The 72,089-nt window shown below is 47.3% G+C and overlaps 1 protein-coding gene and 1 pseudogene across 1 annotated transcript; one reads left to right on the forward strand and one right to left on the reverse strand.

The window, feature by feature from the left end:
- The first annotated feature begins 9,610 nt into the window (after positions 1 to 9,610).
- On the forward strand, positions 9,611 to 26,721 carry LOC123160188 (probable LRR receptor-like serine/threonine-protein kinase At4g29180). Its single transcript, XM_044578000.1, has 3 exons — positions 9,611 to 9,773; positions 24,968 to 25,473; positions 26,695 to 26,721. Exons 1-3 carry the CDS (start codon positions 9,611 to 9,613, stop codon positions 26,719 to 26,721), a joined length of 696 nt encoding a protein of 231 aa, XP_044433935.1.
- Positions 26,722 to 27,299: 578 nt separating this feature from the next.
- LOC123160194 (uncharacterized) lies at positions 27,300 to 46,003 on the reverse strand (annotated as a pseudogene).
- Between the last annotated feature and the right edge of the window lie 26,086 nt (positions 46,004 to 72,089).

Raw genomic sequence — 72,089 nt, forward strand, 5'->3', positions numbered from 1 at the left:
TGATTTGAATATTCTGCGAAACAAAAACATGCAACAAACAGGAACTGGCACTGGGCGCTGGATCAATATGTTAGTCCCCAAAAATAGTATAATAAGTTGCCAAAAATATATGAAAGTTGTAGAATATTTGCATGGAACAATCAAAAATTATAGATACGACGGAGACGTATCAGACATACAGCTATCTGACCTGGGAGTACCTGCGGACCCAATGGAGGTCCCAGGAGAGAATACTACTCACCAGCAAAACTAAAAAGATGACTCAGAGGTCATTGCCAAAGGCATTTCTGCTAAGGGAATACAAAAAGATAACATGGATGCCCCCATGAAGAACGTAGCTGAAGATTTCCAGCCTGCTCGTAGTTTGCAATTGCGAAAGCATTTAAAAACCACCACAAGCCTTGAAGCTTTCATGGTGATACACATTTCACATCTAACTGATTTTGTTTTAAGTTAATGCAGATTCGTAGCTAACATATGATCTTCCACATTCAGGATGAAGAAGACAGAGCTGTTTCTGCAGCTTGCAAGGAGAGTCTCAAGAATGTTTCACAGCTTTATAAAGAGCTGGATGCTTCGCAGGGTGCTCCGAGTTTGAATTCACGAAAGCATTCCAAAGACACCACAAGCCTTGAAGCTTTCCTGGTGATGCACATTTTACAGTTAACTAGTTTTGTTTTTTTATTTCGCGCGGATTGCAAGCTAATAAGTGCTTTATTTCGAATCACAGGATCCTCTGAATTTGAGGCGCAATGAGAATGTGCGAAAGGATGAAGAAAGAAGAGATCAAGATGTCAGTATTGAGGTGGGGGGAGAGGCAGGTACCAAAAGCAAACACCAGTCTGCCAAGGCTAAGGGAATAAGGGAGCCGGAAGAGCCCCATGTCTTCCCAGTTGATGAGGACAACTATGATGATTCTTTAGCAAAGCAGCGACAAGATAGTGTGGTTGATTCCATGCTACCAACTCGTGCGAGCATCCAGAAAAGAGTGGCATCTTCATTATTGTGCAATGAAGATTATGTTCTGTACGATAGTGATAAGAAGAGAAAGAAAAACAGGACTCCATCGGAGTCTACCAATGATTCCAAGGACATAAAGAATACAAAGAGGAAAAACCATGCAAGCAATTTAAAAGATACAGACACAGGTGCTTCGAGGCTGGAGACCGACCTTGACAAGTTTCGACAGAATTACGTGGCCGAAATTTTCAACACCTCAGATCTTGATAAACAATTGGTGGTAATTGATGACATTGTTCTGCTATAGAAGCATTTGCAATGCCTCACCATGACAGAAGGAGTTTTAGAAGACAAATGGTTGGGTGATGAAGTAAGATATTTGCCAAATTATTTTATCAATTTTCTTTTGCATAGTACAATTAACTTGAATTTTGTTTTAGTTGGTTGATGCTGTGATTCAGATCATGCGTCATGATCATCCTAAGGACATAAGGGACGGGCAACTGGTTTACATTGAGAGGGTGGCTGGCATCGCTATGCTCAAAAGAGATGGTAAGGTAGAGAACTACCACGAGGCCGCTTTGGTGGGCAGTCATGGAACAACAAAAGGAGACACCTACCTCAGACATGATCTGGTACCATCTAACCATGACATAAACACATTTATTTTTCTAATTATTATGCATGTTGATGTAATCATCTTTGTTGTCCAGGTTTTTCTACCTACGAAGATGGCGAACACCCACTGGTTCCTTGTGGTCGTAAACCCTAGAAGGAGGGAGATTCAGATTCTTGATTCACTTTTCAGCTACGTAGTAACACAAGTGGTTCACATGGTGAGATTTTAAATGTCTTTCAATGTAACACAGGATTTAGCATCATACCTAACCATGAACCGTGAGCAACTTCTCATACCATGGACATTGGCAGATACGTGGGGTGGAAGCACATCTAAGAGCATCACTGCGAATCAATGGACCACAAAGCCATGCATGGCAAGACATTAACGTGACCCAATGGACAGTAAAGCATGTTCCTGTGCCAAGACAAGATGACAAGTCAGTCAACAGTATTAGCTTCTAAATATGTTTTTCATTGTTAATACGTGAAATGCTGCTAACAGAATTAATTGTTGTAGTTCTTCTTGTGCACTCTACATGTTGAAGAACATCGAATTCTTTACGGGAGAAGATCTTACGCTGCGTTATGACCATGTACGTAGAGTAACACCTGAAATTCTGTCAATTTTTTAAACATATGGAACGATACTAACATATCCTCCCATGCAGGCATACATTGACAATTATAGAAGAGAACTGCCTGTTGTCCTTCTTAATTCGCCCTACAACAAATTGAAGTCCATGAAAAGGCTGAAGACGTACAATGCTATCCTATCGGATGCAGCTGCGATTGAAGATCATGAAGATGCAAGCAGTTAGTCCAGCGGTGGTTGATTCTTAGATCTGGAGTGTACACTTGGTTATGAAGCGGTAGAGTAGGGTGTGGTTTGGTTTTTGTCCCGAAGAAGGTTTCTTAGCAATGTTCTTAGTCCAGTGCGGATTAATCAAGTTGTAATATTTCACAGTACTGGTTCCAAATACTATTCTTGAAATAAATTTGCTCTGCATGGGAGACGCTGAAACATATATTTGCTTTTTACAACCAGAACTTTTGAAGCTTAGGAAGGTTAACTGAATTCTTAAATTTATATTTAAGTTTCGTCGGAGTCTGGACAAGATTCAGAACAATTACATCGCTAGTTAGAAGTTTCAGAATTTTTTTAACATCGCTAGTTAGAAGTTTCAGAAAAATTTCAGCGAGTGCTGAAATATTTTGGCCGAAATTCAGTGAGGCTGAAATATTTTGGCTGAAAGGCAAATATTGCAGTGAGTGCTGAAATGAATGAAGTTCAGTTATTTCATCGAAATCTCACCGAAGTGAAAACTATGGTGTCGTGCCATCTCGACCAGCACCAGACATGATTCAGTATTATTAACAAAATTTGGTCTCACATATACGAGGAAAAAAGGTATGAGCATGAGCATGCAAGATCGGATGGGCAATAAAATAGCTTCACAAGAGAGTAAAATACTTCACGTGTGAAGACTCAATCCTAGTTGACTTTAGAACCAGTTTTCATCCTAAAAGAGGTCCAATGAACTACTTATAACCAATAATAAAAGCGGTCCAGTTCTTTTGGCTGATTTTCAAAGAAACGGGAAGTATATCTTTTTGATGATCGCGATTCTCAGGAGATCTACGTGTTGTTACGCAACTTACCTTGGTTTTTTTAAACCATAACTTACCTTTGCTAAACTCTCCACGCCCCCCCAAATATTCAACCAGGTGGGTCCCCTCCCTTGATTTCCTCCAACCAAAGAAATCTATACGTAGATATATGCCCGGGTTGTTACGATCCATATAAATAGGGGTCCTTTGAAACCTCGTAGATCATAGTTCGTCCTTCTGCGCCGCCCAAACCAGCATAACAGAAGGATAGAGCAACCCAGGAATCCAGCAAGACCGAACGACGGAGCCAAACATGAATCCTCTCGTAACTCCCCACGATCTCCTGCTGCAGCCGCTGCTATTTTTAGTGCCACGATCTTCCTCCCATGATCTCTTGCTGCAACCCCACTCGTTGTTTGCATATTCACGTAACTCAGCACGTTTTTAAACAAATTAAGTTGGGGCGTTAGGGGAGGGCGTTAGGATTTGTTTCCTACCAGATTGGCAGTTCATTGCTTAATTCCAGGCTAAATCTTAGCATCTGGTCTTGTCGATGCCAATTAGTGCAACGGGCGCTTGCCTTCTTTTTTCCTTCCGCACGACTTATCGAAGGCATCGATGGCCCATGTTTTAATTCCATACTACTGACCATGATTAGCGCCTAGAGTTGAGGAGACCACGGTTGGATAGTTTGTTATTTTCCAATCTTTATTTTATTTCAGATAAGTGCCTTGCAATGGAGATTACCTTATATGACCGTTCAAACGTAACCAAGCTCAATCACATGATAGTATTTGCACATTCATGGAACTCAGCATGCTTGTACCTCATGCAGTAGCGTAGAGCACAATTTTTATGTTGGTATATGTAAGTTGTATTCTTCTGTATTAGTGTTTAAATTGTATACCATGCTGAATCTAATCACACTTGCACATCCATTGAACCCAGGATGCTTCTTTGCCGCCATATGAGGAGTTCATAAACGGATTAAACACGCAGCAAAGGATGTACATCCAGTTGATAGGACTGGGTGGACTTCTCAAGACACCTAGCATCAAAATTAGACGTGTACTCTGCCTGGCCATCGCTAATTCATATGATGCAGAGCAGGATGCCTTTATCATCAATGGGAGACCATGTAGGATCACACTAGAAGATGTAGCGCATATAACAGGCATGCCCTGCCATGGGAAGAAGCACGTCCCTTCAAATCTTGATGATAATATGGAGTTGTGGAAGAAACTGAAAGACCGTAATGACACCAAAATAACTTTCAAAGGATTGCTAGCCAAGATGAAAGTCGACAGCACACCAAATTTTGTCAGGCCATTTGTCTTGTACACCATAGGCAAATATGTATGCCGAACAAAAGAGGAGTATGTGGATAACAAATATATTGGGATTGTTAGAAACGTTGAGACGATAAAGGGCACAAATCTTGGACAGCTAACGCTTGACTATCTTATGGATAGCGTGAAGAATTTTGTAAATGGTGAGGCAATTCTGGAGGGGAATCTACCACTGCTGCAGGTAATTCGTAGTAGTACAATTATCAGTTACCTAACATACATTACATAATGTACGAGAATGTTTGTAAACTGCTTTTGTTGTCATGCAGACATGGTACTACGAGAAGTTCAGAGTGCACCAATTGGACTCTAGCATCTCGTATGAATCAAGGTTAAGGCCGCTGATCCAGAACTGGAGCGAGGAGAAGGCAAAAAAGGTTGACAATATAATCCAGAATAATTATCTGGGAGTTGGAGAGGTAAAATGTCAGCACATTGCCTGGATTATGTAGCACACATATATATTTTCTAAATCATACTAACGACACTAAACTGCAGTATGTTGAGGACCTGATGAGGCCTTTCATTCCAGCACGAGATGGTACGCTGGCCAAACCGAAGACTGGCGCTCAGGTAAATGAGTTACATCAGGCACAAATATATATTGTAACATTCCAACTAGTATGAAGTTATATGATTCTAACTGTTTCAAAGTCTCAGATTAAGGTACTCGTCGGACGTGTATTGACTGATTTGCAAGAAGTTGCCTCCCTCGTGCGGGAGGTCGGTCCAGAACAAGTTGATAGGATGTGCACCCTTGGAAAAAAAATGGATGGGTGCCTTAGGCGTACCCGTACAAATGGCAAGCTCACGGAGGACCTCATCAAAGAATTGAATGTAAGCCTAGAATTATGAGATTAGTATATATAATTGGAAATTTACGTGTACAAATTTTTTTTCTAAAATAGTTTACTATGAAAACACCCCAGACTAACATGTATTTTTTAAAGAAAAAACGCGATGGAATATTTCCAGGAGTGGAGGACATACATCTATCTGACCTCGGGGCACCTTCACACCAATGGAGGCCTCTGTTGAGAATGCTGAGCAGGCTTCTGACCAGGGGAAACAAAAGGATGTCACGGAGGTCGCTGCTAAGCACGATTGTAAGCAGGGAATAAAAAATGATGACATGGAGCCCCCCATGAAGAACCTTGATGAAGATTTTGACGTACGCATGCATGTTAACTTAATTATGAAACAATCATTGTCGTTTCAGAAATAACATGTGATCTTCCACGTACAGGATGAAGCATTCGAAAGAGCTGCTGTAAAAATCAAACAGGATCTCAGTGGTGTTCATAAGCTTTTGAAAGAGGTGGATGATATCCAGGGAGCTCCTAGTTTTGATAAGCAAATGCATTCCAAAGCCACCACAAGCCTTGAAGATTTCCAGGTGATGCACATTTTACCTATAATTGAGCAAGAATCTGCTAAAGCTAACACGCGGTTTATTTCGTCTGACAGAATCCGTTCAACAGACGGAGTAAGCAGCACTCTGTGAAGGCTATGGGATCGCGAGATCCTGAAGAGCCCCGTGCCTTCACAGATGATGACAACCATGATGAATCCTTTCGAAAGCAGCAACAAGTAAGTGTGGTTGAATCGACGCCACCAAATCATGGGGGCGAAAAGAAAAGGGTGGTATTGCAATTATTTAAGAATGACGAGTATGCTTCGTACGATACTGAGAAGAAAAAAAGGAAAAACAAGACTCCATCAGAGTGTACAAATGATTCCGAGGACACGAACAATAAAAAGAGGAAAATCGGCTCTAGCAACTTAAAAAAGAGGTCAGAAGTTCCTGAAACCCAGAGGGACCAGCTAGACATGGTTCGACAGGATTTCGTGGCGTCACTGATCAACACTACAAATCATGAAAAACAAATGGTCTTAGTTGATGACATTGTCGTGCTATCAAAGCATTTGCAATGCCTCACCCATAAAGATGAAATCTGAAGATGGCGTATGGTTGGGTGACGAAGTAAGATAGTATTTCACAAATTAGTTTATGAAGTTTCATTTTTGTACAATACAATTAACTTGATTATTGTTGTAGGTGGTTGATGCTGCGATCCAGCTCATGCGTCATGATGAACCAATTGACACAAGGGACGGCCAACTGGTTTACATTGAGAGGGTGGCCGGCGTCGCTAAGCTGAAAGAGATGGTAGGATAGAGGAGTGCTACGAGGACGCTTTGGCAGGCATTCCTGGAACAACACAAGGCACCACCTACCTGAAACATGATATGGTATTTTAACCTGACGTAGAACAGATTTTTTTATTACTATGCACGTTGATCTAATTATCTGTGCACTCCAGGTTTTCCTACCTACGAATAGTTTAAATGTCCACCGGTTCCTTGTGGTCGTAAACCCCAGAAGGAAGGAGATTCAGGTTCTTGATTCACTTTTCCACTGTATGGTACCCAGAGAAGTAAATAACGTGGTGAAAATTTCAAGATATTTAATTATAAGAAAGGATTTAACATCGTATGTAAGTATTAGTCGTAGGCAACTTCTCATCCCATTGGGCTTGCAGGTACGTGGGATGGAAGCACATTTGAGAGCAGTGATGCGAGTCAATGGGATAGAAAGCAATGCATGGGAAGACATTAATGTGACACAATGGCTAGTACGGAATATTAATGTGCCAAAATCCGATGAGACGTCAGTCAACAATATTAGCTTTTGTTTTTGTTTTAGATTGTTAATATCTGAAATGCTGATCTAACAACATAAAATGTTGCAGTTCTTGTTGTGCACTATACATGCTGAAGAACATCGAATTATTTACGGGAGTAAAACTGAGGTTGCAATATGACGAAGTACGTAGAGTAACACCTAAAATTCTGTCATTTTCTGAAACGTATGGAACGATACTAACATATCCTCGCATGCAGGCCTACATCGACAAATTCAGAAGAGAGCTACCTGTTGTGCTTGTCGATTCACCCTACAACAAAATGAAATACAGGAATAGGTTCAAGCAGTACCATGCTAGGCTATCGGACGCAGCTGCGGTTGAAGACGGCGAGGATGCAAGCAGTTAGTCCAGCATTGTGGTTCATTCTTACATGTGGAGTGTACACTTGGCCATAAAGCGATAGAGTAGGGTGTGGTTGGGTTTTAGTCCCGAAGAAGGTTTCCTAGCCGTGTTCTTAGTCCATTGCGGATGAGTCAAGTTGTGAAACTTCAATAATATTGGTTACAATACTTTGCTTGAAATAAATTTGGTCTCTACGGGATCTCGTAGAAATCTATATTTGCTTTTTAGAACCATGTGACAGTAACAGTGCCTGGGCAAGGTTCGGACCAATTACAGTGCACGGGCAACCCTAGAAGAATAATGGATTATGACATGTCTATTTTCATACGAGAGAAAAAGGTACGAGCATGAGCATAGCCTCACAACAGAAGAAAAAATACTGCATGAATGAACACGCAATCCCAGAAAACGGCATAGTCAATGTCTCGTAGGCAGGCCGCAAAGCCAATAAAAGAGAGCATTAGGATAACCAGAGTAAAGCACGTACCATAGGGAGCCTCTGCAGGTGCTGCAACGACCATGGTGTGGCATGGTAGGGCGTGCGCTGAATTGAAGGGATGACCCTCAGGACAGTGGGGTGGCCATGGTACATCCATCCTGCCTCAGGGAATCACATAGCATGTTATGTCATAGCCCTGCAAAACAGAGAAAAGATTGCTACTTGTACTAACCTTGTCAAGTGTGTGCATGTAACAAATGTTGGACACAACTAAACACGGAAGAATGAAATGCAACATATGGAAGAATCGAATGCTCATTCCTTTCTCTCTGCTTTTTGGGAGGATCATTACTCTCGGCGTAACAAGGCTAAAACATCATAATAAGAATTAGCACCAATGTTCAAACGGTGGATATCCCATGTGAATCTAATTTTTCTTATAAAGCACATGCCAAGTTTGTTGATCCCAGTTCAGCAATTGCACAAGAAGAAGCGAGCATCATACATATTGAGCAACATAAGCTATGAATTGTTTATAGTACATTCCAAAATTAATAGCTTATCATCTCTATTGATCTCCAAATCTCACCTATCAGCCAAATTGAAAGAATACATGCTGAATAAAATATATAAGTGTATGAATGCAACGATTGAACGTTCGTAGATCTTGCCGTCGGGGCTGGACGAATGGGGCTGGCCGTCGAGGCCGGCGGCCGGCTTCATCTAGTCCCGCAGAACATGATCCATACCCAACCACGTTGCCTTCGGACGAGATGCATGGCCAGATCAAAGTTGTGGCCATGGCAGAGAGGCGTAGAGGACGCAAACATCCATTTGGGGTGTGGGAAAGAGGTTGCCTATAACCTTGTGGCTGTAGGCACCCGCATGGAGGACTGGGAGGTGGGATAGCGCCGAATCTTCGCCGGCAGCCGCCGCGGAGAGGGAAGTGCACCTCCTCTCGTGTTGTTCGTTGAAAAGGTTGTTCTGAGATCCCGAGGGAATTGGGGTGGAGGGAGGAAGGGGCCGCGACGCGCGGCTAGATCCTGCCGGCGAGGATTAAGAGTCATTTTACCCTAGCGGCGGCGAGGAATAAACCCTACCGAACGGGATAAAAATCAAACCGAAAATAGCCCTGAAATTTGTACTGAGAATACTCTTGAAATATTTGGGAGGGAAAATCTAATCAGGTCGAAATATTTTTTTCTCCCGAGAATGCCCCTCGGGGTCTGATATAATACACGTGACATCAGCGTATTGCATCAGATTTGGAGCATCGAATTCGCTCCGACGGACGGTCCATATCGTCCGGATGCACTGTAAAATGACTCCAAAATAATGGCTACAACCGCGTCATATCTGCACTAACCATTTATTGACACCACACAGTACCAAGAGATGGCAGTTGACTTGCTCAACTCCATTTCCCTTTTCATCTAAGGGTCTCAATTCAAACGATTATCAGAGGAACATTGGAGGATTCTAACCTTTAGATCGGCGCAAAAGTCAGGAGAATAAGGTATGGAGACCCGAGCCCGGAACCGGTCTTCCGAGTCGTGCGCCCGGCAAGCAAGCACGTTGCCTTGATGTATAGCAAAGCGCCGGGGTTCGTCAACTGGAAACCATTAACTGCTCTTGCATATGCAATGGAGCAATCAACGGTGGCAAGCCCATGGCTGCTGCTTCTCTGCCTCGCCGCTGCCGCCACGGCCGGCGCACACCTAGCTCGTGCCCAGCCGGACATCAACGGTAAGCTCAAAATCCCTAGGAAGGCTATTGCACAATGCAATTAGTTCATGGAGAGTGGATGTACAAACCAAGCACCCGAGCTCAAACCTTCACGGAGATGAATTTAGATTTCTATTTGTCCTTCAGGATCATTTATCCTTGAGGACTAGGCTTGGTCCGTAATCAAGATTAAAAATATGAGTACTCATGCTTAAAAGGATGTGTGCATCCTGGTTGGTGCAAAGGCCGCGAAGTGAAATTCTATCCGCAATTTTAATGGGAGTGAGCCCAGCTCAACTAGTCGGGAGAGTGGATGTACAGACCTAACACCTAGGTTCAAATCCTCCCGAAGGCGAATTTAGATTCCTATTTATTCTTGAGGACCAGACTTTCCTGGTACTCACACATTTACTGAGGACTAGGCTTCATCCCTAGTTGGTTTAGAGGCCGGAGAAGTGAAATTATCAACTAATTTTAAAGCCGGTCGCGTCCGCTTCTCTAGGCGACGGGGGGCAAAACCCTAAACAACCCTGCCGTGGCCCGGTCCACCTTGCTCCCGTCCCTCATCGCCCCCCCTCCCGAGGCTGCCGCTGGACAAAGCTGAGCGTCGCCGGTAAAAGGGGCATCGATGAAGCTGGCGTCAGTGGCGTAGGCGAACTTGGTGGCATTGTCCACGTAGCTCACCTCCCCCGGGAGACCACAATCTATGCTTATAAGAGAAAGATGTTATAGCTCCCGGGTGCCCCTACACCCTCTATCAACAGTAAAATCAAAAAAATAGGACACAATCAAAAAGATCGTAAACTTTGTGACATCAAATATGATCGAACTGTCACTACCGGAATCGCCATGACTAGCCGTCAGGCCAGGCCTATGCCGACGGCCCCCGTCGGCATAGCGCCATCGGCAAAATATCCGTCGGCGTAGCCAGGATGACCGTCGGCATAGAAAAGCCGTCGGCATAGACCCTATCCCGACGGTGGCCGTACATCTATGCCGACAGCCCTGGCCGTTGGCAATGTCATCGCCTAACGGCAGCCGCCGTCAAGTGCTGCCCAATGGCTTCTCGCCACGTGGCGAGACGCCGTTCAGCATGGGGCATGTCTATGCCGACGGCCTAGCCGTCGGCTTAGTTTGAAAGTATGCCGACGGCTAGGCCGTCGGCATAGACATGCCACGTGTCAGAAACTGGGCGCTCCTGGGGCAGGTCTATGCCGACGGCCTAGCCGTCGGCATAGTTTCAAACTAAGCCGACGGCTAGGCCGTCGGCATAGTTTCTGTCCAGTTTTTTTTTCTTTTTTCTGTTTCTTTTCAGCTCAATTCATTTGAATATACACAGCATATAACAAACAGCATATATAAGAAGCAGCATCACGTAACAATAAGGAGCAGCATCACACAACAAATTCATCATCACACATCATAAGAAGCATCGCAAAGCATAAACATATAAGTATCATCACCACCAAGCATATAAGAATCTCACAAACAACAATAAGATAAGAAACATCACAAGCATATAAGTATCATAGCATCGAGAACCGCCACAATGTGCCCGAAAGGCTTAAGCGCCAGCACGTCGAGCACCGCGGAGGTCGTCACCGCCAAGACCGCCGAAGCCCAGGTCGTCACTGCTAGCGGCAGCGCTACCGCCAAGACCGCCTCCGCCTCCGTGGATCGGAGTGGTCGGGCTCCGTGTCTCGGAAGTGCTGCGAAGACCACCGCCAACGGTAGATGCACCTGTTCCCTGGATGTTGAAAAGATATATTAACGGGATATAAGACTGTGTTGAAAGGCATGACATGCTTTGGGTGAATTGATTGGGGATGAACTAATCGGCGAGGGGCCAGAGTTCTGTGCCACAAACTCCTCAAAGGTCAGCAGCACTGATTGTGCTGGAGGACCCTCTGTTGATGGCCATTGAGGACACCTGCCGGCCGCCATTTCCTGAAAAGCGTGCTGCATCTCGCAATCCCTATGCTGATAGTATGCATGAAGGCGGTCGTGCCACGCCATGGTCTCCTGGCGTGTGTACTCCATGTAGGCCTACAGTATGACATGATGAGACTCATAAAACTACTAAATGCGGAAAATAAAAGGAACAATGAAGATAAAAGGGAAAATACTTACAGTTTGCTGCTCCTGAAAGAGGGACAGTGATCGTGCACTGCTCATGCGCGTGCTCGTGCGCTGGCTCAGGGTCGGGTCGATCCGACGGAGCTGTGTGTAGGAGATAGTAGGAGTGATCACAGCATCGAGAACCGCCTCCCGACCGTGCTCCTTCGGCCCCATGCCCACCACCACCCTTTCGTCCAGATCCGCCGCAATGGGGTCAGGTGTGTCAGGATGTAACTCCAGATACCCATCGGAGTAGGCCTTCTTCCTATGCGTGGTCTTCTTGCCGTAGTACTTGGGCTCGCCAGGCTTGGGGTCCTTCCGCGTATGGGCGATCTCCCACGCCTGCATGTGTGAGAGCGGCCGCTTCAGTTTCTCCTCCTGCACCACCAAACAGAGGTTAGTCATACATAAGAAAGTAATGGTAAATAGAAGAAGAAGAATGTTTAATGGGGTTAGTCATACATTAACTGCCTTGTGGAGATAGTGGTTTCGGTTTCCCTGAGCATGTACTCGCTCCTTCCCTCGGTTAGCCTTGTTTTTGACTCTCATAGCCGCCCAGGCTCGAGCCTCATCACACCAAAGATCCACCAATGCCGCCCAGGACTCGTCTTTTCCATAACACCAATTTGGACACACCTACATAATAAAAGCATAATGGCATGTCAACACGAAACGGTGAAATGTACCACAAGGTAATGAAAGCATAATGAAAAATCTTTTATACTTACCGCCAAGAACTCGTCCCTCTCCAAGGTAATGCCCATCCTCCGCGCTTCTTCCTTGGTCATCTTCACACCAAGATAGTCGTGGTAGTATGTCGAGCTGGCCACATAGCGCACCTCGTACTGCATCTGGCGGGCCTTCTTCTTGCATTGGAGTAGTATCTGAACAATTCCCTCTATGCGGATTGCTCTTCGCGTGTCTACGACTGTGGCCGGCGGCCTCCGGGGGCTAGCATGCCGCCAAATCTTGCGTAGGCGGCCTCTCACAAGTCTGGAAGTGTTGTGGCGGGTGCAAACGCCTGGCATGCGTCTCTGGGGTGTGCCTCCCCTCACGGACGGCGGCGCCGCCGGCACCTGGAGGGGGGAAACGGACGCGTCGGGTCTACACGGAGGGGATCTTGCTGTGGGTCTGGCCCGGATGTTGCTCCAAAGTGTTCCTATGGGCTGACCTACCACAACCGGGTGTATAGGTCCACTGCTCAAAGCCCGTCCGTGCAAAGTCAAAGGGCTAGATCCCGTGGTCAAACGCTACAGGGTTAGGCGGGACGGGGGCCCTGGGGGATAGCAATGCCACCCGAGCGTCGCACCGGGCCCTCATACATGCGGGGTGGTGTGGTGGCATGTCCCAAGAGGCGGCACGCGTCTCCGGGGTGTGCCCCCCCTCACGGATGGCGACGCCGCCGGCACTTGGAGGGGGGAAACGGGCCCGTCGGGTCTACACGGAGGGGATCTTGCCGTGGGTCTGGCCCGGATGTTGCTCCAAAGTGTTCATATGGGCTTACCTAACACAACCGGGTGGATAGGTCCACTGCTCAAAGCCCGTCCGTGCAAAGTCAAAGGGCTAGATCCCGTGGTCAAATGCTACAGGGTTAGGCGGGACGGGGGCCCTGGGGGGTAGCAATGCCACCCGAGCGTCGCACCGGGCCCTCATACATGCGGGGTGGTGTGGTGGCATGTCCGAAGAGGCGGCACGCGTCTCCGGGGTGTGCCCCCCCTCACGGACGGCAATGACACGGTAGTAGACGTTCTGCGGTAACGATGCGGCGTGAATATTATTAAATACTCGGAGCGCGATAAAATCATGAGTTTTTTACACGACGCGGGCACATCTGCTGTAGGACTGATGGTAATTTTTCATAATTGTTCGTGATGGAGTAGTATCTGAACGATTCCCTCTATGCGGATTGCTCTTCGCGTGTATACGACTGTGGCCGGCGGCCTCTGGGGGCTAGCATGCCGCCAAATCTTGCGTAGGCGGCCTCTCACAAGTCTGGAAGTGTTGTGGCGGGTGCAAACGCCTGGCACGCGTCTCCGGGGTGTGCCCCCCCCCTCACGGACGGCGGCGCCGCCGGCACCTGGAGGGGGGAAACGGACGCGTCGGGTCTACACGGAGGGGATCTTGCCGTGGGTCTGGCCCGGATGTTGCTCCAAAGTGTTCCTATGGACTGACCTAACACAACCGGGTGGATAGGTCCACTGCTCAAAGCCCGTCCGTGCAAAGTCAAAGGGCTAGATCCCGTGGTCAAACGCTACAGGGTTAGGCGGGACGGGGGCCCTGGGGGGTAGCAATGCCACCCGAGCGTCGCACCGGGCCCTCATACATGCGGGGTGGTGTGGTGGCATGTCCGAAGAGGCGGCACGCGTCTCCGGGGTGTGCCCCCTCACGGACGGCGCCGCCGCCGGCACATGGAGGGGGGAAACGGGTGCGTCGGGTCTACACGGAGGGGATCTTGCCGTGGGTCTGACCCGGATGTTTCTCCAAAGTGTTCCTATGGACTGACCTAACACAACCGGGTGGATAGGTCCACTGCTCAAAGCCCGTCCGTGCAAAGTCAAAGGGCTAGATCCCGTGGTCAAACGCTACAGGGTTAGGCGGGACGGGGGCCCTAGGGGGTAGCAATGCCACCCGAGCGTCGCACCGGGCCCTCATACATGCGGGGTGGTGTGGTGGCATGTCCCAAGAGGCGGCACGCGTCTCCGGGGTGTGCCCACCTCCAAGTGACGGTGGCGCTGCCTTGCGTGTACGAGCCTCCGCTGACATGTCAGGGCGTCTACCTTCCTCGTCCAAAGGCGGATCGCTGGCAACGCAGGGAACCGCGGCATCTTCAGTTCAGGACGGCCCTGCCGTGCCATCCCAGTCCCGCTTCGCCGGGTTTGGCCCCACGGCCGGACCGCCAAGGATCCCACTGGCCGGCCAGGCAGCGCCGGCTGTTGCTCCTCTCCAACAACCTATGGTTTTCGGGGTTCCCACGGCGCCGGCTGGTGCTCCCACGTCTAGCCGTCCCAGCAACAACAACAAGAAAAAGAAGCGGAAGGGTGCCGGGGTTCCTGCGTCGACTGCCTCGGGACCTCCGCTCGTTGTTCCGGTTCCTCAGGCCACTCCTGCTGCTCCGGTGTTGCCTGGGCCCGTGCCGACCGGGCCTTCCGCAGTTTCGGCTGACACGCAGATTGGAGGGAAGAAGACTAGTCTTTGGTGCTACAAGTGTAGGACAGATGATCATCTTTCTAAGGATTGCAACGTGACTCACTTCTGTTACATTTGCAATAATCATAAGCATCCTCTTCATCGTTGTTCTATGCTGAAGCAGCCGAGACCTATGGCAGCCTTAGGTGGTGTGGGTCTAAACGAGGCCATGTTCGTGCATCTGCCCGACTCGGTTTTTAAGGAGCACCTTGCACCATCATGTTCACCAACTGGTCTGGTTATGATATCGGGAGGTTCGGTGACGGCAGCTGTTGTGGAGGCTGAGATTGCTAAAATCGCCTCGGTTCAAACTTCATGGAAGTGGGAGGCCGTTCCTCATGGTGATGATGCCTTCTTGGTTGCCTTTCCATCTATGGAGGTTTTGCGTCGAGTGTCTGCTTTCGAGTTCAAAGTCAAGTCTCACAATGTCATGATTGCTATTAGTGAATGGAAATCAAAAAATGATGTCAAGCCTGCATATAATCCGCTAAAGCCAGTTTGGGTACATGTCACTGGAGTTCCACCGCCACTTCGCCACTTTCTTGGTTTGTGGGCAGTGGGATCCGTCATCGGTGCAACACAAGATGTTGACTTGATTTGCTTACGACGTCGTGGCATTGTGCGTATTCAGGTGGCTGTCCTGAATCTAAATATATTCAAGAAAGAGGATAATGCAGGGAGTGCCTGAGTGTCGGCTGGGGTGTATATCAAATTAAATGGTTATGACTTCCGGTTTGTTCTCGAGGACGATGATTTCAAGCCCGATGATGATTTTATCCCTCGTATTTGGGAACACCATGATGATGGTCCCGACCATGGGGCTAACCGCGAGGATGACTTGCCTGATCGTGATGCGAATAAAAAGGCAAAAAATTCTGGAGTCTCCGGTGCAGCTTCGTCTGAATCTCAGTGTGATGGGAGTGTGACCGTCCCAATGAACACGGATGTTCGTTTTTCGGATGCACAGAGAGTTTACTCGCACACACCCATGAGCACCATTGAAGAGTCACGTACAGGCCTAGACCTTCCCAGCCGAGTTGCTGCCATGCATCAGAATAATGGGGAGTTTGGTCCACCGGCTGCTGGCCTAGCGGAGACCGTCGACTCATCTACACGTCCAGCTGATATGCATGAGGCTACAGATCTTCGCCAGCGAATGGACGTGCCGGTTCAGCAGCCGGCTGTTGCTGTGGTCGGCCCACCCACGCAGGCTGGTCTGCAGTCTTCCAAGCCGTCTCACGATGCTACACAGATGGCGCCATGTGTTCGTCTCTCTGCACCGACTTCGTCTACAACACCTACCATGTTCGCTACTGCTTCATCATTGTCGACGGATCGCCCGATGACACCGGTGGCTCTTACGTCTGAGGGAAGCTCTCCCCTTCGGCGTAGTAGCCGTCACCCCGTCTCCGTTGACGGTTCTTCTCCGACCGACGAACATGCTATGGACAAGGCAATGTGACGTCAGGCTGCACGTAATTTGGACACCGTTCCAGGTAACTTATCCGCAAAATCTTTTCTTTCCTTTTCAGATTCACGTATTTCTTCTAGCTTAAAGAATGTTGGATGCTCTATTGGAAAGAATGATAATGAAATTAATTTATCGGTTGGGGTGCTTAAACATATGGAGATTGACCGATTAAAGGTTTCTCCGAAGTGTAATGGCTCCATACCTAACCCCGAAACTGAGGAGGAGGATGAAGCATATGCCAAATATGATGGTCCGCTTATATCCCACTTGGTTGGTGAGGTTACCGAGGTTGGATTGGATGACGCAAGACCTGGGTCCATGTTTTGTGACTTCGGGTCCATGTTTTGTGACTTCACAGCGTCCTCGCAGAAATCTAAATCACACTCCTCTAAAAAGAAACAAAAACCGCCCAAGAAGGTGAGGAGTTCCACACCAATCCGAGTTTCCCCATGAAAGGCATGTTTTGGAATAGCAGAGGTCTCTCGGACTTGGCTAAACATAAACACGTCGGTGATTGTGTAAGGGAACATGGATTGGATTTTGTGGAAATTTCTGAGGCTGGTAAGTGTGATTTTCGCCCGCATGTCCTCGATCACCTATCAGGTGGTTTCGACTATGCATGGCATAGTCTACCAGCTCGTGGAAGGTCTGGAGGAATTCTTCTTGGTATTGTGACAACAGTCATGGACTTGTTGGCCTTTTCAATCGGTGAATTTCATATAAAATATCACCTAAGAAACAGAGCTGACAGTTTTACATGGACTCTAGTCGCAGTCTATGGGGCTGCCCAAGATGAGCATAAACCGGCTTTCCTTCGGGAATTGGTAAACCTGGCGAAGGATAACCCGTACCCAATGCTTATTGGAGGGGACTTCAATATCCTTAGATACCAAGAAGAGAAAAATAATGACCGTTTCGACACTTATTGGCCCTTCCTATTCAACGATGTGATAGACAGTTTGGATCTTCGGGAAGCGAGTATGTCGGGGCGTCAGTTCACATGGGCTAATAACCGATCTGTGCCGACATATGAGAAGCTTGATAGGGTACTCATGGATACCGAATGGGAACTAAAATTTCCACTGGTAACCGTACGAGCCCTAGAGCGTATCAACGCGTTATCGGATCATGCACCCATCATTCTAGATTCTAAATGTACGAACCTAGCTGCACGTCGTCCTTTCAAATTTGAATTGGGATGGATGCATCGGGAAGGATTTGTAGACATAATCAAGAATGTTTGGGAGAGGCCTGTTGTTGGTCGTACACCTATTCACAGATGGAACTTTAAAATGAGGGCCATGAGGCAACATCTCACTGGATGGGCGAAACATACCAACGGGATATATAAAAAAGAAAAACAACGACTCTGTACCATCATTGATGACCTCGACAAAATTGCTGAGACGCGCACCTTATCTCAACAAGAGATTGAATTGAAAAATCAATCTAATGAGAAGGTTGCACGTCTTTTGCGAGAAGAAGAGATCAAATACTACCAAAGATCCAAAGCTGATTTCATTCTGATGGGTGATAGTAATACAAGATACTTCCAATTGGTCGCCAATGGGCGGCATAGGAAGAAATGTATTTACAGTCTCCAACAAGATGAGGGGCGGATCGAAGGTCAGGAGGAGCTCAAAAAGTATATCACCAACTACTACAAATCTCTATTCGGGGCGACCGCCGAAGGGAACTTCACCCTTGATGAGACCCGAACAGATGATATCCCACAAGTCACGACTGAAGAAAACGATATCCTTACATCACCATTCTCTGAAGAGGAGGTGAGAGCTGCGGTGTTCCAAATGGAACATAACAAAGCTCCAGGTCCAGATGGTTTTCCCGCAGAATTCTATCAGAATTTCTGGGATATAATCAAGTCTCACCTAATGGAGTTGTTTAATTGCCTTCATGCCGACAAACTTGACCTATTCAGACTTAATTTTGGTGAGATTGTCTTGTTGCCGAAGATTAAGGAGGCTGAACGGATCCAACAGTTCAGACCCATATGCCTCCTTAATGTCAGCTTCAAAATTTTCACCAAAGTGGCTACGAATAGGTTAAACTTGGTAGCTGACCATGTTGTCCGGCCATCTCAAACGGCTTTCATGCAAGGAAGAAATATACTTGATGGCATAGTACTCCTGCATGAGACCGTCCATGAGATGCACCGAAAAAACATGAGTGGAGTAGTATTCAAGATCGACTTTGAAAAAGCCTATGACAAGGTCAAATGGTCTTTCCTCCAACAGACCCTAAGGATGAAAGGTTTCTCCGATAAATGGCGCGAGTGGATCCATAATTTTGTAACTGGAGGTAGTGTGGCCATCAAAGTCAATGATGATGTAGGCCATTACTTTCAAACAAAAAAAGGATTACGACAGGGTGACTCCATGTCTCCAATGTTATTTCACATTGTCGCTGACATGTTGGCTATTCTGATTGAGCGCGCCAAGTAGGACGACCAGATTGCAGGAGTAGTGCCACACCTTGTGGATGGTGGTCTCTCTATTCTGCAATATGCCGATGACACGATTCTCTTTATGGAACATGACCTGGACAAGGCTCGAAACCTTAAACTCTTGTTGTCAGCGTTTGAGAAAATGTCGGGTCTTAAAATAAACTTCCATAAAAGTGAACTTTTCTGCTTTGGAGAAGCCACTCAGGCGGCGGCCGAATATGCTGACCTATTTGGTTGCGCACATGGCCAATTCCCGATTAAATATTTGGGAATACCGATTCATTATCGGCGTCTCACCATTGCGGAGTGGAAGCATGTAGAGGAGCGGTTAGAGAAACGATTGAGTAGTTGGAAAGGCAAATTGCTCTCAGTTAGAGGACGGCTGGTTTCGATTAACTCTGTCCTCACAAATATGATTCTCTATATGCTTTCTTTCTTCCAACTCCCAAAAGGGGTCTTGCAAAGACTGGACTATTTTAGATCCAGATTCTTTTGGCAAGGAGATGGTGAAAAGGAAAAAATATAGACTGGCCAAATGGAGTGTGGTTTGTAGGCCGAAAGACCAAGGTGGCCTTGGAATTCATGACTTGCAAATCAAGAATGAGGCCCTACTTAGTAAATGGTTGTTCAAACTTCTTACTGAGGATGGTGTTTGGTAAACCATGTTGCGCAACAAGTATCTAGGCCAAAAGGCAGTGTCTCAGGCATATTGGACACCTGGCGACTCGCACTTTTGGGCTGGCCTAATGGTGGCAAAGAAACATCTCTTTCGCTTTGGGTCTTTCGCGATAAGGGACGGGTCAGAGGTTCGTTTCTGGGAAGACATCTGGCTAGGCAATGCCAGTCTTCGAGAACAATATCCAGCCCTGTACAACATTGCTCGCGAAAAGAATAATACTATTGCGCAAGTGCTCAGTTCATCCCCACCCAATATTTCGTTTAGGCGCGATTTGATTGGCCCCCGACTTATGTCATGGCACAATCTTTTATCCCGTCTGGATTCGATAAATATTAGACAAGGCCGGGATGTGTTTCGCTGGAACCTTACTATATCAGGGTCATTCACAATAGACTCTATGTACCGTGCACTTATGCATTCTGAGGTACCGGTGAGTAACAACAAGAAAATCTGGAAGTCGAAGATTCCACTAAAAGTTAAAATCTTCATGTGGTATCTTCGTAGGGGAGTTGTTCTAACCAAAGACAACCTCGCACGACGCAACTGGCGAGGAAGTAAGAAGTGTTGTTTTTGTACTCATGAAGAGACAATCAAATACCTCTTTTTTCAATGCAAGTTTGCACGTACTACGTGGTCAATCATCCAAATAGCGTCAAATTTGTATCCGCCCATAAGTGTCGCCAATATTTTTGGTCACTGGTTGGACGGTATTCCAAATAGATTCAAAACGCTAATACGGGTGGGAGCATACGCCTTACTATGGTCGCTTTAGCTATGTAGAAATGATTTGGTTTTCAATGATAAAAATGCTTCTCCTTTGCAGGTTATTTTCCGTTGTACGCACTCGCTTCGTACGTGGTCTACGCTAACGAGTGGAGTACCAACCGCTGTTCAAGACGGTGTGTACGCGGTTGGAGCAGGTGGCTACGGTGGTTTTTACCCAATATGGGTGGCAGCATAATCTCCGGATCGGTCTACCATCCCTTGCGACATAGGCATAGTGTCGGTCTATAGGACTCTACTGTCGCCGATTTGTCGTTTTTTTTCCATTCATTTTGTCAGACTTTCCGTGTTGGGCTGTGTGCATCCTAGTTATGCAGAGGCCGGGTGTTACTCATAATGCTTTGTATCCGCTTGATGCTACATTTCGAGATAATAAAAGCGTCCTTTATCGAAAAAAATCTGGTCGTGTGGATCATCGGGATACCTGGCGTAGAAGGTGGTGTCGGTCGGGCCGAAGTTCAGCCTGACAAATAGGACCAGACCCTGCGCTGCGGTCACCTGCGGGTACATCGATCTCTTCAGTGGCCTTAGGTCCAGGCCAGAAATGAACGGCGTACCGCCACCAGTGTCCACCAGGCAGACCTGCATGAAGTCCTCCGGCACCACCACGGTGGCCTCCACGAACACCGCATCCGTCGAGTTTGTGATGTTCACGGTGTGCCAGTAGTTGGCGCCGATATGGAGGTCAAACACTGCCAGACGGTCGAGGCCATCGTAGTTGCCGTACTTGAACCTCCCTCGGATCATGTACTTGAGCCCGGGCATGAGGGAGCGAAGCGTGTAGCAGTTCCGCACGCCAGTTGGGAAGCTACGCAAACTGTACCAAACCTTGGCCAATCCTGGGATGACGTACTCCGGTGAAATAATGTGGTTCGTGCCGATGCCGGCGTCGATGAAGCCAGCGTCGGGGGCATAGGAGAGCTTGGTGGTGTTGTCCACGTAGCCCATCTCCGAGAGGCCACAATCTATGGTTATGAATCCTGCATTAGACGGCAGTCGGCATGCCACCAGTCCATCCGTTGTGATTTCTGGCCACATGCTATAAATAACGTTGCACGAAGATTAAACGTTGAGCGAGCATGCGTACGCACCTTTGTTGTCAGGCTGGGCGCAAGCTTGGAGCATGCCACCACCGGCAGCGATGCAGAGAAGAAGTAGCAACCATGGTGTTGCGGCCATTGTTCGCTGGGTTAATTGCCCCATTGCATAATGCAAGCAACTAATGGACCGTGATATATGGCGGACATAGTTTGTCAAGAGATAATATGTTATATGTTGCTCGAGAAAAAATATGTTTGATTCCATAGGCGCTCCATCCATGTCTCCATGTACATGCATGAACCTAGTAGACTATATAAAAACTGTACTCGGTCAATAACTAAGTAATGTACAGCCTCAACTCAATATCACAATCATTATCGCACGACTAGCATGAAGCGCTAAGTGACTGGCCGGTGGGCCCTTGTGTAGCCTTGTTTGGCAACTTGGTTTAGGAAACTGTGAACAATATGGTTGTCGAGCTGACTTTCCTTCGAATGGGTTAACGTCATTGTTGGCCACAAACTTGGCGGGCCATGGACATGCCCCCCTCTTCGACGTGACATTTGCAGGTAGAGCCTGAAATTGACCACAGGAGATTTCGACGTAGCTCGCGATCTGGGAGAAACAATGAAGAAGGATGAGTGGATAATACCCTCGAGTCCAAGTCCGACTGCTCTTAAGAGCGGGAAAGGAGTCGTTATATCTGGCTAGCTTTGGTGCACTTTCCCCATGACAGAACCATGAGCATATGAAGATTTTGATCTTGTTCTGAAGAGCCAAGGACCACACTCCGAACTCTGTTCTCAGTTTTTTTTTTCACCTTTGCTATCTTTCAGATAGGTAGTTTTCGTTCGGCATGTTCCAATTTTATGTCCAATCCGTCAAATAAACTAACATGGATCTTGTGTCACTTACTGGTCTCGTACAATCCAAAAATTTGAAAATCTGACAGATACCGAAATGTAAATCAGCAAGCCGTTGATTAGGTACCTTTTTCTTGAAAAAAAGGACCACGATCCTCATTAATTCCTCCCTCACTAGCCTCCTCCTGTTTCTTATGAGCTTCTACAGTCTTCATGAGACCCTTCACCATGAGATCGCCAAAATTCAATCTCGTTTCTTCTGGGCGGGTGACAACAATAAGCAGAAATACCACATGGTTAGCTGGCCGGACATCTGCAAGCCCCGTGAACAGGAAGGCCTCGGTATCATGTGCTCTAAACGCATGAACATCACCCTCCTCACCCGCTGGCTCTGGCGCATTTCGCAAGGACACGGTGGTCTCTGGCTTGACATTATCCGGAACAAGTACCTGCGCGGACAGCCCCTCACCTTCTGTCAGAGATGCGGCGGCTCCCCGTTTTGGCAATCGGTTGTCCAACTGCTTCCCGTCCTTCGCATCGGGACCTCCATCGCGGTTGGATTGGGTACAGCGACGCTGTTCTGGTTCGACCGGTGGGCGGGAGACTCTCCCTTTGCGACCCGTTTCCCCGACCTCTTCTCCATTGCTGTCGCCCCCTTAATCTCCGTTGAGAGGGCCTTTATTGACTTAGGGCGCCTCGCCTTCCGGAGGCCATTTGGGACCCCGGAAGCCGCCGCGTGGCTTGAGCTGCTTGATTGCGTCGCTCTCCACAAGCCGGCGGTGGATGTGGGCCCGGACGAGGTTCGGTGGCGTCTTGAGCCTTCGGGCCAATTCTCCACCAAGTCCCTCTACTCTGCCATTGCCCCCTCCTCCGCTCCTCCCCCCCCCCCCCCCTCCCTGCGGTTTGGTCCATCCGCTTGCCATTAAAAATTCGGATATTTATGTGGCAATGGATCCGCGGTAGGATTCCGTCTGGGGTGGAGGTCCGCAAACGCAATGGCCCTGGGTCCGGCATCTGCCCCCTGTGTGGTACCCCCGAAGATTCGAATCACATCTTCTTCTCCTGTGTCTCAGCTCAATTCATGTGGAGCTGCTTTAGGGAGGCAGTGGGAGGCAATTGGTGTCACACCAACTTCCCCGACCTCTTCGCCGAACTCCAGAACTCCCCTTCCCCCTCTCGCCACATTAGGTGGCTCGAGATCGGGGTTCTAGCGTGGACTCTTTGGACGATTCGCAATAAGCTTGTGATCCAGCGTATTCCTCTTCGACGGGCTACTGACGCTCTCTTCAAACTGTCTGGTTACTTGCAGCTTTGGCGGCCGCTTAGCCGCCCTCAGGACTGCGACGCCATCACCGCCTTCATCGCCGACCTTCGCTCGATGGCCGTCCATCTATCGCCGCCGCCCCCTCCGCCACCCCCGGAGCCGGATTAGACGCCTTGCCTCGGCCGCGTCCTTTTTTGTTTATTTTGGGCTTGTTGAGCTGTGCCCTCAGCAGAACCTTTGTACTTCTCATTTTGTGACTTGGGTGTGTGTGTTCTGAACTAGTCCGTGTATGTGTGCTCTTGGCGGTTTGCTTTATATATAAAGCGGGGCGAAAGCCTTTTTTGATAAACAAAAAGGACCACGAGTCCAAGTCCCGACCGCTCTCGATCGGTTTGGATCCATCCAATCAAACTGGTCAATTCATGTTCTTGTGACCAAAACAGGGAGGACAGAGGATCAAAGAGGTGCTACGCCACCTTGTCGCCGCTCTTCCCCTCCGCCGGCCGCTCTCCACGCTGCTGCCTCGCCGCCGCTCCGCCTAGTGCCCCCCTGTGTGTGACGGCCGGCACCGTTTGCAGTGCGCGAGGGGCCACGCAAAGCCAACACAAGCTCCCGGATAACTCCAACCCACCCCACTACGGTACGTGCATAGAGTATTACTAGTTCCCGCCATTAATCAAAGCTAATGCAAGCTGTACAATGTCACAGAATCGAATGTCAAAAGCTATGAGCATAGGATAGTCAGGGACATCAGTGGCATGAACTGGCCATCATGACACAACCGCTTATGAAGAAGTCAGGAAAGCCAAAAGTCTACCGTCAATCGATCACAGCAGCTACGCACGTCTTGCGGCGCACCAGCGAGAGGCGGTTGACCGACTAGCGCATGCAAGTCAACCATCGCCAATGTGATCTGCTCATCTCTGCATGCCCAAACTTAGTAAGCTTGGAGCACTGTTTTCAAAGGAACCGTGTAAGCTCATATATATATGAACAGCTTGGCATGTGCACATGTGGTGTTACACTAATTAATCCTACATATGATCGAGTTGCACGTTCTGGTTGCATGCTACCGCGTGCCTACCCCAACCGGGTATGTTAGTTCTACAAGTACTGACTAGCTGCTGGCCGGCTGTGTGCCTGTGGTGGATCAAGGACCGCCGACGAGAGCAACAGCAAATGGCGACCCGGTGGCTCTTGCTTCTTCTCAGTATCGCCGCGAGCAGCGTCGTTCTTCAGGTCCATGGCCAGATCGACAAGTTAGCCGGTGAGCTCACTCACTACAGCTCTAGGCTGAGGGCCATGCCTTTCAGTATCTTATTGTTCGCACCTGTATATATATGCAGGTTTCATAAGCATAGACTGCGGCCTGCCGGAGAATGCCGCTGGCTACGTGGACAACACGACGAAGCTGCGGCTCACCGGGGACGCTGGCTTCATCGATGCAGGCACTAACCATAACATCTCTGCCGAGTACATCACCCCGAGGCTGGCTCGGGGCTGGCACACCGTGCGCAGTTTCCCTGTCGGCGAGCGCAACTGCTACACGCTCCGGCCACTTGTGTTGCCGGGGCCCAAGTATCTCGTCCGCGCCATGTTCAAGTATGGCAACTACGATGGTCTTGACATGCTTCCCATCTTTGACCTTCACCTCGGGGTTAACTATTGGAAGACGGTGAACATCTCGGATGCAAGCTCACCGGTGATGGAGGAAGTCATCGCCGTTGTCCCAGGCGGCTCCGTGCAGGTGTGCCTGGTGAACACCGGCTCCGGAACGCCGTTCATTTCCAGCCTGAGCCTAAGGCCCCTCACCAAAGCGCTCTACCCGCAGGCTAACGCGACACAGGGGCTGGTTGTTGTCAAGAGGTCACTAGGGCTACGCCGAGTGCCACGGACACTCGGTAAAGGGCTGAAAACCGCTGGCAAAGCCTTTGCCGAGTGTCACCCTCGGCGAAAGCCACCCGGCGTACACCTTTTCGGCAAACAGGATTTTGCCGAGAGCCAGAACACGGGCACTCGGCAAAGACTTTGCCGAGAGCCAAACAGTACCACTCGGCAAAATAAAGTAGCTAACGGATAGCAGACGGTGCCGGCGGTTCCTGACACGTGGGACCAGGGGAACAGGCCGAGGGGCTTCTTTGCCGAGTGCCACTCTCGGCAAAGCCACCCAGTAGGTGGCTGACACGTGTCAGCTCCTGACATGTGGGACCAGGCGAACAGGCCGAGAGCCGCTCTCGGCAAAGCCACCCAGTAGGTGGCTGACACGTGTCAGCTCCTGACATGTGGGACCAGGCGAACAGGCCGAGAGCCAACTTTGCCGAGAGCCACTCTCGGCAAAGCCACCCAGTAGGTGGCTGACACGTGTCAGCTCCTGACACGTGGGACCAGGCGAACAGGCCGAGGGCCAACTTTGCCGAGAGCCACTCTCGGCAATGGCTGACACGTGTCAGCTCCTGACAGGTGGGACCAGGCGAACAGGCCGAGGGCCAACTTTGCCGAGAGCCACTCTCGGCAAAGCCACCCAGTAGGTGGCTGACACGTGTCAGCTCCTGACATGTGGGACCAGGCGAACAGGCCGAGGGCCATCTTTGCCGAGAGCCACTCTCGGCAAAGAGAGCCAGTAGACACGTGTCATCTCCTGACATGTGGGACCAGGCGAACAGGCCGAGGGCCATCTTTGCCGAGAGCCACTCTCGGCAAAGAGAGCCAGTAGACACGTGTCATCTCCTGACATGTGGGACCAGGCGAACAGGCCGAGGGCCAATTTTGCCGAGAGCCACTCTCGGCAAGGAGAACCACTAGGAGGCTGACACGTGTCACCTCCTGACATGTGGGACCATGAGAGCAGGCCGAGGGCCAACTTTGCCAAGAGCCACCCTCAGCAATCCTTTTCCCCTTACCGAGAGCCCTCTCGGTAAAGTTGTCAGGGGCACCACAGATTATTATCCTTTACCGAGAGGCCTCTCGGTAAAGGGTGCATTCTGGTCCAGTTTCACAGTCATTACCGAGAGCCACCCTCGGTAATGGTGTGCCCAGGAGCCTTTTTTTTCCTGTTTCTGTTTCTTTCCTGCAGCGAAACATATACAGCAACAGTATATAGTTCATCAGACATAGAACATGTCACATATAGGCATCATTGAACAAAAGAAGCAATGATTCTGAAAAAGCATTCCACATAAAAGCAATAGTGCATAAAAGGTGAAATAGTAGTGAAGACACTCAACTACCACAAGTTTACATGTCTCAAGATGCAAGAGTTCTCAACATACAAGGAACAGTTTCAAACATAACATAACATGAAGTTCACGCGATTTTGGAGATCGGAGTGATAACATCAACATTAGAATGCATCATTCCGTTTGCTGCCCCAACTCCATCAACCGGAGTGATAACATCAACATTAGAAGGCATCATTCCCTTGGCTGCCCCAACTCCACCAACTTGAGGTGGAACTACCGGAACATTGTTCGACCCTTGTGATGGGTTGAGCTGTGATGGATTGACCCAATAGTGAGATGAATGCATATGGTAATGCCGAAAATGGTGATAGAAATAGTTTGAACGAAACTCACAGTGTTCCACTCTAGCGTCGGTGGCATCTCTGGCACTGGTTGGCTTGCATGGAATAAAGATTGGCCACCATTTGTTGTAAAGACTTCACTAGATCATCTTGTGCCTTCAGCTTGGCCCGGTTTCATCTCGTTCTTTCTCGGTGTCAATCAGTCGAGTCTACAATATGGCAATGCAAATGTCAGTCATGTTGAAATGCAAATATGCAGGACCATGAAGGATCAATGAAGAAGCACTGACCTGAATATCCTCAATAATGCTCACGGAATGTGGTACGTGACGCTCTACGGTAGGAGTAGAGCCATTACTCATATCACGGAGCATGTTGACTCTCGGAAGGGAGGAGGTTATGACAGAATCGAGGTGAACCGCCATCCGGCCATTCGGTCTACCGCCTGCCGCGGCAATGGCCACAAGAGGGTCAAACGGTAGCACGTGAGGATGAGCGTCAGGCCTGTACGTCTCCTTCAATTTTTTGGTGTAGTTCTCTCCATCTGACCGGGCTTTAGAGCTGATCCAGTCCCTCTCCGGGTGGAGAGGGTCCTTGTCCTTGTCGTATTTGGTACGTTTGATGGTCCATGCCTCGAAGTAAGTGATATCCTTGCCAGTGTCTTCTTTCTGCAAAAGAAAGCGATCCAAACAATCAAGGGAATGCTCACAAATGAAAGAGAACATGATGAAAAGGATGTGGTTGCCTACATGTTTTGAGACGACACCTGGGATGGTGTGGTTGCCTTGACGGTGTCCTCGACCCCCCATCAACTTACGCCGTTCAGATATTACTTTGTGTTCATCCTGCCACCCTGGATCTGTCCACCGTTCGACGATCTTCTCCCAGCACGGACGTTTGTCAGCGCACCACCGAGGAATCACCTGTAAATTAAAAAAATACATCTTAGTAAGGATTCTAATTTTGTGGTAATGTAGGGAATAGCAAGCATCCATCATCACTTGCCTTGAAGTAATTGTCCCGTGAAAGATGCGTCCCTCGAGCCTCCTATTTGGAAATCCTATGGTTGAGATAGTCCGCGTGATACTTGTTGGAAATATGCCCTAGAGGCAATAATAAATGGTTATTATTATATTTCTGTGTTCATGATAATAGTCTATTATTCATGCTATAATTGTATTGTCCGGAAATCGTAATACATGTGTGAATACATAGACCACAACCTGTCCCTAGTAAGCCTCTAGTTGACTAGCTCGTTGATCAACAGATAGTCATGGTTTCCTGACTATGGACATTGGATGTCATTGATAACGGGATCACATCATTAGGAGAATGATGTGATGGACAAGACCCAACTTAAGCATAGCATAAAAGATCGTGTAGTTTTGTTTGCTAGAGCTTTTCCAATGTCAAGTATCTTTTCCTTAGACCATGAGATCGTGCAACTCCCGGATACCGTAGGAGTGCTTTGGGTGTGCCAAACGTCACAACGTGACTGGGTGACTATAAAGGTGCATTACGGGTATCTCCGAAAGTGTCTGTTGGGTTGGCACGGATCGAGACTGGGATTTGTCACTCCGTGTGACGGAGAGGTATCTCTGGGCCCACTCGGTAATGCATCATCATAATGAGCTCAATGTGACTAAGGCGTTAGTCACGGGATCATGCATTGCGGTACGAGTAAAGAGACTTGCCAGTAACGAGATTGAACTAGGTATTGGGATACCGACGATCGAATCTCGGGCAAGTAACATACCGTTTGACAATGGGAATTGCATACGGATTGATTGAATCCTCGACATCGTGGTTCATCCGATGAGATCATCGTGGAGCATGTGAGAGCCAACATGGGTATCCAGATCCCGCTGTTGGTTATTGATCGGAGAGGCGTCTCGGTCATGTCTGCATGTCTCCCGAACCCGTAGGGTCTACACACTTAAGGTCCGGTGACGCTAGGGTTATAGAGATATATGTATGCGGAAACCCGAAAGTTGTTCGGAGTCCCGGATGAGATCCCGGACGTCACGAGAGGTTCCGGAATGGTCCGGAGGTGAAGAATTATATATAGGAAGTCCAGTTTCGGCCACCGGGAAAGTTTCGGGGGTTACCGGTATTGTACCGGGACCACCGGAAGGGTCCCGGGGGTCCACCGGGTGAGGCCATCTGTCCCGGAGGGCCCCGTGGGCTGAAAGTGGAAGGGAACCAGCCCCTAGTGGGCTGGGGCGCCCCCCTTGGGCCTCCCCTCATGCGCCTAGGGTTGGAAACCCTAGGGGGGGAGCTTCCCCCTTGCCTTGGGGGGCAAGGCACCCTTTCCCCCCACTTGGCCGCCGCCCCCCCTTGAGATCCCATCTCTTGGGGCTGGCACACCCCCCAGGGGTCTATATAAAGGGGGGAGGGATGGCAGCACACTACAGCCTTGGGCGCCTCCCTCCTCCCCTGCAACACCTCTCTTTCTCTCGCAGAAGCTCGGCGAAGCCCTGCCGGAGACCCGCTACATCCACCACCACGCCGTCGTGCTGCTGGATCTCCATCAACCTCTCCTTCCCCCTTGCTGGATCAAGAAGGAGGAGACGTCGCTGCACCGTACGTGTGTTGAACGCGGAGGTGCCGTCCGTTCGGCACTCGGTCATCGGTGATTTGGATCACGGCGAGTACGACTCCGTCATCCACGTTCAATGGAACGCTTCCGCTCGCGATCTACAAGGGTATGTAGATGCACTCCTTTCCCCTCGTTGCTAGTAGACTCCATAGATGCATCTTGGTGAGCGTAGGAAAATTTTAAAATTATGCTACGATTCCCAACAGTGGCATCATGAGCCAGGTCTATGCGTAGTTACTATGCACGAGTTGAACACAAAGTAGTTGTGGGCGTTGAGTTTGCCAATTCTTCTTGCCGCTACTAGTCTTTTCTTGTTTCGGCGGCATTGTAGGATGAAGCGGCCCGGACCGACCTTACACGTACTCTTACGTGAGACAGGTTCCACCGACTAACATGCACAAGTTGCATAAGGTGGCTAGCGGGTGTCTGTCTCTCCTACTTTAGTCGGAACGGATTCGATGAAAAGGGTCCTTATGAAGGGTAAATAGAAATTGGCAAATCACGTTGTGGTCATACGTAGGTAAGAAACGTTCTTGCTAGAAACCTACAAACCACGTAAAAAACATGCAACAACAATTAGAGGACGTCTAACTTGTTTTTGCAGCAAGTGCTATGTGATGTGATATGGCCAGAAGATGTGATGAATGATATATGTGATGTATGAGATTGATCATATTCTTGTAATAGGAATCACGACTTGCATGTCGATGAATATGACAACCGGCAGGAGCCATAGGAGTTGTCTTTATTATTTTGTATGACCTGCGTGTCATTGAATAACGCCATGTAAATTACTTTACTTTATTGCTAAACGCGTTAGCCATAGAAGTAGAAGTAATCGTTGGCGTGACGACTTCATGAAGACACAATGATGGAGATCATGATGATGGAGATCATGGTGTCATGCCGGTGACAAAGATGATCATGGTGCCCCGAAGATGGAGATCAAAGGAGCATGATGATATTGGCCATATCATGTCACTATTTGATTGCATGTGATGTTTATCATGTTTTTGCATCTTATTTGCTTAGAACGACGGTAGCAAGTAGGATGATCCCTTATAATAATTTCAAGAAAGTGTTCACCCTAACTATGCACTGTTGTGAAGGTTCGTTGTTTCGAAGCACCACGTGATGATCGGGTGTGATAGATTCTAACGTTCGAATACAACGGGTGTTGACGAGCCTAGCATGTACAGACATGGCCTCGGAACACACGCAATACATTTAGGTTGACTTGACGAGCCTAGCATGTACAGACATGGCCTCGGAACACGGAGGACCGAAAGGTCGAGCATGAGTCGTATAGAAGATACGATCAACATGGAGATGTTCACCGATTTTGACTAGTCCGTCTCACGTGATGATCGGACACGGCCTAGTTAAACTCGGATCATGTTTCACTTAGATGACTAGAGGGATGTCTATCTGAGTGGGAGTTCATTAAATAATTTGATTAGATGAACTCAATTATCATGAACTTAGTCTAAAATCTTTACACTATGTCTTGTAGATCAAATGGCCAACGTTGTCCTCAATTTCAATGCGTTCCTAGAGAAAACCAAGCTGAAAGATGATGGCAGCAACTATACGGACTGGGTCCGGAACCTGAGGCTCATCCTTATAGTAGCCAAGAAAGATTTTGTCTTAGAAGCACCGCTAGGTGATGCACCAATCCCACAGAACCAAGACGTTATGAACGCTTGGCAATCACGTGCTGATGATTACTCCCTCGTTCAGTGCGGCATGCTTTACAGCTTAGAACCGGGTCTCCAAAAGCATTTTGAGAAACATGGAGCATATGAGATGTTCGAGGAGCTGAAACTGGTTTTTCAAGCTCATGCCCGGGTCGAGAGATATGATGTCTCCGACAAGTTCTTCAGCTGTAAAATGGAGGAGAACAGTTCTGTTAGTGAGCACATACTCAGAATGTCTGGGTTGCACAACCGCTTGTCTCAGCTGGGAGTTAATCTCCCGGATGACACGGTCATTGACAGAATCCTCCAGTCGCTTCCACCAAGCTACAAGAGCTTTGTGATGAACTACAATATGCAGGGGATGGAAACATTCCCGAGGTATATTCAATGCTGAAATCAGCGGAAGGGGAGATCAGAAAAGAACATCAAGTGTTGATGGTGAATAAAACCACCAAGTTCAAGAAGGGCAAGGGTAAGAAGAACTTCAAGAAGGACGGCAAGGGAGTTGCCGCGCCCGGTAAACCAGTTACTGGGAAGAAGTCAAAGAATGGACCCAAACCCGGAACTGAGTGCTTTTATTGCAAGGGAAGTGGTCACTGGAAGCGGAACTGCCCCAAATATTTAGCGGACAAGAAGAAGGCCGGCAACACTCAAGGTATATGTGATATACAAGTAATTGATGTGTACCTTACCAGTACTCGTAGTAGCTCCTGGGTATTTGATACCGGTGTGGTTGCTCATATTTGTAACTCAAAGCAGGAACTACGGAATAAACGGAGACTGGCAAAGGACGAGGTGACGATGCGCGTCGGGAATGGTTCCAAGGTCGATGTGATCGCCGTCGGCACGCTACCTCTGCATCTACCCACGGGATTAGTTTTAAACCTCAATAATTGTTATTTAGTGCCAGCTTTGAGCATGAACATTGTATCTGGATCTCGTTTAATTCGAGATGGCTACTCATTTAAATCCGAGAATAATGGTTGTTCTATTTATTTGAGAGATATGTTTTATGGTCATGCCCCGCTGGTCAATGGTTTATTTTTGATGAATCTCGAACGTGATGTTACACATGTTCATAGTGTGAACACCAAAAGATGTAAAGTTGATAACGATAGTCCCACATACTTGTGGCACTGCCGCCTTGGTCACATTGGTGTCAAGCGCATGAAGAAGCTCCATGCAGATGGACTTTTGGAGTCTCTTGATTACGAATCATTTGACACGTGCGAACCATGCCTCATGGGTAAGATGACCAAGACTCCGTTCTCCGGAACAATGGAGCGAGCAACCAACTTATTGGAAATCATACATACCGATGTGTGTGGTCCAATGAGTGTTGAGGCTCGCGGAGGATATCGTTATGTTCTCACTCTCACTGATGATTTAAGTAGATATGGATATGTCTACCTAATGAAACACAAGTCTGAAACCTTTGAAAAGTTCAAGGAATTTCAGAGTGAAGTTGAGAATCAACGTGACAGGAGAATAAAATTCCTACGATCAGATCGTGGTGGAGAATATTTAAGTCACGAGTTTAGTGCACACTTAAGGAAATGTGGAATAGTTTCACAACTCACGCCGCCTGGAACACCTCAGAGAAATGGTGTGTCCGAACGTCGTAATCGCACTCTATTGGATATGGTGCGATCTATGATGTCTCTTACCGATTTACCGCTCTCATTTTGGGGTTATGCTTTAGAGACTGCCGCATTCACTTTAAATAGGGCTCCGTCGAAATCCGTTGAGACGACACCGTATGAATTATGGTTTGGGAAGAAACCTAAGCTGTCGTTTCTAAAAGTTTGGGGATGCGATGCTTATGTCAAGAAACTTCAACCTGAAAAGCTCGAACCCAAATCGGAAAAATGCGTCTTCATAGGATACCCTAAGGAAACTATTGGGTATACCTTCTACCTCAGATCTGAAGGCAAGATCTTCGTTGCCAAGAACGGGTCCTTTCTGGAGAAGGAGTTTCTCTCGAAAGAATTGAGTGGGAGGAAAGTGGAACTTGATGAGGTGATAGTCACCCCTTCCGAACCGGAAAGTAGCGCAGCGCAGGAAAGTGTTCCTGTGGTGCCTACACCGACTGGGGAGGAAGTTAATGATGATGATCATGAAGCTTCGGATCAAGTCACTGAACTTCGTAGGTCCACAAGGACACGTTCCGCACCAGAGTGGTACGGCAACCCTGTCCTGGAAATCATGTTGTTAGACAACGGTGAACCTTTGAACTATGAAGAAGCGATGGCGGGCCCGGATTCCGACAAATGGCTAGAAGCCATGAAATCCGAGATAGAATCCATGTATGAAAACAAAGTATGGACTTTGACTGACTTGCCCGATGAGCGGCGAGCCATAGAAAACAAATGGATCTTTAAGAAGAAGACCGACGCGGATGGTAATGTGACCATCTACAAAGCTCGACTTGTCGCTAAGGGTTATCGACAAGTTCAAGGGGTTGACTACGATGAGACTTTCTCACCCGTAGCGAAGCTGAAGTCCGTCCGAATCATGTTAGCAATTGCCGCGTACTATGATTATGAGATATGGCAGATGGACGTCAAAACGGCATTCCTTAACGGCTTCCTTAAGGAAGAGTTGTATATGATGCAGCCAGAAGGTTTTGTCGATCCTAAGAATGCTAACAAAGTGTGCAAGCTCCAGCGCTCAATCTATGGGCTGGTGCAAGCATCTCGGAGTTGGAACATTCGCTTTGATGAGATGATCAAAGCGTTTGGGTTTACACAGACTTATGGAGAAGCCTGTGTTTACAAGAAAGTGAGTGGGAGCTCTGTAGCATTTCTCATATTATATGTGGATGACATATTATTGATGGGAAATGATATAGAATTCTTGGAAAGTATAAAGGCCTATTTGAATAAGTGTTTTTCAATGAAGGACCTTGGAGAAGCTGCTTATATATTAGACATCAAGATCTATAGAGATAGATCGAGACGCCTCATTGGTCTTTCACAGAGTACATACCTTGATAAGATATTGAAGAAGTTCAGTATGGATCAGTCCAAGAAGGGGTTCTTGCCTGTATTGCAAGGTGTGCAATTGAGCACGGCTCAATGCCCGACCACGGCAGAAGATATAGAAGAGATGAGTGTCATTCCCTATGCCTCGGCTATAGGGTCTATTATGTATGCCATGCTGTGTACCAGACCTGATGTAAACCTTGCCGTAAGTTTGGTAGGAAGGTACCAAAGTAATCCCGGCAAGGAACACTGGACAGCGGTCAAGAATATCCTGAAGTACCTGAAGAGGACTAAGGATATGTTTCTCGTCGTAAAGGGTTACGTTGACGCTAGCTTCGACACAGATCTGGATGACTCGAAGTCACAGACCGGATACGTGTATATTTTGAATAGAGGAGCAGTAAGCTGGTGCAGTTGCAAGCAAAGCGTCGTGGCGGGATCTACATGTGAAGCGGAGTACATGGCAGCCTCGGAGGCAGCACAGGAAGCAGTCTGGATGAAGGAGTTCATTACCGACCTAGGGGTGATTCCCAATGCGTCGGGCCCGATGACTCTCTTCTGTGAAAACACTGGAGCTATTGCCCTTGCGAAGGAGCCTAGGTTTCACAGGAAGACCAGGCATATCAAGCGTCACTTCAACTCCATTCGTGAAAGTGTTCAAAATGGAGACATAGATATTTGTAAAGTACACACGGACCTGAATGTAGCAGATCCGTTGACTAAACCTCTCCCTAGGGCAAAACATGATCAACACCAGGACGCAATGGGTGTTCGATTCATCACAATGTAACTAGATTATTGACTCTAGTGCAAGTGGGAGACTGTTGGAAATATGCCCTAGAGGCAATAATAAATGGTTATTATTATATTTCTGTGTTCATGATAATAGTCTATTATTCATGCTATAATTGTATTGTCCGGAAATCGTAATACATGTGTGAATACATAGACCACAACCTGTCCCTAGTAAGCCTCTAGTTGACTAGCTCGTTGATCAATAGATAGTCATGGTTTCCTGACTATGGACATTGGATGTCATTGATAACGGGATCACATCATTAGGAGAATGATGTGATGGACAAGACCCAACTTAAGCATAGCATAAAAGATCGTGTAGTTTCGTTTGCTAGAGCTTTTCCAATGTCAAGTATCTTTTCCTTAGACCATGAGATCGTGCAACTCCCGGATACCGTAGGAGTGCTTTGGGTGTGCCAAACGTCACAACGTGACTGGGTGACTATAAAGGTGCATTACGGGTATCTCCGAAAGTGTCTGTTGGGTTGGCACGGATCGAGACTGGGATTTGTCACTCCGTGTGACGGAGAGGTGTCTCTCGGCCCACTCGGTAATGCATCATCATAATGAGCAAAATGTGACTAAGGCGTTAGTCACGGGATCATGCATTGCGGTACGAGTAAAGAGACTTGCCAGTAACGAGATTGAACTAGGTATTGGGATACCGACGATCGAATCTCGGGCAAGTAACATACCGTTTGACAAAGGGAATTGCATACGGATTGATTGAATCCTCGACATCGTGGTTCATCCGATGAGATCATCGTGGAGCATGTGGGAGCCAACATGGGTGTCCAGATCCCGCTGTTGGTTATTGACCGGAGAGGCGTCTCGGTCATGTCTGCATGTCTCCCGAACCCGTAGGGTCTACACACTTAAGGTCCGGTGACGCTAGGGTTATAGAGATATATGTATGCGGAAACCCGAAAGTTGTTCGGAGTCCCGGATGAGATCCCGGACGTCACGAGAGGTTCCGGAATGGTCCGGAGGTGAAGAATTATATATAGGAAGTCCAGTTTCGGCTACCGGGAAAGTTTCGGGGGTTACCGGTATTGTACCGGGACCACCGGAAGGGTCCCGGGGGTCCACCTGGTGGGGCCACCTGTCCCGGAGGGCCCCGTGGGCTGAAAGTGGAAGGGAACCAGCCCCTAGTGGGCTGGGGCGCCCCCCTTGGGCCTCCCCCATGCGCCTAGGGTTGGAAACCCTAGGGGGGGAGCTTCCCCCTTGCCTTGGGGGGCAAGGCACCCTTTCCCCCCACTTGGCCGCCGGCCCCCCTTGAGATCCCATCTCTTGGGGCTGGCGCACCCCCCCAGGGGCCTATATAAAGGGGGGGGAGGGAGGGCAGCACACTACAGCCTTGGGCGCCTCCCTCCTCCCCTGCAATACCTCTCTTTCTCTCGCAGAAGCTCGGCGAAGCCCTGCCGGAGACCCGCTACATCCACCACCACGCCGTCGTGCTGCTGGATCTCCATCAACCTCTCCTTCCCCCTTGCTGGATCAAGAAGGAGGAGACGTCGCTGCACCGTACGTGTGTTGAACGCGGAGGTGCCGTCGGTTCGGCACTCGGTCATCGGTGATTTGGATCACGGCGAGTACGACTCCGTCATCCACGTTCATTGGAACGCTTCCGCTTGCGATCTACAAGGGTATGTAGATGCACTCCTTTCCCCTCGTTGCTAGTAGACTCCATAGATGCATCTTGGTGAGCGTAGGAAAATTTTAAAATTATGCTACGATTCCCAACAATACTTGACCACTAACCGGACGCGCTCCTCATAGTGCATGTCATGGACTAGTTTCTTGGCAATATTCTCGACCACCACATTTGCACGATCCTTCTGACCCTCAACGCATGTATAGAAATCCTACAAACATGCATACATGTGAGAAGGGTTAAATCATGACTATGGCAAATTTAAACCTTTTGGTATTGACATTTAGGTGTTTGGAAGGACTTACCCAGAAATCGTTGACCACTCGCATGGCTCTGTTATCATAAACCCTCTGACGCATATCCAGGAAATCTGGTGCAAGTTTGTAGTGATCCCATGACTAAGTTGGCTCAATGATACCGTTCGGCAAAGTGACCAGTCCAGGATACGGCTGGCGGTCATCAGCGTTATGCACTACGGGGGTGGGTCGGTGATTGTTTTCCCCATCCACCGTGCGTGCTGGAGTTTGATGGCATAGGGGCAGTGACATGCTCATCATCCCCATCTACCGCTGCTTATCTAGCACACACAGACGGCGTGGACGTGTGCTAAGGCCTTGTACAATGGGAGATGCTTAGGGAGGTGCTTAGAAAAATAAACCGAGTTTTTCTGAAACACCGGTGCCTATTTCTACCGGAGAGATGCTTAGTTAAGCGTCTCTCCTGTACAAATAGGCACCGGTGCTTAAGAAAAGCCTGGTTTATTTCTCTAAGCACCTCCCCTAAGCATCTCCCATTGTACAAGGCCTAAGAGCCTAAGATGGAAAGAAGCGCGGCCATTGAGCATCATGGAGGGATGGGTGCGCAGGATCTTTGGCGAACGCTGGGCGACTCCAAGGAGTAGCAGTGCTTGCATAGTGCTTTAGGGAGTTCTGTAATTTGTAATTTTTTTGTGGTGCGCATTTTCCTTTTGCTGTCATTTGTCTCTGTCATTTGTATTTTTGTTTTTAAGGCCATTTGTATTTTTTTGACAGAAAACTCCTTTGTTGAATGGTATTACCACCGATGTTAATAAAATAATTGATGTGATGAAAATTTATAGAATTAGTGGGCTGAAGACATATCAGTATGAGCTAAGATTGTTGGGCTGATTACAGTACGGGCAATAAGTGGCCTATAACCCTAAATGGGCCAACCTTCACATAGGCCAAAACCAAAATATTGGGCCAAAATCCTAATTGGGTCGATAACCTTATAGGCTGCCAAGTCAGATCCATGTTGGCTCCCATGTCAGATGATGACCTGGCATGCATGTTAACACTACATCGATAACGAACTTGTTATTCTGTCATGGAGTGCACTGTGGTGAAATTATGACGCGATATACATGAAGGATTTGAAATCCGTCATGGACGTCCATCCTTGACAGTTTTGCACCCACCTATGACCTATTGGGCCAAAATCCTAATTGGGTCGATAACCTTATAGGCTGCCAAGTCAGATCCACATTTCCCATGTCAGATGATGACCTGGCATGCATGTTAACACTACATCGATAACGAACTTGTTATTCTGTCATGGAGTGCACTGTGGTGAAATTATGACGCGATATACATGACGGATTTCAAATCCGTCATGGACGTCCATCCTTGACAGTTTTGCACCCACCTATGACGATTCATGTCTGTCATGGATTAACAGATTTCTTGTAGTGTATCAGGTGCATAAAAATTTGTTCGACGACCCATGCGGTCCGGAGACTGTTATGGCATGGGACATGTTGACATGTAGCTATGCCACTGCAAGCCCCCCAAGGATTATACACGTGTAAGTAGTTCGTATCAATCTGTTAGGATCTTATGTTAGTGAAAATCATAACTGGAAATATTAAATGGAGAAGAGGGTTACATTGCTACTATCAAGTGAAACTTATCCACTGATTATTTGCTACATACAGAGACTTGTCCTTGAGAGGTCTGAACGGTGATATCTCATCTTCTTTCACCGATCTCAAAGCTATCCAGTACTTGTACGTCTTGTGTTATCGATCTGTCTTTGTCCACTCTAGTTTTGTGCAACAAAAATGATAAGGAAGTGTTTCATATCTCATAGGAATCTATCAAACAATAACTTGGTATGATCAATTCCAGATGCCATTTCGCAATTAACTTCATTGACAATTTTGTAGGACCAGCAATGTATGAACGAAAAAGACGACATGCCTTCAAAGTAGTATCTAGGTCCTGCCAGCTACGCTCTTACCAAAGCAGAGAAGGAAATCTTTTTCGAATGCCTGCTGAGTATCAAGGTCCCGTTTGGCTTCTCGTCGAATATAAAGGAAATAATGAATATGGCAGAGAATTTTTTTTAGAACCTAAAGTCTCATGACTGCCACGTGATTATAACACAATTGCATGCTTCGGGTTGCATTGAGGGGGTTTCTACCAGCAAATGTTCGATTAGCCATTGTGAAGCTATGTGCATTCCTCAATGCAATTTCTCAAAAGGAAATCAATCCAGAAATCCTACCAAGGTTAAAGAATGATTTGGTCCAATGTTTTGTCAGTTACGAGCTGGTATTCCCACCCTCCTTCTTCAATATTATGACGCATGTCCTAGTTCATCTAGTCAACGAGATTGCCATTCTGGGTCCTGTATTTCTAGACAATATGTTCCCTTTTGAGAGGTTCATGGGAGTCTTAAAGAAATATGTCCATAACCGTGTTAGGCCAGAAGGAAGCATCTCCAAGGGCCATAAAACAGAGGAGGTCATTGCGTTTTGTGTTGACTTTATTCCTTATCTTAAGCCGACTAGTGTTCCTCAATCGCGGCATGAGGGTAGACTGGAAAAGGCACGCTAGGAGCGGATTCAATAATATGTAGGGACGGGCATTATTGGGCGCAATCACACTACACAGTTATATAGAATTCTACCTTGGTGGCCCCATATATCAATGAACACAAGAATATTCTACGCTCCAAACTCCTAGAGCAGTCTGAGAACTGGATTACACGTGAACACATAGGGACTTTAGGCGGTTGGTTGCAAACACATCTCATGGGTAACAACACTGTTGGAGATGAGTTGTACTTCTTGGCCAGGACACCATCTTCGACTGTATTGACTTTCCAAGGATACGACATAAATGGAAACACATTTTACACGATCGCCCAAGATAAAAAAAGCACCAACCAAAATAGTGGTGTCCGCTTTGATGCATCAAACACCAATAGGGCAAAGGACACATACTATGGTTACATAGAGGAGATATGAGAACCTGACTATGGACGTAATTTTAAGGTCCCCTTGTTTCGGTGTAAGTGGGTCAATCTGACATGAGGCGGGGTATAGTTGGACCCGCAGTACGGAATGATAACAGTGGATCTCAACAATTCTGCTACACAGACAAACCATTCGTCCTAGCCAATGATGTGGCGCAGGTTTTCTATGTGAAGGACATGTCTACCAAACTGAGAAAAAGATAAGATAAGGAAGCAAATACATCACACGATGAGCCAAAGCACCACATAGTTCTTTCAGGGAAAAGAAACATCGTGGGAGTGAAGGACAAGACAGTCATTGCTACTTCTTGATCTTGCGTTGGTTTTTCCCTTGAAGAGGAAAGGGTGATGCTGCAAAGTAGAGATATGTATTTCCCTGAGTTAAGAACCAAGGTATCAATCCAGCAGGAGATACAAGCAAGTTCCCAATCTATGCACCTACACAAACAATCAAACACTTGCACCCAACGCGATAAAGAGGTTGTCAATCCCTTCAAGGTCACTTGCAAAGGGGAGATCTGATAGAGATAGATATAAAAGATTACTAAAACGTAAAACAAAATAAAAGTAAATAAATTATAGCAAGATATTTTTGGTATTTTTGGTTTATAGGTCTGAAAATATATGATGGAAAATAGAGTCGGGGCCATAGATTTAACTAGTGGCTTCTCTCTTGAAGGAAACTAATACGGTGGGTAAACAAATTACTGTCGAGCAATTGATAGAAAAGTGCAAAGCGCAATGATTATGAATATAGGCATCACGTCCGAGTCAAGTAGACCGACTCCTGCCTGCATCTACTACTATTACTCCACACATCGACCGCTATCCAGCATGCATCTAGAGTATTAAGTTCATAAGAACGGAGTAACACCTTAAGCAATATGACATGATGTAGAGGGATAAACTCAAGAAATATGACGAAAACCCCATCTTTTTACCCTTGATGGCAACAATACAAATACGTGTCTCGCTACCCCTACTTTGTCACTGGGTGAAATCACGCAAGATTGAACCCAAAACTAAGCATGTCTCTCATTGCAAGAAAACCAATCTAGTTGGCCAAACCAAACCGATAATTCGATACAAAGATACAAAATGATGCATATAAGAATTCAGAGAAGATTCAAATAATATTCATAGATAATCTGATCATAAATCCACAATTCATCGGATCTCGACAAACACACCGCAAAAGAAGATTACATCGGATAGATCTCCAAGAACATCGAGGAGAACATTGTATTGAAGATCAAAGAGAGAAAAGAAGCCATCTAGCTACTAGCCATGGACCCATAGGTCTATGGTAAACTACTCACGCTTCATCGGAAGGGCAATAGAGTTGATGTAGATGCCCTCTGTGATCGAATCCCCCTCCGGCAGGATGCCGAAAAAGGCCCTAAGATGGGATCTCACGGGAACAGAAGGTTATGGCGGCGGAAAATTATTTTGGTGGACGCCTTTGTCGGTTGAGGAATATTTCTGAATTTATAGGCCAAAGATTAGGGTTGGAGGACTCCCGGGGGGCCCACAAGCCAGGGGGCGCCCTGAGGGCTTGTGGAGCCCTCGGGAATCTTCTTCCTTCCTCTTCAAGTCCTACGTGTCTCTTCTGGTCCAAGAAAAATCATCGTAAAGTTTTATTTCGTACGGATTCCGTTTGATATTCCTTTTCTATAAAACTCAAAAACAAGAAAAAAAATAAACTGGCACCGGGCTCTGAGTTAATACGTTAGTCCAAAAAATAATATAAAATAGCATATTAATGCATATAAAACATCCAAAACAGATAATATAATAGCATGGAATAATAAAAAATTATAGATACGTTGGAGACGTATCATGCATCCCCAAGCTTAATTCCTGCTCGTCCTCAAGTAGGTAAATGATAAAAACAAAATTTTTAATGTGGAATGCTACCTAACATATTTATAAATGTAATTTTCTTTATTGTGGCATGAATATTTAGATCCATAAGATTCAAAACAAAAGTTTAATATTTGACATAAAAATAATAATACTTCAAGCATACTAATAAAGCAATCATGTCTTTTCAAAATAACATGGCCAAAGAAAGTTATCCAACAAAATCATATAGTCATGGCTATGCTCCATCTTCATCATACAAAGTATTAAATCACACACAACCCCGATGACAAGCCAAGCAATTGTTTCATACTTTTGATGTTCTCAAACTTTTTCAACTTTCACGCAATACATGAGCGTGAGCCATGGATATAGCACTATAGGTGGGATAAAATATGGTGGTTGTGGAGAAGACAAAAAGAAGGAGATAGTCTCACACCAACTAGCACTACTAGGAAAAGGCTTACTAGTGGCGCACTAGTTTTGCCTACTAATGGCGCACTACTGGTGCGCCACTAGTACCACGCCACTAGTATTAAATACTAATGGCGCACCACTGGTGCGCCATTAGTATCTGCTATACTAATGGCGCATCACGCCGTGCGCCATTAGTATAGACCAACATGCGCCATTAGTGTGCCTCCCAGGGGGCGATATGTACACATGTGCTTTGCCATACTAATGGCGCACTGTGGGGTGATGCGCCATTAGTATCCTTTGGCATACTAATGGCGCACGTTGGGGTGATGCGCCATTAGTATGAATATTAGGGATTTTTTTTCTTTTCTGATATTTGCACAGGTTACGAAATATATTATTGGACAGAATATAGACAGCACCACACAGCAAGAGCAGATTCATCGAATACAATAGAAGATTAGTCTCGGAATACAATTCATCATATTAGTCTCCGAATTCAAAAGACCGAACAAAGATAGAACATTACAAGTCTCGAGACCGCGAGTAGCGAGTTTGTCTTCACATTACAAGTCGATATCGATCATCTAAACTACCATCACATAGAAGAGAGCTGCAGTCATCACGATGAGCATCATCGCGATGAAACTGGTCTTCATCCGGTTCCTCCAACGCTCCCTCCTCTCTCCCGCTAGATAGCGCGTGTATCTATTCCGTCTCCGCCCTAGTGGTGTATCCTTTGTAACTGTTACCACTGAAACGGTGAACCTGTCTCCGACACTCCTCCCAGTCGTCGTAGACTCCGGGAACCTTACCCTTGTACACGACATACGACGGCATCTCTATGCACTAGCCAAACAACAGACAATACATAAGAAATATATAAGTATGCAACAAAAGGATCAGAAGAGAAAAGCAAGACATTAATAGCACGATTCATGGTCCTACTAATAAATAGCATCGATTACATCTAAGTTGAACGACTGTCCAAACCAAAGAGACATACAAGTTCATTAAACTTTAATTACAACATGAGCTAATCAATGTTTCAAAACAACACATAGCATCACTACTTTCGACTCGACTTATGGGACCGGAGCGTGGATGAAGCCTCCGTCTTTCGTGATGGTCATGAAGTCGCGGGCGTTGTCAACCTGCATTTGTAGCGTTGTGTCTATCTCACTGTTGGACGGTTGATATTTGAGGTAGAACTGCCCCGAGGTACGAAGGACATCTTGATGGATGATTTCTGCAAACTCTGACTGCATGCGAAAGAATTCTTGTCGGATGTCCGCGTCCTGGATTGCCACCAAGCTTGCGGCCCAATCTTTGAGATTATTTGGTAGCAGAAGGTGATTATGGTCCCGTACGATCGCCTGCATGTGATGGAGAGCGTAGTAGGCATCCTTCTGACCGCCAGGCGGCTGCTTGACGCAGGGGAACGTCATATTGTGGGTGAACATGTGCCTGCCGTACCTACGAACTGGCCTCTTAAAGGTGCCTCCAGATGCGGCGTAGCCGGGAAGAGCATCATCAAGAACTTTCTTGGTATTTGTGTAGTCTATCTTGGAGTCACGGTCCGGGTCGAAATACGTGGCCATGAAATATTTCGGGCTTAAGAGGATGAGTGTGCAATGTGTGTCACTGCACAGAACACGGAATGTTAGAAAAAAAAGAATGATCGAAATCTAAAAAATCATATGTTACAGGGCGGTTAGGGGATGACTTACTCGGGAAAGTAAGGCACGAGGAAGTTATCCTTATCTGGGTTTGCCAGAATGACGCCTTCGAGGTGTGAACTCGCGACTTGCCGGACCCCAGCGCTGCCCAAGATCTTGGCACGCATGTAGAAGGGGTCGACTATCACAATGTCTGGGGTCTTGTCTCTAATGATCCGCATCTCCATACTCAGCGAAAACAGCTGAACGAAGGTGTAGTGCAGCGGATGAAGGTTAAACATAGCAAAGATGTCATCAAACCGCAGGACGATCGTACCCCCGACGGCGCTATCGACAAAGCCCTTGCCCTCTGGCACCTTGGCCACGAAAACTGGGTATGCCACATCATTCTCTCTGAGACGCCGCTTCTCCAAAGAAAGAACACTGTCATGCAGACTCCGCATAGCACCGGTTGCAGCATTGAGCATATTTGTCGGTAGCATCGCCCTACCCACCACACGCACCCTCCTCGAGATATCCTTAGGTGAAGGTGGCCCGTCCTGAGCACGGATCGTACTCGGTGCCGGCTGGCTCGCACCGGCGCCCTTGTTAGTCTTTCGTTTCCGTCCCTTCTTCTTGATCTGCTGTAATGGGATCGAGTTCTGCTCACAGACCGCCTTCTTGAGCGTGTTGGGGCTGATAATATTTCGCACCTCAGCTATCTGAGGCTCGGTGAGGCGGCAGCTGGAGGCGTCTCCTGAGAACTGAACGCCAGACGACACCTGTTGCAATTGGGTTTCTCCGCCGTACCAGCTAGATCGCGGTCGTCTTTTTCAGGGTTGGGTTCTTGAGAAGGAGGCCCGCAGAATTCGTCACCGTACCCATGTTCGGCAAAGTACTTATCGACGTTGGTAAATGTACCGTCGTCATTGTCGTCGCCGTCCGGATCTTGTGCCATATGCATGTCCGGATCCTGTGCCATAGGGATGTCCGGCATGTCCGGTAGCGTTGCGGCGTTCTTGCCATGGCTTGGCGCTGGCACGACTGGCGGTCTTGTCTGTAGGGTGGTGTCCCGCGCCCCCAAACCAATCTGGCTCTTCGGCCAAAGCAGGGGCCAGCTTACGCAGGCGCTAAGGGTCATCACATCATCTTCGTCGGCCCCAGCGGGTCGAATCGGAGGTAACAACTCATCGCAGCCTGGCAGCACCCGAACCAGTTCAACCCTATACAAGGTGGGTGGCATCGGATTACCGTGGAACACACGGTTGCCCGGTTGAATGATTCTGCCCTTGGCGACATCGACCAACTCGCCGCCCACGAAGTGCAGGAGAGTGCAAGAACGTCGGCGGCGCCCTGCGAAAACATGTAGGGCGTCAGGGATGCCCAATCAAAGGCAAGGAGATGAAGTCAACGGCCGAGAGGCTTAGTTACCGTGATGCCGTCGAGCTCGGCTAATGTCGAGGCACCGCCAACGGCGGGCGTGCAACTGACGGAGGGGTCGCTTGCTGGCGAGGTGCCGGCCGGCGTACACCCGGGTGCATTAAGCTCCAATGCCCGTGCCGGCGCCGGAGACACGAATACCGCCTCCACCGGAGACACCAACGGCGCCGCCTGCGTGTTGTGCGAGTTGCTGGTCGTGAAGCTGGGAACCGGGGGAGGCCCCTGTTGGCCGCCCGCAATCCACGTCGTCAGCCCCTGAATCAAGGTAGGCTCCATGGCGGTGAGCGTCGTTCCCAGTTGTTGTTGCACTTGCTCTTGGACAATCTCCGGAATCCGCACCACTTGTGCCTTGAGTTCTTGAACCTCGCACGACTGGCTTTCCGAGCGGTATAGTATGACCACTATTTTGTGGACAAGCCTTTGCTGGCCACACGACCAGCTGACGACGGCTTACTGAGCTTATCCTTGTTTTTCATTACGTTCAACGCCCTATTTAAAGGGGTGTCGAAAGGGGAGCTCTGAGACGACCCCGCGCTACTGCTTTCAGCCTCCTGCGGAAGGAATGTGAACCATTTAGAAATTTGGCTTCATTAATTAGAATGCAACCATATGGAGCTAATTACGCGGGGGTTTGTCGACACCGAGGCATCCTAAAAGCTAAGCTTTTATCATTTAGGGTTTGTCGACGCCGAGGCACCCTAAAAGCCTAAGCGTACATCATTTAGGTTCTCATCGACACCCAGGCACCCTAAAAGCAAAGGTTTTATCATTTAGGGTTTGTCGACGCCGAGGCACCCTAAATGCTAAGTTAAGTTTTCATCATTTAGGGTTTATCGATGCCGAGGCACCCTAGGTTGACTGATATATATGGGTATCTTCTAATAATATACCCTACTTAATTAAGGACAAACACCAAGAGACAGTAAACATATCACACTTCTATATGTATAACACAAGAGGTAGTTGATCCTACTTAATTAAGTACTAAGATACCCCGGCCCATGCATTAGTCGCAAGTACCCCATATGTCCTATTTTTAGCAAAGTCATGCTAAAACTCACAGAAAATTTCAGCATGACCTTTGCTGAAAATAGGACATATGGAGTACCCGAATTTGCCGGAACGGAAGTTAATCGACATTCCGGCAAACTCAAGGGCCTCTCGGGGTACCTGCAAAATCATCACGACACGATGGTCGGAGACAAAACCCAGCAAACTAGCAATTGATGGATCAACACGTAAAACATGTCCAATAAGAGCATATAATTCAACAACTCCACTGAAAATGAGAGCTGAAAGATGCAGGGAGCACAAACAGCTCAGAAAAATCAATCCATCTAGCATTTCAGGTTTTGCTAGAAATACCTTTAACATCAGTATCAATATGATTTATAGAGTCAAATACCTTCAACGAGGGATACAAATAATTTTCATTTTCATATTTTAAGAACTATAAATAAACCATCTAGTAAGTATAATCATGGTAATCAACCATTCCCATAAAACAAGACAAGTTTTATTCAGTACTGCTAATATGGTTGGAGATTACTATGAACATGTGGCAAGACTACTTTGATAACAAGGGCCACTAGTTGGCCAGTAGTTGAACTAGCAGCTTGGCCATCACTGACGCCACACACTGCTGTGACAGCTCTCAGCAGTAACCTCCAAGGCTCCGACAACTGACACAGATAACCTGTCTCAAAGATGAGCCTCAAGACAAGCTTCACATTCTACTTTATGCTTCCTTGAAGTTCAGAGAACTCTCCAAAAGAAAGGTTCAGGTGTCAATTGGTATCATGTTAAAGCCAGCAATGTAAAATGATCTACAACCTTATGTAAAGTGCCAACTCCACATATTTCTTTTTCACAGCTTTTATATTATTTCTAGAAGCAACACAACAGGGTTAAACACCAGAATCTTGAGTTTAATTTTTTCCAGAATTTTATAGGCCCCACAAATTCAGTTCAGGTATTTTATACCATGTTAAAGACAGTAAAGTACAGAGGTTTAGCCCCGGTCCTTAGATTCAGTGTCCTAATCTTTTTGTTTTCTACAAAGATATTCCCAACCTTCATGATGCTGGTAAGAAAAGAGCTACTCTCTGAATCCTTTATCTATTTATACCTGTAAATTAGCACTCTGATGCTGGCCTTGACAAATGATCCCACTATGTTGTTTGCTGGAATCTGCAAAATGATCCCACTATGTTGACAAATGATCCCACTATGTTGTTATACTTGAGAACACTGTAACAAAATCAAAACCACAATAAACAGTGGTCAGATATAACAGGTACAATTACAGAAAGCATCTGAATACACACATACTTCATCTATCAAGTATAACTCTATCAAGCCAAGAAGGTATGAGCTGTTCATGGAAGCCTTTGATCATAATATCTAAAGGCATAGACAAAATCCACAAGCAGTCAACAAAAAGGTCACACGTACCCACTCTGAGGAACATCGTATTTAAATCTAGAAACTGAAGATGATCCATTTCTACATGGAATCAATCAAGTACAGAGGTATGCCACATACTAGGGATATCACCCACACACAAAAAATCAGTGCTTTAGGGATATGAAACAGTTATCTGGTGGGAAGACTGTTGCTGCACTGGCATTGCTGTTTGCCATTCACAATTTCAGGCAATCACCATTCTACATACTGGATGAAGTCAATGCAGCTATCATATAGGCACGGTGGCAACTGGTCTATGATGCTGGTCTGAGGGCAACAGCAGCAGAGTTGCAGTGGCAGCAGTGCAGCAACAGTAGCGGGATGAGGCTATGGTGCACAGCAGGGGCGCGCGCGACAGGACCAGCAGTGGTACGCGGACACGCACGGGCGGCCGGGCGGCTGCGGGCACGGAGAGCGCGTTCCAGGGGCGAGGCAGGGCATGGCCCAGGCAGGCGCGGGCGCGCGCGGGGGGTGCCGCAGGGGCGCGGACGGATGCGGCCAGGGCCCATGGGAGCGCAGCCAGGAAAGTGGAGAGCGAAGCTCCGCCGCGACGGCCTAGCCCGTGGGACTTCTACGCCGAGGGATTCGAAGGGGAAAGGCGGGGAATCGGTAGAGGGGCTCACCGTAGAGGCACACGGAGGCCCGACGAATGACTAGGAGCAGCAGGGGATGCCCAAATCGAGGAAGATCGCCGGCGACCGAAGGTTGAAGACGATCCCAATCCGGTCGAAGCAGAGGCGCCTAACTCCAATGGTCGAAGCAGAGGCGCCTAGCTCAGCGTCGCGTGGCCTGGCTGAGCTGAGGTAGAGGCGGTCGTCGTCTCCTCGTCCTCCTCCTGGTCCTCCTCCTCCGGCTCGGGGCGCGGGGGAGCTCCAGTGGTGGGGGGCGCGGGGGCGGCGGGGGTGGAGTCCGGCGGGGGTTGGGGCGGCGGCGTCGTGGGTCAGGGCAGCGCGCCGGTTGATCTGGCGAGGGAGAGAGACGAAGGGGATCTGGCGAGGGAGAGGGAGGAATTAGCTAGGGGGGAAGCTTACTAATGGCGCACCCGGCAGCGGTGCGCCATTAGTATGTTTTTTTAGATAGCAATGGCGCACCCACGATCGGTGCGCCAATAGTAATCTTTTTTTTATATAGCAATGGCGCACCAGCCAGAGGTGTGCCATTAGTAATCTTTTTTATATAGCAATGGCGCACCAGCCAAAGGTGCGCCATAAGTAAATTTTTTTATTATTTTTTGTTGCATCTAATAATTTTTTAGAAAATGAATATGAATATGAAACAGTAATAATTTTTTTTAAAAACAGTAATAATTTTTAAAAAAATATCATCAAATTTGTTATTTGAAAATATTTATGAATATGAAAAAATATCATCAAATTTATTATTTGAAAATATCATCAAATTTGTTATTTGAAAATATAATCAAATTTGTTTTTTTTGCAATTTTAGTTGCATTCATTTGTGACGGTGGAGCGGGCCGGGGAGGGTGCGGGGGAGGGGTGCGGTGGGTCGTCGGCGGCGGTGGAGCGGGGGAGGGTGCGGTGGGTCGGCGGCGGCGGTGGAGCGGGGGAGGGTGCGGGGGGTCGGCGGCTGCGGCCGGTGGAGCGGGGGGTGCTCGGCGGCGAGGGGGACCGGATCTGGCGAGGTGGGATAGCGATCGAGATGGAGGGGGATCGAGATCGAGTGTCGATGAAATTTAAAAATATTCATGAGTTCAAAAAGTGCCCATGAAATACAATCGAGAAATGAAGGCTACAATTTAAATACAATCGATCTTAGCTAGCTATCTGTTCACAATCTTCTTGCCCTTATTTTTCGTAAATGGAGTTCTTCTCTTGAACGGACGTCCTTTAGGTAGGGTGGTCCTGCTTCTTCTTGTGGTGTATGCTGATACTTCGTCGTCGTCGTCATGTTCCATCTTCGGGTCACCGTACTTGTCAAAGTCTTGGTCATTGGCGACTCCATCCATTCCGATGATCTTCCTTTTGCCTCTCCTCATGACAACAGGACTGGGCTTTGACAGGTCGGTAATGAAGAAGCATTGGTCCACTTGGGAAGCCAGTACCCATGGCTCATTTTTCGCGGTGACGTTCGCGCCTGCGGTCTTGGATTTCACTTCGGGTATAACCATGGTGGTGAAATACCGGTCTTCTTTTATGAAGCTCTTGGCCCATCTGACACGGAACATCGGGACCTTCTCTCCATCGTAGCTCAGCTCCCAGATCTCCTCGATCCTTCCGTAGTATCTGTCCTTTTCGTTACCGGTGTAGGATTCCATTGTTACCCCGGAGTTCTGATAACCATCGCTCTTCATGTCCTTCTCCTCGGTATAGAATGTGTAGCCGTTGATATCGTACGCCTCATACGTCATCAGGTTGTGCTCGGCGCCCTGTGACAAGGCGAATATGAGTTGTTCTTCCGTGGAAGAATCCTCATGTAAAGGGTACGACAGAAGCTTCTGCTTGAACCAACGCGTGAAACATGAGTTGTGCTCTTTGATTATATCTCCGTCCGTCCTCTGTTCTCCTCGGTCATTGTACATCTTCTCTATAAAGGTTTTGTGCTCTACCACCCAAGGATCGACCACGTCTATGTGTTGTAGCGCGACTAGGTTTGCTCTTTCAAAGTCGGCGAGTCGACCCTCGAAGTCGACATGCATTTCGCGGCGACCCTCACGGTGACCCCATCCAGCGAGCCTGCCGAGGTGCCTGTTGACGAGCAGACCAACGGGGTTCTCGATGCCTAGATAATTCGTGCAGTAGGAGATACACCATTCATCCTTTCGAACGGCATCATGCTGTGCAGGAACGTCGGCCCGAGTTGGATGATATCCTTCACGATATGGACCAGCAGATGCACCATAACATCGAAGAATGCGGGCGGGAAGTACATCTCAAGCTCGCATAGTATCACCACGATCTCTTCCTGTAGCCTTCTGAGTTGCCTCACGCCAACCGACTTCCGAGAGATGACGTCAAAAAAGTTGCATAGGCCAAATAGCACTTCACGGACGTGCGCGTCCATGATACCACGGATTGCAACTGGAAGTATCTGCATCATCAGCACGTGACAGTCGTGAGACTTCATCCCGCTGAACTTCTGGTTCGCTGGGTCTAGGTTTCTGCTTCTCTTCCCCGCGTAACCGTAAGGAAGTTTTACTCCTACGAGGCAGGTGAAAAACTGATCGATCTCCAGCTGACTTAGAGTGAAGCACGCGGGAGGGTAGTCATTTTCGGTCTTCTTGGCCCTTTTGCCTTTGCGACGACTTTCCGTGTCCTGCTTCGCCTCATCATCATCATCATCATCATTAGCGTGAAGCTCCTCCCTGATGCCCATTGATTTCAAGTCTGCCCTTGCTTTCGGCCCATCTTTGCTCCTCTCTGGCATGTTGAGCAGGGTACCAAGCAGACTCTCGCACACGTTCTTCGTGATATGCATGACATCAAGGCTGTGAGGCACATGGTGGATCTTCCAGTATGGCAAGTCCCAAAAAACAGACCTTGTTTTCCATACCTTCAGCAGCGGCTCTGGCGCCTTTCGCTTCTTTCCCGGCTCTGGCGCCTTTTGCTTCTTTCCCGGCAGTGGGCAATCTTTCCAATTTTTCAATAGCTCGTCTATTTCCTCGCCGCTCCTCGTACGCGGGCGTCTTCGGGGTTCGGTTTCACCATCGAACAGATCCTTGCATTTCCTCCACGGGTCATCGTCGCGAAGCCACCTTCGATGTCCCATGAACACGGTTTTCGAAGTCCCGGTATCTCTATCTAGGTGGCGATACGTTTTGTTATCCATGCACCTGACGCATCCAGAAAATCCGTGGACCACCTGCCCCGCGAGATATCCGTAACCGAGATAGTCGTGCACCGTCGTGAGCAGTGCGGCTCTCATAGGGAAATATTCTTTCTCTGCGGCGTCCCACGTATTGGCTGGCGTTTTCCACAGCGTGTCTAGCTCCTCTTTCAGCAGCCCCAGATACAGATTGATGTCGTTCCCTGGTTGTTTCGGCCCTTCAATTACCATACTCATGTGAATGTACTTCCTCTTCATGCACAACCAGGGGGGAAGGTTGTACATCCACACAAACACAGGCCAGGTGCTATGTGTGCTTCTCTGGCTGCCAAACGGATTGACTCCATCGGTGCTCGCGCCCAGCACGATGTTCCTTGGATCCTTCCCAAATTCTGGGTGTTCGAAGTTCAACGCTTGCCACTGGCTCCCATCCTTAGGGTGACTCAGCATCTTGTCTTTTTTATTTATCTCCGGATCATTTGCGTCATCTTCTCGCTTCTTCGCCTCCCAATCCGCGTGCCAACGCAGGAGCTTTGCTACCTTAGGGTCTGCGAAATACCGCTGCAGACGAGGAGTGATCGGAAAGTACCACACCACTTTTCGAGGAGCTTTCTTCCTCTTCTTGTATCGAGTGACGCCGCACACCGGACATATGGTAGACTCCGCGTGCTCGTCCCGATAAGTGATGCAATTGTTCATGCACACATGGTATTTCACGTGCGGTAAATCCAGAGGACACACGATTTTCTTCGCCTCCTCGAAACTGGTCGGGCACTTGTTCCCCTTGGGAAGACGTTCGTGCCAGAATGACATGTTCTCGTCGAAGCATGCGTCGGTCATTTTGTGTTTTACCTTCATCTCCAGAGCCATGAGCGTTACTTTCAGGCGGGTATCCTCGGGCCTGCATCCTTCATACAATGGAGTAACCACATCTATCTCCAGTTGATCCAGCTTGGCTTTCTCTCGGGCGGCAGCTCTTGCGTTATCCGTCTGCTTGAGAAGTAGCTCTTGAATATGAGGGTCCTGCACCCAGCCCATCGATGGTCCATCGTCCTCTGCTCCGCCGGCATCTTCATCTTCATGATCATGCCCTTCGTCTGCTCCGGCATCTTCCTCATCATCATGTCCGACATCTTCTACATGATGACTGTGTACAGCATCACCGTCGTGATCATGTCCTGGAGATTCTTCGTCTTCTCGCCCGCCCGAGTCGCGGTGGTTGTCTTGCTGCCCTTCCTCATTTCTTGCCCGGCCCCCATGGACGACTTCATAGTCATCTTCATCACCTTGCCACCGATAGCCATCCATGAAACCACGCAAGAGCAGGTGGTCCCGCACCTGCCCGGAATCCGGGTCCGCAATAAGGCTCTTCAGCTTGCATCTTCGACTCGGACATCTTATCTCCGTCTCGTTCTTTTGAAGCATCTCGGCCTTCGCGGAGCTCAAAAACCTATTCACGATGCCTTCGGTCATCGTGCGGACCATGGTCGCCTGCGGGGTAGAGCAAAACGATATTTTAGAACCAAGAAAAAATTTGGCATGACTTTCCCTAAAAATAGGACCAAAAAGAATGCATAGTGCCAAAATTCTCGCCGAAACGGAAATGAATCCACATTCCGGCAAAATATTGGCAACTATCGCATTTCAAATACCGGTACCTGCAAACACAAACATATATGCAACACCACAAACATATGCAACACCACAAACAAACATAGATCTAGCTAGGCCATAAAAAGTGCACGTTCTTGGAGGGAGAACAACATAAAGATAGCTTCCCCCTTACTTACCTATCAAAAAAAGGTAATTTAACAACTTAATTTGGATGAATCTATGGTGCAAATGTGGTGAGGAGGAGGAGGCAGCCGAGACAAGCTTGGAGGAGGAGGTGGAGAGAATGAAGTGGGGAAAGTGAGTGGGTAGGTGTGGCTGTCCAAAATATCTAGCTGGTCCCAGGTTACTAATGGCGCACCACCTACAAATGCGCCATTAGTAACCCTGGTTACTAATGGCGCACCTGCTGGTGGTGCGCCATTAGTAGTTTTGCAAAAAAATTACACTAATGGCGCACTATACCCTGGTGCGCCATTAGTAGTTTTGCAAAAAATAAAAAATAAAAAATATAGTAGTGGCGCACTATGTGGCTGGTGCGCCATTACTAGTTAGAACTAGTAATGGCGCACTGTGCCCTGGTGCACCATTAGTATGTTTGGAAAAATAATAATAAAAAATTTGTTACTAGTGGCGCACCGTGTGTCTGGTGCGCCATTAGTGTCTTGCACACTAATGGCGCACCAGCGCATGGTGCGCCACTGCTATATAGGAGTGGCGCACCACATGTCTGTTGCGCCATTAGTGGCCATTTCATCTATAGCCCTTTTACTAGTAGTGTAGGCGTATCAAAGGGCTATGGAGATGCACATTAATAGATATCAATGTGAGTGAGTAGGGATTGCCATGTAACAGATGCACTAGAGCTATAAGTGTATGAAAGCTCAAAAAGAAACTAAGTGGGTGTGCATCCAACTCGCTTTCTCACGAAGACCTAAGGCAATTTGAGGAAGCCCATCATTGGAATATACAAGCCAAGTTCTATAATAAAAATTTCCCGCTAGTATATGAAAGTGATAACATAGGAGACTCTCTATCATGAAGATCATGGTGCTACTTTGAAGCACAAGTGTGAAAAAAGGATAGTAGCACTGCCCCTTCTCTCTTTTCTCTTATTTTTTGGTGGGTTTCTTTGGCCTCTTTTATTTTTGTAAAGTCCGGAGACTCATCCCAACTTGTGAGGGAATCATCGCTTCCATCATCCTTTCCTCACATGGGACAATGCTCTAATAATGATGATCATCACACTTTTATTTACTTACAACTCAAGAATTACAACAAAATATGACTCTATATGAATGCCTCCGACGGTGTACCGGGATGTGCAATTATCTAGCGTAGCAAATGACATAAAAAAACAGACAAGCCATGAAAACATCATGCTAGCTATCTTACGATCATGCAAAGCAATATGACAATGTTGGTGTGTGTCATAATAAACGGAACGGTGGAAGTTGCATGGCAATATATGTCGGAATGGCTATGAAGATGCCATAATAGGTTGGTACACTAGTAGAAAAGAGGGCTTTGGTTCAGGCCGGGTCAGCCCATTAGTCCCGGTTCAGTCCAGAACCGGGACCAATGGGGGCACTGGTCCGGTTCGTGAGGCCAGGGGCCTGCCGGGCCTCGTGGGGGCATTGGCCCTGGTTCGTCTGGCCCCTTTGGTCCCGGTTGGTGGGACGAACCGGGACCAATGGGCCTCGCTCCTGGCCCACCACCATTGGTCCCGGTTGGTGGCTTGAACTGGGACCACAGGCTGCCCTTTAGTCCCGATTCATGCCACGAACAGGGACCACTGAGGTGCCTATATATACCCCTCGCCCGCGAGCAGAGCACTCCAGTGCTCTGTTTTTCTCTGGCCGGCGAGGGGAGGGCTTTGTGGTGCTCTAGCTCACCTCCTATGCACATGAGGTGTTCGATGAAATGCCCGAGCCACACTAGTTAAGCTTTCTCCTCTCGAAGCTCGACCTCAAAGCTCCATTTTCCTCGAGATTTGTCTAGGTTTTGCGGCCCGTCACGTCCCATTCCTGTCTTCACCGCCGTCGATCACCCGCGCCGATCTCGTCGCCGGCACCACCGTGGTGAGCCTCTTGTTCTTATCTTCTTTCTGAAGAAAAAAATTCTTACTTTAGATAGATACTTGTCTAATTCTCTTACTATTTTATTGCTTGTTATTATATAGTGCGATGGTTTTGGTATCCGCCCCCGTTGGCCCTCGTCCTGTCTATGATTCGGATGTGGTATATATTATGTTTATAACTATTGGTTCATTTATTGTTTATGAAAATTATGCCGACCAACGTGACATAGATTTTATTTATCTAGGAGGTATGTGAACCGGAAATTCCAACCGACCCTATTGTCGAGAGGTTAAATTTAGTTGAAGAAGAAAACAATTTCTTGAAGGAAAAAATAAAAAAAATTGAGGAGGAGAAGATGATATTGGAGTTGCATGTTGCGGATGTCGTCGATGCTCACAAGATCAAGATGGATGCAATGCGCTTGAAGATTAGAAAGATTAGAAAATATGCCATTCATACCGAGGCTTGGTATCATTATGCCATTGGATCAATTGTTACATTGGTTGCGATTATGATCGCATTTGTTTTCGCATTGAAATGTTTTACATAGTTTCAATGTATGGTTTAATTAATTAGATGCTCTGGAGAGCTATATGTTGTTAGATGAGTACTATGTATGTATTTTGGTTTTAATGTGATGACGAACTTCTATTAATTTGGTCACTTAATTATCTATTCATGATGTTCTGTAATGGTTTTTGACACACTTAATTATATATAATGCACGCAGATGAACCGGCAATGGATGTACGGTGACAGACACACCTCCGAGTACATTAAGGGCGTGCATGATTTTCTCGAAGTGGCTGAGGCAAACAAGCAGAATGGTTTTATGTGTTGTCCATGCCCTAAATGTGGGAATACGAAGTCTTACTCTGACCGGAAAATCCTTCACACCCACCTGCCTTACAAGGGTTTCATGCCACACTATAATGTTTGGACGAGGCACAAAGAAATAGGGGTTATGATGGAAGACGACGAAGAAGAAGAGGACGATGACAACTATGTGCCCCCTGAATACGGTGATGCTGCAACGGGGGAAGCTGTTGAAGATCAAGAGGAACCAGATGATGTGCCCAATGATGCTGCAACGGGGGAAGCTGCGGAAGATCAAGAGGAACCAGTGCCCGATGATGATGATCTCCGCCGGGTCATTGTCGATGCAAGGATGCAATGCGAAAGTCAAAAGGAGAAGCTGAAGTTCGATCGCATGTTAGACGATCACAAAAAAGGGTTGTACCCCAATTGCGAAGATGGCAACACAAAGCTTGGTACCGTACTGGAATTGCTGCAGTGGAAGGCAGAGAATGCTGTGCCTGACAAAGGATTTGAGAAGCTATTGAAAATATTGAAGAAGAAGCTTCCAAAGGATAACGAATTGCCCGACAGTACATACGCATCAAAGAAGGTCGTATGCCCTCTAGGATTGGAGGTGCAGAAGATACATGCATGCCCTAATGACTGCATCCTCTACCGCGGTGCGTACAAGGATCTGAACGCATGCCCGGTATGCGGTGCATTGCGGTATAAGATCAGACGAGATGACCTCGGTGATGTTGACGGCGAGCCCCCCAGGAAGAGGGTTCCTGCGAAGGTGATGTGGTATGCTCCTATAACACCACGGTTGAAACATCTGTTCAGAAACGAAGAGCATGTCAAGTTGATGCGATGGCACAGTGAGGACCGTAAGAAAGACGGGAAGTTGAGAGCACCCGCTGACGGGTCGCAGTGGAGAAAAATCGAGAGAAAGTACTGGGCTGAGTTTGCAGCTGACCCAAGGAACGTATGGTTTGGTTTAAGCGCGGATGGCATTAATCCTTTCGGGGAGCAGAGCAGCAATCATAGCACCTGGCCCGTGACTCTATGTATGTATAACCTTCCTCCTCGGATGTGCATGAAGCGGAAGTTCATTATGATGCCAGTTCTCATCCAAGGCCCTAAGCAACCCGGCAACGACATTGATGTGTACCTAAGGCCATTAGTTGAAGAACTTTTACAGCTGTGGAATGGAAACGGTGTACGTACGTGGGATGAGCACAAACATGACGAATTTAACTTGCACGCGTTGCTGTTTGTAACCATCAACGATTGGCCCGCTCTAAGTAACCTTTCAGGACAGACAAACAAGGGATACCACGCATGCACGCACTGTTTAGATGACACTGAAAGTATATACCTGGACAAATGCAGGAAGAATGTGTACCTCGGCCATCGTCGATTTCTTCCGACCAACCATCAATGTCGAAAGAAAGGCAAGCATTTCAAAGGAGAGGCAGATCACCGGAAGAAGCCCGCCATGCGTACCGGTGATCACGTACTTGCTATGGTCAATGATTTACACGTAATATTTGGAAAGGGTCCCGGCGGACTAGCTGTTCTGAATGACGCTGAGGGACACACACCCATGTGGAAGAAGAAATCTATATTTTGGGACCTACCCTACTGGAAAGACCTAGAGGTCCGCTCTTCAATCGATGTGATGCACGTGACGAAGAACCTTTGCGTGAACCTGCTAGGCTTCTTGGGCGTGTATGGGAAGACAAAAGATACACATGAGGCACGGGAGGACCTGCAACGTTTGCACGAAAAATACGGCATGCCTCCGAAGCAGTATGAAGGTCCTGCCAGCTACGCTCTTACGAAAGAAGAGAAAGAAATCTTCTTTGAATGCCTCCTCAATATGAAGGTCCCGACTGGCTTCTCATCGAATATAAAGGGAATAATAAATATGCCAGAGAAAAAGATCCAGAACCTAAATTCTCATGACTGCCACGTGATTATGACGCAACTGCTTCCGGTTGCATTGAGGGGGCTTCTACCGGAAAACGTCCGATTAGCCATCGTGAAGCTATGTGCATTCCTCAATGCAATCTCTCAGAAGGTGATCGATCCAGAAATCATACCAAGGCTAAGGAGTGATGTGGCGCAATGTCTTGTCAGTTTCGAGCTGGTGTTCCCACCATCCTTCTTCAATATCATGACGCACGTCCTAGTTCATCTAGTCGACGAGATTGTCATTCTGGGGCCCGTATTTCTACACAATATGTTCCCCTTTGAGAGGTTCATGGGAGTCCTAAAGAAATATGTCCGTAACCACGCTAGGCCAGAAGGAAGCATCTCCATGGGCCATCAAACAGAGGATGTCATTGGGTTTTGTGTTGACTTCATTCCTGGCCTTAAGAAGATAGGTCTCCCTAAATCGCGGTATGAGGGGAGACTGACTGGAAAAGGCACACTAGGAGCGGACTCAATAATATGCAGGGACGGGCATTCCTGGTCTTAAGCACACTACACAGTTCTACAGAACTCTACCTTGGTGACCCCGTATGTCGATGAACACAAGAACAGTCTGCGCTCCAAACACCCGGAGCAGTGTGACGACTGGATTACATGTGAACACATCAGGACTTTCAGCAGTTGGTTGGAAACACGTCTCAGAGGTGACACCACTGTTTGTGATGAGTTGTACTCGTTGTCCAGGGGACCATCTTCGACTGTATTGACTTACAAAGGATACGAGATAAATGGGAATACATTTTACACGACCACCCAAGATCAAAAGAGCACCAAGCAAAACAGCGGTGTCCGCTTTGATGCAGCAACCGAGAGGGGAAAGGACACATATTATGGTTACATAATGGACATATGGGAACTGGACTACGGACATGATTTTAAGGTCCCTTTGTTTAAGTGCAAATGGGTCAATCTGTCTAGAGGCGGGGTACAGGTAGACCCACAGTACGGAATGACAACAGTGGATCTGAACAATCTTGGCTACACTGACGAACCTTTCGTCCTAGCCAATGATGTGTCACAGGTTATCTATGTGAAGGACATGTCTACCAGACCGAGAAAAAGAAAAGATAAGGAAGCGAATACATCATACGATGAGCCAAAGCGCCACATAGTTCTTTCAGGAAAAAGGGACATTGTGGGAGTGGAGGGCAAGACAGACATGTCTGAAGATTATGAAAAGTTTCATGAAATTCATCCCTTCAAAGTCAAGGCTGACCCAAGCATCCTGATAAACGATGAAGATTATCCATGGTTACGGCGCAATAAGCAAATGACACAAGCGAAGAAAAAGTGAAGACTTTCTCCCGCAACTATTATGATGATACCATGCCGACTTTGTAACAGACGAGTATGATACCATTGTCCGTTTTATACACGAAGTGCATCCAGTTTTTGCCATAACCCTCTCAACTTTCTTGCACATGCTATGTGGATGAAATGATGATACCATGCCAACTATCAACCTTTTCAGAGTTCATTTGAAATGCTTTTCAATTTCAGGGTCTTATAGCTCAAAATAATCAATAAATGCATGAAAAATAACAAATGAAGTCAGAAAGGGTTGAAAATTGATGATGTGGCTTTGAATGGTGCATTTTGAACACACAAAAAGTTAGGAGTTCAAATAAGTTTTAAAAAATGAAATCCCTTTGTAACAGACGAGTTTCCGTATGAAATCCTGAGACTTCGAAAGAGATTGTCCGTTTTGTACACGAAGTGCATCCAGTTTTTGTCGTAACCCTCTCAACTTTCTTGCACATGCTATGTGGATGAAATGATGATACCATGCCAACTTTCAACCTTTTCAGAGTTCATTTGAAATGCTTTTCAATTTCAGGGTCTTATAGCTCAAAATAATCAATAAATGCATGAAAAATAACAAATGAAGTCAGAAAGGGTTGAAAATTGATGATGTGGCTTTGAATGGTGCATTTTGAACACACAAAAAGTCAGGAGTTCAAATAAGTTTTAAAAAATGAAATCCCTTTGTAACAGACGAGTTTCCGTATGAAATCCTGAGACTTCGAAAGAGATTGTCCGTTTTGTACACGAAGTGCATCCAGTTTTTGCCGTAACCCTCTCAACTTTCTTGCACATGCTATGTGGATGAAATGATGATACCATGCCAACTTTCAACCTTTTCTGAGTTCATTTGAAATGCTTTTCAATTTCAGGGTCTTATAGCTCAAAATAATCAATAAATGCATGAAAAATAACAAATGAAGTCAGAAAGGGTTGAAAACTGATGATGTGGCTTTGAATGGTGCATTTTGAACACACAAAAAGTCAGGAGTTCAAATAAGTTTTAAAAAATGAAATCCCTTTGTAACAGACGAGTTTCCGTATGAAATCCTGAGACTTCGAAAGAGATTGTCCGTTTTGTACACGAAGTGCATCCAGTTTTTGCCGTAACCCTCTAAACTTTCTTGCACATGCTATGTGGATGAAATGATGATACCATGCCAACTTTCAACCTTTTCAGAGTTCATTTGAAATGCTTTTCAATTTTAGGGTCTTATAGCTCAAAATAATCAGTAAATGCATGAAAAATGGTGCATGAAAATAACAAATAAAATAAATAAGTAATTAGAAACAAAATAATATAAACTTTAAAAAAATATATAAGTAGAAACAAAATAAAATAAACTTTAATAACATAAATAAAATTTATGAAACTAAAATTATCAAAGTATTTTCTATTCAAAACATTATAAGCAACCTTACTGAAACTAAAATTATATAAAATTGATGCAACTAAAATTATCGAAGTATTTTCTGTTCAAAATCATTGAAAGCAAAAAGAATTTTTATAAAGAACTTTTTTTGTTAGAAACTTTAATAGCAAAAAGAATTATCATAAAGTAAAATAAATAAGTAATTAGAAACAAAATAAAATAAAATAAATAAGTTTTTTGTTGTAAGTAGAAACAAAACAAAATAAATAAAGCAAAAAAGAAAACAAAAAAAAGCAAAATATAATATTTATGCCACCTACTGGGCCACCACGGCCTGAATACGACTAGAAACCCATCCATGGGCCAGGATTCAGGCCCGCAGAAGGCCCAGTAGGCCCAGAGGCATGTACAGAGAGGTTAGGCCCGTAAGCCTGCTTTAGAGAGGAGCTCGACAGCTCAGGCGCACCGCACCTTATAAACAGGTGCGGCTCTCTCTCAGCTAGCGAGGTGGGACTAAACTCCCACCACCACGCTGCTGTGCAAGGCTTTCCGTCCCGGTTGGTGGCACCAACTGGGACTAAAGGGTGTCTTTGGTCTCAGTTGCTGCTATGAACCGGGACCAAAGGCCTGGGTATATAAGTAGCACTTAGGAAAATTTGACGAACTCATCGCCAGTTGCCCCGACGACGCCGAGCTCATCGACGCTGCCAGGCTGCCCAGATCGACGCCGTCCGCTGCCCCGACGCCGCCCGCCGCCCAGACGCCGTCCGCGCGCCGCCCCGACGCCGTCCGCGCGCCGCCCCGACGCCGTCCGCGCGGCCCCTTCCCCGTCGCCGCCAGGCTGCCCCGACGCTGCCCACCGCCCCCGCCGACGCCATCGTCGCCGTCGCCGTCGCCCGCGCCCGTCGTCGCCGTCGCTGCGGGGAAGCACCACGCCGGCTCCCGCGACCCGTTCATCCCCGAGGCCGTTCGTCTGCCGCCGCACGATTCCGGACGGTGACCTCGACCCCTCCCCGCGCTGTGAGCCCCTGCCTCCTCCCCTTTCCTTCTCATTGCCATCCCCGCACGCCATCCGTAAGGCGCGCCACCGCCAACCATCGTCGCCGTCGCCGACCACCGGCCTATTTTTCTTTTTTTTGTTACGATGTATGTATGTATGTATGTTCACTGTATAATGCTCTGTATATGCTGTATATGCTCATTTCAGAAAATGTTCATATGTAACATTTAAGAAAAAAGTAAATGTATGTATGTTCATATGCAAAGAATTATTTTTGGATGAAATGAGATGAGATGAGATGTGTTTTGTGTTGGAGAAGAAAAGAGGAAGAAGGAAGAAGGAAGAAGAAGGAAAAGAGGTCGACGGGGGTCGATACACCCCCTCCCCGATAACATTTTTTTTCATGTATATATGCAAAAGTTACATTTTTAGAAAAGTTTTATATATCTAGCTAGGAAAGGAAGAAGAAGAAAAAGAATGAGAGGAAAAAGGAAAATAAGATGAGGAAGAAAGGAGAAGAAGAGGAGAGGAAGAAGAGGAGAAATAAATAAGAACAAGAAAAAAGAAGAAAAAGAAGAGGAGAAGAAGAAAGGAATAGAGGAGAAGAAGAGAAAATAGTCCTCTTTTTTCTTCTTCTTTTTTTTCTTCAATCTTCTCCTCTATTAATATCTTCTTCTCCTCTTTTTATTTCTTCTTCATCTTCTTATTTTTTATCGGATATGTCGTTGTCGATATACCCCGTGTCCCGATAACTTCAACACGAGGGGGGGTTCGACCTACCCCCTCCCTGGTAACATTATTTTCCCATGTATGTATGTCGTCGTTGTCGATATAACCCCCTCCCGGATAACTTCGACCGTGATACCTTATACCACGGGAGCACCCCTCGGCCTTCTCGCTCGACCAAAACTCTCGAGGACACCCAAACCCTAGAAAAAAACGATGTCGGTCTCCTACCCCCTCCGGCCGCGCCCCTACCCTTGAAGCGTTGCCGAGGCCACCCCAAACCCGGAATAAGCTAGGTCTACCTTTGCACTAATATACCCACCTACTGTCATGTTTGTGTAATAATTGCCATGTTGTAATATTTGCGGAAACAATAGAGCACGGACGAGACGAGGAAGCAGAAGAGGTGTTGGGGGACATAATCTTAGCCGGAGGTGATGTCTTGTCGTATCTTAACGACAATGATGGTCTGGAAGAACAGGGTGAAGAAGCAGGCTACGGTGATCGAAGAGTGGAGGAGGAAAGACATGATTATGATGGCTCCGGTGACCCAATCACTACAGGAAACACCTATTTTGCCGTCTGCCACGGTGGACGGCAAAGGCATGAACGGCGGATGGCAAAGGCCTTTGCCGTCAGCCGCGGACGGCAAAAGCTCCGGCAAAGTAGGCTACGGTAAACAGCTACTTTGCCGTCTGCTTCCTGGCGACTGACGGCAAAGCCCCTTTGCCGTCTGCAGCGGACGACAAAGAGAGCGGACGGCAAAAATTGTGCTCTCAGTCCGTTAAGTGGCTAACGGCAGGCCTTTGCCGTCCGCCAGCGGGCGGCAAATTTTCTAGTGCCTTTGCCGTCCGCTAGCCGACGGCAAACTTTCTAGTGTCTTTGTCGTCCGCCGTATGATGTCATCTACACATCACCACATGGCAGGCCTTTGCCGTCCGCGGCTGACGGCAAACTCTTTTACTCTTTGCCGTCTGCCACTGTAGGCAAATTGACCAAATTGGTCAGCTCCCAGGAAGTACAGCTGGATGCCACGTGGCCTCTTTGCCGTCCGTGGCAGACGGCAAAGAGCCCGTTGCCGTCGGTGGCAGACGGCAAAGAGCCTGCATATTGGCTCTTTTTTCTGTTTTTTATTAAATCCAACAATTTTCATCACAAATATATATGACATATACAGATATATTTCACAGCAAACATATAAGATATATATGATATATATGACATAGTTCCATCACATAGATATCCAACATGCAGAGTTCCATCATACATAGTTCCATCACATATGTTCCATCCAACTACCAAGTTCCATCATACATAGCATAGTTCATCCAACTACCAAGATACATGCATAGTTCAACGATACAAAAGAAACAAAGAAAGGGATAAGGAGCACTCCATCTATGCAAGCTTTCGTCAAGTGAATGAAATCTGCAAAATGAAAAATAAGAAAGTTAGAAATAGGTGACTAGAACAAGAAGAAGACTAGAACAAGAAGAGTATGTCATTTATGGGCTAACTTACGTGAAATGGATCATATATGAGCTAACTAAGTTGAAATGGGTCGTTTATGAGCTAACTAAGGTCAAATGGATCGTTTTTGAGGTAACTAAGGTGAAATGGATCGTTTTTTAGCTCACTTAGGTCAAATGGATCATTTATGAGCTAACTTAGTTGAAATGGATCGTTTTTGAGCTAACTTTGTTGAAATGGATCATTTATGAGCTAATTTAGTTGAAATGGATCATTTATGAGCTAATTTAGTTGAAATGAATCTTTTTGAGCTAACTTAGGTGACATGGATCATTTAAGAGCTAATTTAGGTGAAATGGATCGTTTTTAGCTCACGTAGGTCAAATGGATCATTTATGAGCTAAATTAGTTGAAATGGATCGTTTATGAGATAACCTAGGTAAGATGGGTCATTTTGGAGTTAACCTACGTGAAATGGGCCATTTTAAAGCTAACGTAGGTAAAATGGATCATTTAGGAGCTAATCTAGGTAAAATGGGTCATTTTTTAGCTAACTTGGATGAACTGCATCATTTATAAGCTAACCTAGGTAAAATGGGTCATTTTGGAGGAAAAGAAGCTAACTCTAGGTCATTATGGTAAGCATATTGGAGGAAATAAAGCTAAGTCTAGGTCTTTATGCATTTGTTAAGCAAAACAGTAGAGAAACTTACCGTGATCAGGGAGGTGTAGGAGCGGGGTGGCTAGTGCCGCTACCTGGAGAAGGATTGTGCGATGCGTTTCTGGAGTTAAGCTGCACCAAAGATCATTTCCAATGTCTCGTTAGCATTATGACACTCAAATGTTAAGACTAGGAAGTAATGTCCATTCAAATTAAACTCACCGTGCTCCCAGGAGCAATCACTGGCATCGGCGGAGCGGGCTGACCGGACTTCTCGCACACAGACTGCACATTTGGTTTTCACAACAGAGTCATACTAGTTAGTAATGAGACTCAAATGTTAAGACTAGCAAGTAATCTGCAGAAGAAACTTACCACAAGGAGCTCGTACATGGCCCTTGCCTGCATGTCATTCCGTGCCCTCTCCTCCTCCATCATCTTTCTCGTCCTCTCCTCCATCTCCCGCTGCCTCTCCGCCGCCTCCTCCAGAAGTTTCTCCGTTCTATCTCTCTCAGTCTGTATAGCAGCCTGCAACACCACTCACATGACCATTTGTAATCATTGATGGAAGCGCACACAATGTAATGGAGAAAGATAACTGAGTACGTATCACTAACCTTGATGGCGAGTTGCACTGGCCGTTCACGAGGCCTTATCTCAGGAGCGGAGCTCGACTGGCGCGCCTTGATCTCCGGGAGAGTGCTAGGACAACGGATAAGTCCATCTCCAATGGCTATGGAGCCATGGGACCTCCCGCCACCAGATATCATCACCAGCTCTGGACCAATGGGACCCTGGCTCAGGTTAAAGTCCTCCCCTTTCCTCGCCTTCCCCTCATCTCTATATCTCACGAGCTTGTTGTGGGAGGAGATGTTGGTGAAGTTGTTTGCGTCATCGAGGTCAGACTGAGAGAAAGCCTTGACTTTCTTGAAAGAGGCAGTGTGGGCCATGGCATATAGGTCGTACACCTCTGGCACCTTATCCGCCTTATTGTAGCGTGCCTGAAACAGAGAAACAATGAAAATTAGTAATTAAAGGACTCAAGCTAGCATGATGAATGAATTGCATGAATCATGAAGCAAACCACATACCCAGTTGCGCCCGAACTAATATAAGTTGGAGCTGCCTTGATGGTGTGGCACACCTTCCATTTGGGCACGTTTGTCCTTGGCCTCGTTGTGGAGGGCTAGCCATTCTTTTGAGCACCACTCATCGACCAACACCTCCCAACAATCCATCCGATCCGCACACCATCTCGGAGGCGCCTAGGTTAGCAAATAGAAACTTGAGCGCTACGGCTAAGAATTACTAAATGAAGGAACTTAAGTAGAAGGCCTTAAGAATTACCTTCATGTACTGCTCCTTACTCAGGAACTTATCGCAGCACGCCGGCTTGGTCTTCTTGATACCACGCAAGGCGTAGTAGTCTCGAACAGCCTGCACCCGAGCCTCGTGCCGTAAGTTCTGGAGTAGGCGCTTGCAGACGTTCTTGATAACATGTGCCGCGTCCTCCTCGTATCCCTCCTTACACCTGTAGAATGTCTGCAATCAAATGAGACAATATTGATTAGTACAATTAATAACTAGCTAGGTGAAGATTTTTAAATGTGAAAAGGAGAAATTACCCAGAACTTTCTGATCATCATGTCTGCCCTCGTGTCGCACACGACACCGTCGATAATCTCATCCGGCGGGGCCGGGGCAGCCACGTAGTGCTCCCAGCTCAATCCAAGCTCTGGAAGCCTACCCTCACCAGGCAACGTGACAAACCCCGGGAAGTTTTGCCGGCAAAGAACTCCAAGGACGGAGTTGGGACGGCGGACACTATGATGGTGGTCCCAACCCCTGCAGCATGACAAGGCCAACGCATTAGTTATTTGAAGAAACGTGAATGCAGAAGGTACAAAAATATTAAATGCACTTACGTACCTCTCCCCATCAGGGAAAATCAACCACCTCTGCTCGCGGGTCGCCGGCACGGACGGGAGCCGTGTAGCACCACGCTGGTAGACGGTGCCACCCTCCTCCTCAAGATCAGTCGGCTCCCCGCCATCATCAGCATGGCCACTCGGCTCCTCGGGCTGATCCGGCCAGGTACCCCATCCGGACGTGTGCTCCTCCGGGGTCTCGTGGGCCGAACTCTCGTGGGCCGAAGGCCAGTCGACCCGAGGCTCGTGGGCCCAAGACCCGTGGACCGGAGGCTCGTGGACCGGAGTCCGTGTAGCCTCCTCCTCGGACGAGTCCACCCTAGCAGTCACGTGCTCGGGTGAAACAGCTGGGGGTGGCGGCGAGGAAGGCGCCGTAGCAGTCACCCTACCTCCTCTCCCGCGACCACGTGCCCCACCTCCTCTCTTCCTACCTCGTCCCCTGCTGGGCACCGCGGTCGACGAAGAAGGGCCCGGCGGTGTGGACATACTGTCCAGCAACGCTCGGCGGAGAGGTGCGTCTGGAATCGAAGACCTCAGACCACGCGCCGACGAAGAAGGGGCCTTGGCGCGCTCCCGACCAGCGCCCACCATCTTTCAACACCTGCCATGACAAACAGTAAACGAAATTAGTACAACATAAAAAAAGACCGACATGAATAATAATATGTGTATCACTTAAGTGTATCATCATCAAGTACAACATTAAAAAATTTAATACCTGACACTACTAATAATCTCGATCAGTATCATCAATAAATGCATAATCATCATCATCACTATAATCAATGACGGGCTCATAGGGTTCAGTGGCATCAACATGTGGAAGGCCACCTTGACGTAATCGGTCAAGCAATGACAGGTCATCTGCAGCAGTAACCTCTTCTTGTTCCTCCTCTGGGGTGATGTTGGACTCACTGTCGCTGTCTACTTCAATGTTTTGGGGTGAAGTATAGCGGTTCTTGAAACACTTTTTGGAAAGACATGTCTCTTGGAAGAATTCTCCTTCATATGTGTCTCGGTTAATGTGAGGTTCATAATCCTTTTCCTTTGGGGGAGATAGTCTAGCACGTGGCGGCACTTCATAAACGACATCCCAATCTTTCAGATTTGGATTAGTTTGGCAGGCCCACGGTAGATAGAATACTTGGGTCGCCTGTTGAGCTGTAATATAGACATCAGGAACATCTAAATGGGTGCTTTGGTTGATTTCAACTAGCCCTATATGTTCATGAGTCCTTTTAGTCTCCTTCGGCTGAAACCAATAACATTTGAAGAGTACGACATTCGGTGGGTTTTCACCATAGAATAGAAGTTCATAAATTGCTTCAACTCTCCCATAATACTCGGTACCTCCTTCGCCAATAGCAGATACACAGCAATTTGTAGACTTTCGGTCGGCCATAGATAGCTCTTTGCCATAGGTACGAAAGCGATACCCGTTGATGTCGTATTTGTCAAATGAACGGACCTTATAGTCAAAACCATTAGCGACTTGTCTCAATTCGCCGTCCATAGACTCTGAATTAGCCTACAAGTTTAATATGAAAGGATTGTTGCATTATGCACAAATTAGCGAATGAAACCGGGATAGCCGCCTACAAATTAGCCTACAAGTCTAATAGAAATTACCGTTTGTTTGAACCAAGAGATGAAACCGGGATAGCCGCCTCCTTGCTTTGCGAGAAGCTCATACTCTTCGACAGAATCCTTTTGGATCACCGCTCCATACGAGAATAAGGCGACGTATCGACTGTATGAAATATCCAGGAATAAGAGCAGTTCAAAGGAAATAGAAGTTGCGAAATTATGTATCGAGAACTTACTCGATGTACGGCCGCACTTCTATCAGGTTGTTGAAGATATACAACGAAATGGTCCGCCATTGTTCGTTATCCAAAGATACTGGATTTGAAACACTGGCTGGTGCGAGATTCCCTTTGAATAGGCTGAGGTTGGATCCAGGTCGTCAGCATTGTACCTAGGCTTCGGATTATGCAAATGACGATTTTTGGCTTCGTAGTGTGCTGTCACGAAGTTTGCCGCCTCCTCAGTGATGAATGCCTCAGCCATCGATGCTTCAATTCTACGTTTATTTTTACATTTTGTTGAAGCGTCTTCTGCATCCTCTCAGTTGGGTAGCACCAACGATTTTGCACGGGCCCCCCCAATCTTGCCTCGGTCGGGAGATGCAAAATCGAATGTTGCATTGGATTAAAGAAGCCCGGTGGAAAGATCTTCTCTAACTTGCAGATCAACTCCGGAGCCAACTCTTCCATTTCTTCTAGCACGCCAGGCGATAGTTCTTTCGCACAAAGAACACGGAAGAAATAGCTGAGTTCTGCCAGTACTATCCATTCATCCACAGGGATGAAGCCACGCAACATCACCGGCATTACCCGCTCAATCCATATGTGCCAATCATGACTCTTGAGACCAAATATCTTCAATTTATCAAGACTGGCTCCCCTCTGTAGATTCGCTGCATACCCATCGGGGAACATCAACTGCATTTTCACCCACAAGATAATTTCCCTCATAGCTGGCCTTCCAAGATTGAACCATGCCTTTGGCTTCGTCCAGTTCTGCTTTCCTTTCAGTTCTTTCATGTTTTGTAACGGCCTATCACATAGCGCCTCCAGATCGACTCTAGCCTTAGTATTATCCTTTGACTTCCCATCTATGCCGAACAATGTACCAAAAAGTGCCTCGGCGATATTCTTCTCAGTGTGCATCACGTCGATGTTGTGTGGGCAAAGGAGGTCTTTGAAGTAAGGCAGATCCCATAAGCATGTTTTGTGAGTCCAGGCGTGCTTAGAATTATACCCCTTGAAGTACCCTGGATGCTCTGGATCTGGCTCGAGAGCGTTTAACTGATCCAGGGTCTGTTGGCCTGTCAATGCAGGTGGTGCAGAGTTTTTGACAACTCTACCTCTGATGAAGTTCTTCTTGTCTTTCCTGAACTTATGGCGAGGATTCAGGAACTGTCTATGCATGTCGAAGCAAGAAAACTTGCGACCAGCCTGAAGCCAACGAAACTCAAGAGCTCCCTTGTATGTGGGGCACGGGAACCTTCCATGCACACACCAGCCAACGAATAGCGCATACCCCGGCAAGTCATGCGTCGAGTACATGTACCAGACACGCATTATGAAGTTCCGTTTGCTATAGGCATCGTATGTCTTGAACCCATTATCCCAGGCTTCTTGCAATTCGTCCTTAAGCGGTTGCATGTACACATTCATATTTTTCCCCGGATAGTTGGGCCCTGGAATTATCAACGTCAGGAAAATGTTCTTTCTTTGCATAATCTGTCCGGGGGGGGGAATTGAGTGGAAAGACAAATACGGGCCAACAACTGTATTGGGCTGCTGTCATACCAAACACACTGAACCCATCCGTGCTGATGCCGACTCGAGGATGCCTCGGATCTGTCGCTTTGTCACCATGTAATTCATCAAACTTTTTCCACGCAACACCATCCGATGTGTGTACAATCATCAGATTCCCATCTGCATCTAGTTCGGTTCTTTTGCCCGTTTTGTGCCATGTCATCTGTCTGGCCGTCTCTTCGACCATGAAAAGACGTTGAAGTCTTGGTACGATTGGCATATACCGAAGAACACTAACGGGGATTTTGGTCTGTGTCTTCTCACCCATACCGTTGTCTACCACAACATACCTGGAAGACTTGCAAATGGGACAATAGTTCAAGTCCTGCATAGTCAAGCCTAAACAAGACACATCCTTTCTCACAGGCATGTATCTTATCATAGGGCATCTTCAGTGCACGGAGGATTTTGTCCGACTGGTACAGGTTTGCAGGCATTACATGGCCTTTGGGTAGAAAGCGTCCAAATACTGTCATCATTGCATCGTAGCATTCTTTGCCCAAGTTGAACTGAGCCTTCAGAGCCATTACTTGTGAGATGGCATCCAACTGACAAAGCTCAGTGTGCTCATGGAGCGGACGTTTTGAAGACTCCAACATTTCATTGAAGGCCTTTGCAGATTCCTCCATCTCCTCGTCCGAATCCCGAGCATCATCAAAGTCTTGCACCATGTTTTCCATCCCGGTACCATGCTCGTCAGTGCGACGACGATCCACCTCAGCTCGGTCACGTTGGGCAGACTCACCATGAAATGTCCACACCGTATAATCGGGCGTAAAACCACTCTTCTGCAGGTGTTTGCCCATTTCAGCCTCTGTCCTCTTTTCCCAATTGCCGCACCGTAAACAGGGGCACCAGGTTTTCCTCTGGCCATTTGCAAATGCGGCTCGCACAAACACCTTGGTTTTTGTGAACCATTCAGTGCTCCATTTGTTCTGACCAGTGTGACCGGTGTACATCCACGCACATCACTCATCTTGACATTCAGAGCTACTAGACAGACAACAAATATATATATATATATATATAATTCAGCATGTATATATTCATCAGTTGATCTACTTTGTCAATTTTATTACGTCCATGGAACCTACACTCTAATAGGTAATGATAGGTCCTAATCCCACCCGAGTATGTTTAGATTGGGTTCATTTTCCCATGCTATGCTCCGGATCCTACGCAAAATTTCGGCAGCACCTCCCCGCTGTTCTCCTGATACACGTCTCTGCAATAAACAGAGAGGATGTGTACCCGGAGAACAACAGGGGAGGCACTGATGAAATTTATGCGTCGGATCTGGAGCAAAGCATATGGGAAAACGAACCCAATCTAAACATACTCGGGCTGTCCATGGATAGCGTTGGACAATTCGAAAGAATCAAGGTTATAAATATGCAAATGCATGCATATTTATAACTATGACGCTTTCGAACGGGAGACACATATTGGTTACGCATACTGATGATTCAAGACACATATATAGCTAGCTATCAAGTTTCATCGGAATAGATCAAATAATTAATGGGGGAGGAGGACATGTCATTTGTGCTCACCCACGAACGAAGGGGCAGAGCTCGTCAAACGCACGGCGAGGTCGTCGAACACCAAACCTCACAGCGATGAAACAACTGCACATTTAAAACTACCCGATCAACACAATTATATATGATGTTTTTCATAACAAAATCGAAAAATATATGACCTAACTAATAATTCACAAATATATGACCCTGCCGGCCTCTGGAAGGCCAAAGAACACCTTTTCGGGAGGTGTCGGGTGTCGGGGTGTCGTGTCGGTGTCGGGGTGCCGTGTCGGGGTCGGGGTCTCGGGGTCGGGGTCTCGGGTCGGGGTGCCAGGTCGGGGTCGGGGTGCCGTGTCGGTGTCGGGGTCGGGGTGTCGGGTCAGGCTCGGGGTCGGGGTGTCGGGGTCGGGGTCGGGGTCGGGGTCGGGGTCGGGGTCGGGGTCTCGGGGTCGG

This window comes from Triticum aestivum, chromosome 1D (assembly GCF_018294505.1).
Source record: "Triticum aestivum cultivar Chinese Spring chromosome 1D, IWGSC CS RefSeq v2.1, whole genome shotgun sequence".
Taxonomy (NCBI): Eukaryota; Viridiplantae; Streptophyta; class Magnoliopsida; order Poales; family Poaceae; genus Triticum; species Triticum aestivum.

Excerpts from the sequence above, each read along its gene's own strand:
- LOC123160188 (XM_044578000.1), top strand. The coding sequence starts at position 9,611 with ATGTATAGCAAAGCGCCGGGGTTCGTCAACTGGAAACCATTAACTGCT. Across the intron at positions 9,774-24,967 it reads TGCCCAGCCGGACATCAACG|GTTTCATAAGCATAGACTGC; the intron begins GTAAGCTCAAAA and ends ATATATATGCAG. Across the intron at positions 25,474-26,694 it reads CTAACGCGACACAGGGGCTG|CGAAACATATACAGCAACAG; the intron begins GTTGTTGTCAAG and ends TCTTTCCTGCAG.